General features: G+C 48.0%; 1 protein-coding gene across 7 annotated transcripts; it reads right to left on the reverse strand.

The window, feature by feature from the left end:
* Positions 1-2829: 2829 nt before the first annotated feature.
* On the reverse strand, positions 2830-30071 carry FBXO27 (F-box protein 27). Of its 7 annotated transcripts, none has more exons than XM_055103595.2 (7): positions 29538-29676; positions 28899-29288; positions 28205-28316; positions 28025-28120; positions 23853-23988; positions 11340-11500; positions 2830-4537 (listed from the first exon to the last, which is right to left on the reverse strand). In XM_055103595.2, the coding sequence occupies exons 2-6, from the start codon at positions 29260-29262 to the stop codon at positions 11381-11383; spliced, it is 828 nt and encodes a 275-aa protein (XP_054959570.1). In that variant the 5' UTR covers positions 29263-29288; positions 29538-29676; the 3' UTR covers positions 2830-4537; positions 11340-11380. The 7 variants fall into 7 exon arrangements, with proteins under 7 accessions (XP_054959570.1, XP_034800553.1, XP_034800552.1 ...); XM_034944662.3 differs by having other exon boundaries at positions 2830-11215; XM_034944661.3 differs by having other exon boundaries at positions 2830-11500.
* Positions 30072-59962: the final 29891 nt, after the last annotated feature.

Here is a 59962-nt window from a genome sequence, read left to right on the forward strand (position 1 = left end):
AACAACTGGACTGTCACCTGTGCCAGGGACTGTGCTTCCCCTACCCCCTGGGATGGTGTCCTCATTGTCAGCCAGGCACCGAGAGATTTGGTTCCCAAGCCTCATGTTACCATCTGCTTTCTCAGACCACTCCTGGTAGAAGCTATGTGGTTCTGCTTCACTAGGAAGCAATCCTGAGATGGATTTTGAAGTGCAGGCCAGAGACGCTGCCTCACACTTATAATCCTAGCACTTTGGGAGGATCACTTGAGGCTAGGAGTTTGAGACCAGCCTGGGCAACATAGTGAGACCCTGTCTCTACAAAAAATAAAAAATTACCTGGGCATAGTGGTGCACATGTAGTCCTACTTACTCAGGAGGCTGAGGCAGGAGGATCACTTGAGCCCGGGGGGTTGAGGCTGCAGCAAGCTATGATTGTGCCACTGCACTCCTGGGCCTGGGCAACAGAGCAAGACCTTGCTTCCAAAAAAAAAAAAAAAAAGTGCAAAAGCATTTTCAAGGAGTAACACTTGTGAAATGAAAAGTATTGACCGGGTGCTGTGGCTCAAGCCTTTAATCCCAGCACTTTGGGAGACCGAGGTGGGCGGATCACCTGAGGTCAGGAGTTCGAGACCAGCCTGACTGACACGTTGAAATCCCATCTCTACTAAAAATACAAAAAATTAGCCGGGCGTGGTGGCACATGTCTGTAATATATATATATGTAAAGAGTTAGATAAATAATTATCTTCTGCAGTAGGACTGTTGAAAGAAAAATTAAAAAGAAAAAATAAAAATAAATATAGATAGAATGTGTGTTTATCTCCATCTATCCATGTATTCATCTATCAACATTATACACACACACACTCCCTAGTTCTGTCCACTGAGAGGTCCTGGGAGTGGTGACACCCCAGTAGTAATGAATACACCAAGCACCCAGATATGGTGTGCTTGGTGTATTCTACATCCCTCCACTATGGAAGTATGACAGGAACCTGGCACATATCGTTGTGCCGGAAAAGTAAGGAAGTGCTTGAGGAATGATGAGGGCATATTAAAATGACATAGGAATCAGCCTGAAGGATCTCTCAATGGCCAAATCTGGGGCAATTTTATTTATTTATTTATTTATTTGAGATGGAGTCTCCCTCTGTCACCCAGGCTGGAGCACAATAGCGCGATCTTGGCTCACTGCAACCTCCGCCTCCTGGGTTCAAGCAATTCTCCCACCTCAGCCTCCCCAGTGGCTGGGATTACAGGCATCCGCCATCATGCCCAGCTAATTTTTGTATTTTTGTAGAGACAGGGTTTCACCATCTTTGCCAGGCTGGTCTAGAACTCCTGACCTCAGGTGATCTGCCCTCCTCGGCCTCCCAAACTGCTGGGATTAGACGCATGAGCCACCACTCCCGGCTAATTTTAGAACCAAAATAAATAAGAAGAGTGTGATGAACGGAATTGTGTCTCTGTCCCCAGATTCATATGTTGAATCCTAATCTCTAGAGTGACTGTACTTAGAGACAGCGTCTTTAGAGAGGTAATTAAGATCACATGAGGTCATGAGGGTGGAGCCCCACCCCATTATGCTTTGGGTTTTTTTTTTTTTTTTTTTTCTGAGATGGAATCTCGCTCCATCACCCAGGCTGGAGTGCAGTGGTTTGATCTTGGCTCACCGCAACCTCTGCCTCTTGGGCTCAAACGATCCTCCCACCTCACTCCCTGAGTAGCTGGGGCTACCGGCATGCGCCACCATGCCTGGATAATTTTTGTTTTTTTAAGTAGAGACAGGGTTTTGCCACGTTGGCCAGGATGGTCTTGAACTCCTGACCTCAGGTGATCTGCCCACCCTGGCCTCCCAAAATGCTGGGATTACAGGCGTGAGCCACAGCACCCGGCCAATTATGCTATGTCTTTATAAGAAGAAGGAGAGAACAAGGATGTGTGCCCACAAAGGAAAGGCCATGAGAGAGAGGACACAGCCAGGAGGTGGCCATCTGCAAGCCAAGGAGAGGCATTAAGAGAAACCAAGCCTGCCAGGCTGGGCACCGTGGCTCATGGCTGAGGTAGCAGGATCACTTGAACCCAGGAATTCTAGACCAGCCCGGGCAACAAAGAGAGATCCCATATCTACAAAAAATTTTTAAAAATTAGCCGGGCGTGGTGGTGCACGCCTTGTAGTCCCGGCTACTCTGGGAGGCTGAGGCAGGAGGATGGCTTGAGCCCAGGGAGCCCGGGAGGTTGAGGCTGCAGTGAGCTATTGTCGCACCAGTGCACTCCAGCGTGTGTGATAGAGCATGACACTCAAAAGAAACAAAAACCAAAAAAGACATCAATCTGCCAACACCTTTTTTTTTTTTTTTTTTTTGACAGAGTCTCGTGTTCTCCAGGCTGAGGCTGGAATACAGTGGCGTGATCTTGGCTCACTGCAACTTCTGCCTTCCAGGTTCAAGTGATTCTCATGCCTCAGGCTCCCAAGTAGCTGGGATTACAGCATGAGCCACCATGCCCATCTCATTTTTTTGTATTTTTAGTAGAGTTGGGGTTTCACCATGTTGGCCAGGCTAGTCTCAAACTCCTGACCTCAAGTGATCGCCCACCTCGGCCTCCCAAAGTGTTGGAATTACAGGCATGAGCCACCACGCCCGGCCATGCCAACACCTTGATCTTGGACTTCCAGCTTCTAGAACTGTGAGAAGTAAATTTCTGTTGTTGAAGCCCCCAAGTCTGTGAATTTTGTTACGGGAGCCCAAGCCAATGGATACAGAGAGTAACATTGTAGCCCACTGAATAAAATAGGAAACCACAAGTCAATACTGATATATGTAGATAAATGAATGAATCCAAAGGTTGATGAAGAATGGGATATTTACAGTGTTTTAAAGAACTTATGAAACACTAATTACAAAGAGGAAAGTAACTTGACAGTGAAGGTTGGCTGACACCACTTTAAATCAAGTGATCAAGGTGAAATGTCATCAATACTGGGACAAATTGAAATTGTGCAGCACATGAAAGATGCAGTGGGGACACACAGAAAAGTCTCTTCTGTGATATTCTTGCCAAAGATGTATAATCTGAATCTAATTATAAAGAAACATCAGACAAAAGCAAATGGAGAGACACTGTACAAAGTAAAACTGGCCTGGCCAGGAGTGGTGGTTCATGCCTGTAATCTTAGCACTTGGGGCTGCCGAGGTGGGCGGATCACTTGAGGTCAGGAGTTCGAGACCAGCCTGGCAAACATGGTGAAAAACCCGTCTCTACTGAAAATACAAAAATTGGCCAGGCACGGTGGCTTACTCCTGTAATCCCAGCACTTTGGGAGGCCAAGGTGGGTGGATCACCTCAGGTTGGGAGTTCGAAACCAGCCCGACCAACATGGAGAAACCCTGTCTCCACTAAAAATACAAAAAATTAGCCTGGCGTGGTGGTGCATGCCTGTAATCCCAGCTATTCGAGAGGCTGAGGTAGGAGAGTCGCTTGAACCCGGGAAGCAGAGGTTGCGGTGAGCCTAGATCACGCCACTGAACACCAGCCTGGGCAACAAGAGTGAAACTCCTTCTCAAAAAAAGAAAAAGAAAAAAGAAAAAAGAAAAAAAAGCACATCCCGCTAACCACAGAGATCTATCTTCGAAAGCCAAGTGGCTTCCTCCTTGTTGTTTTATGTGGTTCAAGACATTGACTCAGGCACAGCAAGTACAGCTGACCAGTAAGTTGAAGCTGATCTGAACAGTGTTCAGGGCTGAGACAGTGTCCTAATAATCAGGGGACAACACACACATGAAATATAATCCCAGGCCAGGTGCTGTGGCTCATGCCTATAATCCCAGTACTTTGGGAGGGTAAGGTGGGAAGATCACTTGAGCCCGGGAGTTCAAGACCAGCCTGGGCAACATAGAGAAACCCCATCTCTACAAAAAATGCAAAAAAGGCATGGTGGTGTGCGCCTATAGTCACAGCTCCTTGGGAGGCTGAGGCGGGAGGATCACTTGAGGCCAGGAATTCGAAGCTGCAGTGAGCTGAGATCACACCACTGGACTCTAGCCTGGGTGTCTCCAAAACAAAAACAAAAACAAAAACAAAACAGAAAAGTACAATCCCAGAGGGCACACGTGGTGCCCCCTGGAGACGGAGAGTTTACAGTTTTTAGGGAACCCCAGGCAGGAGGTGCATTCATAAGAGGTTCAGGGGCCCCAGTGTGGTGTTCCAGCCTGGGCCCTCCAGCCCTAAAGTTGCCAGACCAGTCCAAACAGATCTGCTCAGTCCTTGCTGTCAGAGGGAATGCCCAAGGCAGTCAATTCCAGATGGGTTTTGCATGTCCATGACAACAGTGTCTCTGCCTGAGGAGTGTGGACAGCAACCCCAGCTAGGCGTTCTGGTGGAATATCCAGGAGCTGGGCCACCCCAGGTGGCAGGTGAGCAGGTGGAAGTATAGGGATCAAATGGAGGGTCACAATCAATTTGAATTCAAATCAGTCCAGCAGCTTGGAAAGGCAAGACCGGGTGTTTCTTCTTATGTTTCTTTGGGAGGAGGGGAAAGTTCCCGGGAGTAGTTCTGAAAGACAGAGGTCATTACTGCCCATCCCCAACTCTGCACCTCCCCAGATGCCAAGTTTGTGTTTGGGCTATTTTTCAAACATTAATTAATTAACTAGTTAATTTTTAGAGACAAGGTCTCTCTCTGTCACCCAGGCTGGAGTGCAATGGCGCGATCTCAGCTCACTGCAACCTCCGCCTCCCAGGCTCAAGCGATCCTCCCACCTCAGCCTCCCAAGTAGCTGGGACTACGGGCGCATGCCACCACACCTGGCTAATTTTTGCATTTTTTGTAGAGATGGGGTTTCCCTATGTTGCCCAGGTTGCCCAGGCTGGGCTCAAACTCCTGGGCTCAAGAAATCTGCCTGCCTCGGCCTCCCAAAGTGCTGGGATTATAGGTGTGAGCCACCGCACTCTGCCTGTATTTTGGCTATTTAAAAATGTTTTATTGGCTAGGCACGGTGGCTCACATCTGTGATCCTAGCAATTTGGGAGGCTTAGGTGAGCGGTTGCCTGAGCTTAGGAGCTCGAGACCAGCCTGGCCAACATGGTGAAACCCCCATCTCTACTAAAAATATGAAAAATTAGCCAGGCATGGTGGTGCACGCCTATAGTCCCACTTACTTGGGAGGCTGAGGCACAATACTCACTTGAACCTGGGAACCAGAGGTTGCAGTGAGCGGAGATGGTGCCACTGCACTCCAGCCTGGGCAACAGAGTGAGACTCTGTCTCAAAAAAAAGAGAAGGTTTTACTTATTTAAATATAAATGGGGTCTCACTATGTTGCCCAGGCTGGACTTGAACTCCTGGGCTCAAGCGATCCTTCTGCCTCAGCCTTTTGAGTAGCTGGGATTACAAGCATGTGCTAATGTAACCGGCTCTGTTTTTGCCTTTTTGTTACAAAATCAGTATGTCTCATTCGGTCATTATAACTTTAGATTTTTTTTCCATTTTTACGGAGGTAGAATTCATACAATATATAAATCACTATTTTAGCCATTTACAAATGTATATAATTCAGTGGTTTTCGGTACATTCACAATGTTGTACAACCATCACCACCATCTAGTTCCCAAATCACCCCAAACAAACCGTGTACCTGTGAGCAGTCACTCTCCATCCTCCCTCCTCCTCCCTGGCAACCGCTAATCTATTTCCTGTCTCAACAGATTTTCCGATTCTGGGCAATTCATATAAATGGATTCATAAAATATGTGGCCTTCTTTCATTTAGCATGTTTTCAAGGTTCATCCATAGTGCAGCATATATCAGTATTTCATTCCTTTTTTGTACGTTTGTTTTGAGACAGAGTCTCGCTCCATCGCCCAGGCTGGAGTGCAGTGGGGTGATCCTGGCTCACCACAACCTCCGCCTCCCAAGTTCAAGCAATTCTCCTGCCTCAGCCTCCTGAGTAGCTGGGATTACAGGCACCCGCCACCATGCCCAGCTAATTTTTTTTATTTTTAGTAGAGACGGGGTTTCACCATATTAGCCAGGCTGGTCTCGAACTCCTGACGTCAAGTGATCTGCCCTCCTTGGCCTCCTAAAATGTTGGGATTACAGGCATGAGCCTCCACGCCCAGCCTATTCCTTTTTATGATGGAATAATTTCCCATTGTATGGATGGACCACTTTTGGTTTATCCATTCATCAGTTGAAGGACATTTGCTTGTTTCCACTCTTTGTCTCTTATGAATAATGCAGTTATGAACATTTGTGTATAAGATTTTATTGAACACTTGTTTTAAATCCTCTTGGGTATATATGTAGGAGTGGAATTGCTGTGTCATACAGTAGAATTCTACGTTTAGCTTTTTGAAGAAATGACAAACGGCTTTCTAAAGCAGCTGCGCCATTTTACATTCCCATCAGTAATGTGTGAGGGTTGTAATTTCTCCATATCATCACCAACACTTGCTGTTTTCTTCTTTTTGCTCATATTCATCCTACTGGGTAGGAAGTGGTATTTTACTGTGGCTTTGATCTGCATCTCCCTAAGGATTAATGCTGTTGAACATCTTTTCATGTACTTACCCAACACTGGTATATCTTCTTTGGAAAAATACCTATTCAAGTCCTTTGCCCATTTGAAAACTGAGTTGCTTATCTTTTATTGTTGAGTTGTAAGAGTTCTTTATATTTTTTGGATACTAGACCCTTATCAGATATATAATTTGCAAAACATTCTCTCCCAGTCTGTGGGTTGTCTTTTCATTATTTGGTTGTGTCCTCTGATGCACAAAAGTTGTGGGTTTTTTGTTGTTGTTGTTGTTTGTTTGTTTTTGAGACAGAGTCTCACTCTGTCCCTCAGGCTGGAGTGCAGTGTCGTGATCTCAGCTCATTGCAAACTGCGTCCCCTGGGTTCAAGTGATTCTCAGGCCTCAGCCTCCCGAGTAGCTGGGATTATAGGCAGCCACCACCACTCCTGGCTAATTTTTATATTTTTAGTAGAGGCGGGGTTTCACCATGTTGGCCAGACTTGTCTCGAACTCCTGGGCTCAAGTGATCCTCCTGCCTCAGCCTCCCAAAGTGCTGGGATTAGAGGTGTGAGCCACTGCACCCAGCCTAAAAATTTTAAATTTTGATGAGGTTAAATTTACTTTTTTTTTCCTATTGTTGCTTGTGCTTTTAGTGTTATCTAAAAATCAATTACCAAATCAAGATCATAAAGAGGTATCCCTGTATTCTTCTAAGAATGTTATAGTCTTAGCTCTTAGTGTTTGAGGCACTTTGACTTAATTTCTGTAGATGGTGTGAGATAGGGGCCCAGTTGCACTCCTTTGGATGTCGTTATCAGGCACCATTTGTTGAAAATATGATTCTTTCCCCCACTGAATGGTCTTGGCACCGTTGTTGAAAATCAATTGATCATCGAGGTATGAGTTTATTTCTGGACTCTCGATTCTATTCCATTGATTTATGTCTATCCTTATGAGGTAGGAGGTGGGACTTGACTCCAGAGGCAGGGCTCGGACACTGGACCAAATTGAGGACTAGCTGAAACAGGGCTGGGGTGGAATGAGCTTTCTGTAAGACACGCTCATCAGTTGCCATGTCAGTTTACCGCTGCCATCGCAACACCAGGGGGTTATCCCCCCTCTCTTCCATGGCATTGACTCGATGACCCAAAAGTTATTACCCATTCCCTAGAAATTTTTGCACAAATCACCCCTTAATCTGCATGTGTTTAAAGTAGATATAAATGACTGCAAAACTGCCCTGAGCTGCTAGTCTCTGCCAGAGCCCTGCTGTGCAGGAGTAATCAGAGTTGTAACAGGGCCGGAGCTATAACACTGCCCCTTTAATAAAGCTGTTTTCTTCTACCATTGGCTTGGCCTTGAATTCTTTCCTGGGCAAAGCCAAGAACCTCAGGGGCTATGTCTCACTTTGGGGCTCACTTGTCCAACATTACTTATGCCAGGACCACAGTGTTCTGATTACTGTAGCTTTGTAGTACGTTTTGAAACTGGAAAGTGTGAATCCTCCAACTTTGTTCTTTTTCAAGATTGTTTTGGCTATTTGGAACCTCTTGCAATTCCATGTGAATTTTGAGATCAGCTTGTCCATTTCTGCAAAAAAAATGGCTCTTAAAATTTTGACAAGTGGCTGGGTGCAGTGGCTCACACCAGTAATTCCAGCACTTTGGGAGGCTGAGGCGGGCGGACCACCCGAGGTCAGGAGTTTGAGACCACCCTAGGCAACATGGTGAAACCCCGTCTCTACTAAAAATACAAAACATTAGCCGGGCATGGTGTCACCCGCCTGTAATCCCAGCTACCTGGAAGGTGGAGGCATGAGAATTGCTTGAACCTGGGAGGCGGAGGTTGCAGTGAGCTGAGACTGTGCCACTGGACTCCACCCTGGGCAACAGAGCGAAACTCTCTCTCTCAAAAAAAATTTTTTTTGATAGGCATTGCAACTGAATCTGTAGATCAATTTAGGGAGTATTGTCATCTTAAAAATATAAAGTCTTCCAGTTGATGAACATGGGGTATCTATTTATTTAGCTCTTATTTAATTTCTTTCAGCAATATTGTAGCTTTCAGTGTAAAAGTAGAATTGTTTTCTTAATTTCATTTTCAGATTGGCATTGCTAGTGTATTGAAATACAACTAATTTTCTTTTCTTATTTTTCGCAGAGATGGGGGGGGGGTCTCCCTTTGTTGCCCCGGCTGGTCTTGAACTCTTGGCCTCAAGCAATCCTCCCACCTCGCCTCCCAAAGTGTTGAGAATTATAGGCATAAGCCACTATGCTGAGCCCTGATTTTCTTTTCTTTCTTTTTTTTTTTTTTTTTGAGACGGAGTCTCTTTCTGTCATCCCAGGCTGGAGTACAGTGACGCAATCTCGGCTCACTGCAAGCTCCACCTCCCGGGTTCACGCCATTCTCCTGCCTCAGCCTCCCGAGTAGCTGGGACTACAGGTGCCCGCCACCATGACTGGCTAATTTTTTGTATTTTTTTTTTGGTAGAGACGTGGTTTCACCATGTTAGCCAGGATGGTCTCGATCTCCTGACCTCGTGATCCGCCCGTCTCGGCCTCCCAAAGTACTGGGATTACAGGCGTGAGCCACCACGCCCGGCCGAGCCCTGATTTTCAATATTGATTTGTATCCCAAAAATGTCCTGAATTTATTAACTTTTTTTTTTTTTTGAGACAGTTTCGCTCTTGTTGCCCAGGCTGGAGTGCAATGGCGCGATCTTTGCTTACCGCAACCTCAGCCTCCCAGGTTCAAGCAATTCTCCTGCCTCAGCCTTCCGAGTAGCTGCGATTACAGGCATGGGCCACCACGCCCGACCCATTTTGTATTTTTAATAGAGATGGGGTTTCTCCATGTTGACCAGGCTGGTCTCAAACTCCCGACCTCACGAGATCCACCCACCTCGGCCTCCCAAAGTGTTGGGATTACAGGCGTGAGCCACCGCGCCCAGCGTCATTTTCAAATTCTCATCTAAATGTTTCATCCAGAAGGGTTGGATACAAAAGGGATGGAAGCATGTCACAGAAGAAACATTTTTATACAAGTTGACTAGAAATACACATCACATCCAGGAATTGGTCAGGATGAAATTCTAAATTTTCTTCTTCTTCTTTTTTTTTGTTTGTTACCAGCTTATATATCAAGAAAAGAAGCGGGGCACGATTGCTCATGCCTGTAATGCTAGCACTTTGGGAGGCCGAGGAGGCCGGATCACCTGAGGTTGGGAGTTTGAGACCAGCCTGGCCAACAGAGTGAAACCCCGACTCTACTAAAAAAATACAAAAATTAGCCAGACGTGGAGGCGCGGGCCTGTAGTCCTAGGTACTTGGGAGGCTGAGGCAGGACAATTGCTTGAACCTGGGAGGTAGAGGTTGCAGTGAGTCAAGATGGCGCTACTGCACTCCAGCCTGGGCAACAGAGTGAGACCCTGTCTCAAAACAAACAAACAAACAAACAACAGAAATCCTAAATTTTCAAAATGGTTTTCTATAACCTCTTTCCCGATCATCATCCAATGAACTTCCTGCAAAAGCTCAATCCCTTTCTGGGGACCGCTGCATCAGTAATCAAACTGCCTTCCTAAGGTGTGTGTTGTAGCAGGAGAGAAGTGGGGAAGTAGAGTCAGGCTACAGGCCACAGTTGCAACCTACAACTAATCCAGAAAGTTGAGCACAAGGCAACAGAAATGAGGCGTCTCCCAAGTGTCCAACCTGTCAGAAGCAGCCAGAGGGGTCACAGTCCCTGAGAGGTGCCCTCCTTGAACTTACAGCTTTTGGCAGGAATCACAGGTTAGAAATACATTCAATGGCCAGGCGCGGTGGCTCATGCCTGCAATCCCAGCACTTTGGGAGGCTGAGGCGGGAGGATCACCTGAGGTCAGGAGTTCGAAACCAGCCTGGCCAACATGGTGAAGCCCTGTCTCTACTAAAAATACAAAAATTAGCCAGGCGTGGTGGCATATGCCTGTAATCCCAGCTACTTGGGAGGCTGAGGCAGGAGAATTGCTTGAACCCAGGAGGTGGAGGTTGCAGTGAGCTGAGATCACACCACTGCACTCCAGCATGGGTGACAGAAGGAGTCTAAAAAAAAACATTAAAAAAATAAAAGAAAATAAAAAGAAAGAAATATAGAGCCAAGAAGCCAGTTGATCGTAGATGGTTTCCTCAAAGAAGAAGCCCTTTCCTTGGCCTGGCGTGGTGGCTCACATCTGTAATCCCAGCACTTTGGGAGGCCAAGGCAGGCGGATCACGAGGTCAGGAGATCGAGACCATCCTGGCTAATACGGTGAAACCCCGTCTCTACTAAAAATACAAAAAATTAGCCGGGCGTGGTGGCGGGCGCCTGTAGTCCCAGCTACTCCAGAGGCTGAGGCAGGAGAATGGCGTGAACCCGGGAGGCGGAGCTTGCAGTGAGCTGAGATCGCGCCACTGCACTCCAGCCTGGGTAAGAGTGAGACTCCGTCTCGGAAAAAAAAAAAAAAAAGCCCTTTCCTGTGGGCATTTTTATGTGATCCAGATGGTCCGGTCAGCATCCATGATGTTTTCAGTTTAGGTCCCACTGAGGGTGCCCTAAGTCTGCAATGGTCTCATAGTCGAAGTCCTGTTCCTGGCGTGTGCGCCCGTTTTTAATTTAGCACAGCACATGCTGAGACTGAAACAGCACAGAGCAGACAGCAGTATCAGGTTTTGGCTTACAGTCAGGTCCAGGCCAGTAGGATCTGTGAATTCAGGAAGCCACAAGTCAGTGGCTGTTCTTTGGCAGCAGCAAAGCCAAGACGCTGCAGGCTAGAAGGTTCTGTTTCAAGTGCAAGTGACAAACAAGGCTTTCCTAAGCCCTTTTACCTCGTCAATCTTAGAGCTGGAATTGGTGCACTCAAAAACACTCATGGGCTGGACGCAGTGGCTTGTGCCTGTAATCCCAGCACTATGGGAGGCTGAGGCGGGAGGATTGCTTGAGCACAGGAGTTCAAGACCAGCCCAGGCAACATAGTGAAACTGTGTCTCTACAAAAAAAAAAAAAGAAAAAAAATTAAAATTAACTGGGCATGGGGGTGGGCACCTGTAGTCCCAGTTACTTGGGAGGCCGAGGTGGGAGGATTGCTTGAGCCCAGGAGGTTGAGGCTGCAGTGAGCCATGACTGTTTCATTGTACTCCAGCTTGGGTAACAGAGTGAGACCCTGTCTAAAAAAAGAAAAACAAACAAACAAACAAAAATGCATACCTTCAAGAAAAAGAGAAGACAACCACAGACCGGGAGAAGGGATTTGCAGAAGACATATCTGATAAAGGACTATTATTCAAAATGTACAAAGAACTCTTAAAACTCATCAATAAGGGTGGTGTGTGCCTGTAATCCCAACTACTTGGGAGGCTGAGGCAAGAGAATCACTTGAACCTGGAAGATGGAGTTTGCAGTGAGCCGAGATCACGCCATTGCACTCCAGCTTGGGCAACAGAGCAAGACTCTGTCTCAAAAAAAAAAAAAAGGTTGGGGGCAGTGGCTCACACCTGTAATCCCAGCACATTGGGAGGCCAAAGTGGGTGGATTGCTTGAGTCCAGGAGTTTGAGACCAGCCTGGGCAACGTGGCAAAACCCCATCTCTACAAAAAAATAAAAAACATTAGTTGAATGTGGTGGTGTGCCCTTGTGGTCTCAGCTACTCGGGAAGCTGAGGCAGGAGGATGGCTTGAGCCTGGGAGGCAGAGGTTGCAGTGAGCCATGATCACACCACTACACTCCAGCCTGGGTGACAGAGCAAGACTCTGTCTCAAAAAAAAAAAAAAGGCTTAGTGTGGTGGCTCATGCCTGTAATCCCAGCACTTTGGGAGGCCAAGGCGGGCGGATCACTTGAGCCCAGGAGTTTGAGACCAACCTGGGCAACAAAGCAAGACCTCATCTTAAAAAAAAAAGTATTAGCCAGGTGTGGTGGCATGTGCCTGTAGTCCCGGCTACTTGGGAGGCTGAGGCAGGAGGCTCGCTTGAGCCCAGGAGTTTTAGGCTGCAGTGAGCCATGGTCTGATCATGCTACTGCACTTCAGCCTGGGCAACAGAGTGAGACCCTGTCTCTAAAAGTGATCTATCAAGCCATGAAAAGACCTGGAGGAACCTTAACTACATATCACTAAGTAAGAGACCAATTAGATAAGGATACATACTGCATGATTCCATCAATATGACATTCTGGAAAAGGCAAAACTATGGAGTCAATATAAAAATCAGTGGTTGGCCAGGCGAGGTGGCTCACGCCTATAATCCCAGCACTTTGGGAGGCTCAGGCGGGTAGATCGTTTGAGGTCAGGAGTTCGAGACCAGCCTGGCTACATGGTAAAACCCCGTCTCAACTAAAAATACAAAAAAATTAGCCAGACATGGTAGCAGTCACCTGTAATCCCAGCTACTCGGGAGGCTGAGGTGGGAGCATCTCTCGAACCCAGGAGGCGGAGGTTGCAGTGAGCCAAGATCATGCCACTGCACTCTAGCCTGGGTGACAGAGCGAGACTCCATCTCAAAACAAATACAAAACGAAACAAACAAAAAGACCAGTGGTCATCTGGGGTTGAGGGAGGGAGGAGTGAATTGGTAGAGCACAGAGGACTTTTAGGGCAGTGAAACTAGTCTGTGTGATACCACAATGGTAGATACATGTCGTTACACATTTGTCCAAATCCAGAGAATGCACAACACCAAGTGTGACCCTAATACAAACTATGGAGTTTGGGTGATAAGGATGTGTCAACATAGGTTCATTGATTATAACATGTACCACTCTGGTGGGGGATGTTGATAGCGGGAAGGGTGTGTGTGTGTGTGTGTGCGTGAGGGGCTGGGGGAAACAGGGGATATAGGAGAACTCTGTACTTTCTGCTCAATTTTGCTGTGAATCTAAAACTGCTCTAAAAATAAAGTCTAGGCTGGGTGCGGTGACTCACGCCTGTAATCCTAGCACTTTGGGAGGCTGAAGTGGGAAGATAACTTGAACTCAGGAGTTCGTGACCAGCCTGGGCAACATAGTGAGACCTTGTCTCTAATTTGAAAAAAAAAAACAAACCCAAAAACCAAAAAAACAAAAATTAGCTGGGTGTGGTGGCACACGCACCTGTAATTCCAACTACTCAAGAAGCTGAAGTGGGAGGATTGCTTGAGTCTAGGAGGTCAAGGATGCAGTGAGATGAGATTGCACTGTTGTACTCTAGCCTGGGCAACAGAGTGAGAACGTCTCAAAAATAAAAAGTATATTAAATAAACGAAACTTTTTCAGACATACAAAAAATATGCACACCAGGCTGCCTCATCAGCTGCCTTTAAGGGTCCAGCATTTGATTTTAACAAGGGCTTATTAGCAAACTAGAAAGTGTTTTTTAAAACTCTAAAAGTAGCTGGGTGTGGTGGCATGTGACTGTAGTCCTAGCTACTCAGGAGGCTGAAGCAGGAGGATCATTTGAGCCCAGGAGGTCGAGGCTGCAGTGAGCCATGATCGCGCCACTGCACTCCAGCCTGGGTGAGACTGTGAGATCCTGCCTCACCAAATAATTTTTTGCTTTAAAGTGAAACTCCAAAAGTTTATTTCCATCCAGAGATTGCGTCGCTCTTTTTACTGCTTCTTACTTTCTCCAAAGGCTCCAGTAAGCCAAAATCATGGCAGAAATCATCGTTTACAGACACTGTACTTGTTCTGTTTCCAATACTCAGAGAATTTAAATTCCAATCCTCCCATTGTTGGCAAAAAGCAAGGGATTTGTTTTATACACACACAATGATTTTTGCAGCTTTCCCTAATCCAGATGATCCTCATAGTGTATAGTGCAAGCATAAACATTTTACATTGATTTTAAAAAATCATACGTTTAGGCCAGGTGTAGTAGCTCACGCCTGTAATCCCAGCACTTTGGGAGGCTGAGGAGGGTGGATCACCTGAGGTCAGGAGTTTGAGACCAGCACAGCCAACATAGTGAAACCCTGTCTCAACTAAAAATACAAAAAATTAGCTGGGCATGGTGGCGCGTGCCTGTAATGCCACTTACTTGGGAGGCTGAGAATCACTTGAACCTGGGAGATGGAGGTTACAGTGACCTGAGATTGAGCCACTGCACTCCAGCCTGGGCAACAGCGAGACTGTCTCAAAAAAAAAGAAAAAATCATATATCTAGATGAAACAGTCACAAAACACAAAGGAGCTTTTCAAATTTCTCTGTTTTTTTTTCTCTTTGCAAACCTACTCAAATGTCTATCAATAAATTCAACACTTAATAGTTGGAATAGAAGGCAGGGTTGCTGCAACCTGTGGGCTGAAGAAATGGGTAGAATCTACAGTCAGCCTTTGGTATCCACGGGATTGGTTCCAGAAACTCCCACAGATCCCAAAATCCACAGATACTCAAGTCCTTATATAAAATGCAGTGATATTTGCATATAACCTCCACACATCCTCCCATATACTTTATTTATTAATTATTATTTTTTCGTGATGGAGTTTCACTCTTGATGCTCAGGCTGGAGTGCAATGGTGCGATCTCGCTCGCTGCAACCTCCACCTCCCGGGTTCAAGCGATCCTCCTGCCTCAGCCTCCCAAGTAACTGGGCTTACAGGTGCCCACCACCATGCCCAGCTAATTTTTTGTATTTTTAGTAGAGATGGGGTTTAGTAGAGATGGGTTTGGCCATGTTGGCCAAACCTTACACACATAAACACAGACTTTGCATGGTACCATTTGCAGTTGAGACAAATGTAAATCAATGCAAAGAGGCAGTGTGAAATCATAATTGCACAAAATTAACTGAAGTAATACTGTACTACTGTAATAATTTCATAGCCACCTCCTGTTGTTATTGCAGTGAGCTGAAGTGTTGTATCAGCTTAAACACCATGTGATGCTAATCATCTCCAGGAGTTCGTTTCTCCAGTAAATTGCATAGCGCAGTAAACAGTGATATCTTCCGGTTCTCGTTCATTTTTCATCTTGTTGAGTGCAATATCGTAAACCCTGAATAACACCACGGGACCCATACAAAGTGCCACTGATGAAACTGACAGTGCTCCCAAGAAGTAGACAAGTCATGACATTACAAGAGAGTTGATTTGCTTGATATGTACCATAGATTGAGGTCTGCAGCTGCAGTTGCCTGACATTTCAAAATGAATTCAGCATTGAGAAGCATTGTAAAAAAAAGAAAATGAAATTCCTGAAGTGGTCACAGTTATGCCGGCGGGCAGGAAATCCTTGCACTTTTTGTGAAATACCTTTTTATCTCATACTGAAAATGCAAAGCCAGGTGTGATGGCTCATGCCTGGAATCCCAGCACTTTGGGAGGCTGAGGTGGGTGGATCACTTGAGGCCAGGAGTTTGAGACCAGCCTGGCCAACGTGGCGAAACCCTGTCTCTACCAAAAATACAAAAATGAACTGGGCATGGTGGTGGGTGCCTGTAATCCCAGCTACTTGGGAGGCTGAGACACAAGACTCACTTGAACCCGGGAGGCGGAGGTTGCAGTGAGCCCAGATCATGCCACTGTACTCTAGCCTGGGTGACAGAGCAAGACTCTATCACAAAAAAAAAAAAAAAAAAGAAAGAAAGAAAATGCAGTTTTTCTGTGGGTGCAGAATTGCTGTAAGAAAGGCATACCTGCTGGGCATGGTGGCTCACGCCTGTAATCCCAGCACTTTGGGAGGCCAAGGTGGGCGGTCATGAGGTCAGGAGATTGAGACCATCCTGGCTAACATGGTGAAACCCTGTCTCTACTAAAAATACAAAAAAATTAGCTGGGCATGTTGGTGGGTACCTGTAGTCCCAGCTACTCGGGAGGCTGAGGCAAGAGAATGGCGTGAACCCAGGAGGCGGAGCTTGTGGTGAGCCAAGATCGTGCCATTGCACTCCAGCCTGGGCAACAGAGTGAGACTCTGTCTCAAAAAAAAAAAAAAAAAAAAAAAAAAAAAAGAAAGACATACCTATAGACTCTAATATAATTCTAGAAAAGTGTAGCCATTATATGACAACTTAAAGCTAAAGGAAGGTGAGGGACATAAATCTGGAGACTTTAATGCCAGCAAAGGATGGTTTGATAATTTTAAAGAGTTTGGCTGAAAAAAATATCAAGGTAACAGGAGAGGTGGCTTCTACCGACCAAAAGGCAGCAGATGGGTTCCCAGGTGCCAATGAGAAAATCATTGAGGAGAAAAGTTATCTGCCTAAAGAGGGTTTTTTGTTTGTTTGTTTTGTTTGTTTGTTTGTTTTTGAGACAGAGCCTTGCTCTGTTGCCCAGGCTGGAGTGCAGTGGCTCCATCTCAGCTCACTGCAACCTCCGCCTCCTGGGTTCAAGCGATTCTACTGCCTCAGCCTCCTGAGTAGCTGGGATTACAGGTACCCGCCACTATACCCAGCTAATTTTTTGTATTTTTAGTAGAGATGGGATTTCACCATGTTGGCCAGGCTGATCTCAAACTCCTGACCTCAAGCGATTCTCCCCACTTGGCCTCCCAAAGTGCTGGGATTACAGGCAGGAGCCACACCTCGCCTGGTCATGAAGAGGTTTGTAATGCAGACTAAAGTGCCCTATTATGGAAAAAATGCCTCAAAGGACATTTATTAGTAAGGAAGAGAAGCGAACACTTAAGGCAGGTAGGGATATGCTGACTCTACTGTTGTGTGCAAATGGTGTCAGATTTATGATGAGGCTGCCCTTACATAGAAAACTGCTAACCTCCAAGCCTTGAAAGATAAAGCTGCCAGTCTTCCAGTTGTACAACAAGAAGGCCTGGACAACAAGAACCCTTCTTCTGGATTGGTTCCACCGACGCTTTGTCCTTGAAGTTAGGAAGTACCTTGCCAGTTAGTTACTTTGATATTAGACAGTGTCCCTGGCCACCAAGAACCCCATGAATGCAACAATGAAGGTGCCGAAGTGGTCTCATTGCCCCCAAACACAGCATCTCTAATTCAGCCTCTAGATCAGGGGGTCATAAGGACCTTTAAGGCTCATTACACACTGTGGAAAGGACTGTCAACACTATGGAAGAAAAGCCTGATGTAGAGAACATTAGAAAAGTCTGGAAGGATGACACCACTGAAGAGGCCATCCTTGTTAGAGAAAGGCTACAAATGCCATTGAGCCAAAATAATAAATTCCTGCAGGAGAAAACTGTGTCTATATGTTGTACATGACCTCACAGGATTTATAACAGAGCCAATCAAGGAAATCATTAAAGAGATTGTGGATATGGCAAAAAAAAAAAAAAAAAAAGGTAGGGGGTGAAGGGTTTCAAGCTATGGATCTTGGGGAAATTCAAGAGCTAATAGATACCACACCAGAGGAATTAACAGAAGATTTTTTTTTTTCCCCTGAGATAGAGTCTCGCTCTGTCACCCAGGCTGGAGTGCGGTAGCAAAATCTCGGCTCACTGCAACCTCCGCCTCCCGGGTTCAAGTGATTCTCCTGCCTTAGCCTCCTGAGTAGCAGGGATTACAGGCACCCGCCACCACGCCCAGCTAATTTTTGTAGTTTCAGAGACAGGGTTTCGCCATGTTGGCCAGGCTGGTCTCGAACTCTTGACCTCAGGTGATCCACTCCCATCCCAAAGTGCTGGGATTACAGATGTGAGCCACTGTGCCTGGCCAGAAGATGTTAACTGAAGATGTTTTTGACTTCTTTCACAACATGGACCCCTCTGTGATACAGGAACTGACACTAAAGCAAACCGTGGAAGAAGTTTTGGTGCCATATAGAAACATTTTTAGAGAAATGAAAAAGCAAAAAGTCAGACAGAAACTATGATGTATTTCTGTAAAGTACCTGCCTGTCCTGCCTCCCCCTCCACCTCCATCACCTCATCCACTTTTGCCACCTCTAAGACAGCAAGCAAGACCAGCCCTCCTCTTCCTCCTCCTCTTCAGCCTACTCATTGTGAAGATAACGAGGATGAAGACTTTTATGATGACCACCTCCACTTACTGAATAGTAAATGTACTTTCTCTTCCTTATAATTTGCTTAACAACATTTTCTTTTCTTTAGCTTACTTTATTGTAAGAATACAGTATATAATATAATAACATACAAAATATGTGTTAATTGACCATTTATGTTATCAGCGAGGCTTTGGTCAACAGTAGGCTATTAGTAGTTAAGTTTTGGGGGAATCAAAAGTTATACTCAGATTTTTTTTTTTGAGATGGAGTCTTGCTGTGTTGCCCAGGCTGGAGTGCAGCGGTGCGATCTCGGCTCACTGCAACCTCTGCCTCCTTGGGTTCAAGCGATTCTCCTGCCTCAGCCTCCCGAGTAGCTGGGATTACAGGGGGGTGCCACCATGCCCGGATAATTTTTGTAATTTTTTGGTAGAGACAGGGTTTCACCATGTTGGCCAGGCTGGTCTTGAACTCCTGACCTTGTGATCCACCTGCCTCAGCCTCCCAAAGTGCTGGCATTACAGGTGTGAGCCACCACATCCGGCTATCCTCAGATTTTTAACAGCAAGGAAGGTCAGCACCCCAACCGTCACGTTGGTCATGGGTCAACTATATAATATTTGCACATCACTTCATTCTCATGGATTCAACATGGTACTTGGCATGGGGCAAATTCAAGTTTTTACTTTTTGAAACTTTGTGGAAGTTTTTTTCCCCAAATATTTTCTATTCTTTTTTTTTTTTTTTTTTTTTTTTGAGACAGGGTCTCACTCTGTCTCCTAGGCTGGAGTGCTGTGGTCTCAATATCCGGGGCTCCAGTGATCCTCCCACCTCAGCCTGTCAAGTAGCTGAGATTACAGGCACACGTTCCCCCCCCACACCCAGCTAATTTTTAAATTTTTTTGTAGAGATGGGTCTCACTATGTTGCCTAGGCTGGTCTTGAACTCCTGGGCTCAAGCAATTCTCCTGCCTAGGCTTCCTACAGTGTTGGGATTATAGGCGTGAGCCACCACATCCAGTCTTTCCCGAATATTGTCTTTTGTTTGAGACAGAGTTTTGCTCTGTCACCCAGGCTGGAGTGCAGTGGTGTGATCTTGGCTCACTGCAACCTCCGCCTCCCAGGTTCAGGTGATCCTCCCACCTCACGCTCCTGAGTAGCTGGGACTACAGACGTGTGCCTCCATGCCTGGCTAATTTTTTTGTTTGTTTGTCTGTTTTTGAGACAAAGTCTCTGTCGCCCAGGCTGGAGTTCAGTGGAGCGATCTTGGATCACTGCAACCTCTGCCTCCTGGGTTCAAGCGATTCTCCTGCCTCAGACTCCCAGACAGCTGGGATTACAGGCACCTGCTGCCACGCCTGGCTAATTTGCATTTTTATTTTATTTATTTATTTTTTGAGACAGAGTTTTGCTCTTGTTGCCCTGGCTGGATAGCAATGGCGCGATCTTGGCTTACGGCAACCTCTGCCTCCCAGGTTCAAGCAATTCTCCTGCCTCAGCCTCCCAAGTAGCTGGGATTACAGGTGCCCACCATCATGCCTGGCTAATTTTTTTTTGTATTTTTAGTAGAGATGGGGTTTCGCCATATTGGCCAGGCTGGTCTCGAACTCATGACCTCTGGTGATCCATCTGCCTCAGCCTCCCAAAGTGCTGAGATTACAGGTGTGAGCCACCATGCCCAGCAATTTTTGTATTTTTAGTAGAGACGGGGTTTCACCATGTTGGCTAGCCTGGTCTCGAACTGACCTCAAGTGATCCACCTGCTGCGGTCCCCCAGAGTACTGGGATTACAGGCGTGAGGCACCAGGCCCAGACTCCCGAATATTTCCAATCCAATTTCCAATCTGTGGTTGAATCCACAGATGCGGAAGCCAGCCACATGGAGGGCCAACTGTGTATGTTTATCTCATTCTTTTTTTCCCATCTGGCTTATCGAAAGCTTTGAGCTGGCCGGCAATAGATTTAATTTCTTTTACTCCCAGCTGGAGGAGAGAGCACCTATAAACTGTTTACTGTCTTTGACCCACCAAAAACTCATTTTGGGAAAGTCTCGGCCCTTTCTCTTGCAGCCTACAGAAGAGAGGGAAAAAAGCCAAAGGTGTCACTTGGGCCATGCTTTTCTTCCTCATTGTAGCCAGCACTCACCAAAATCAGCCAGGGGATCCAGGGAGTCAGCTCTCCAGAGGCTGGACCTATTGTCTTTTTTTTTTTTTTAAATTTGAGATGGAGTCTCGCTCTTTCGCCCAGGATGGAGCGCAGTGATGCGATCCTGGCTCACTGCAACCTCCATCTCCCGGATTCAAATGATTCTCCTGCCTGAGCCTCCCGAGTAACTGGGATTACAGGCGCGTACCACCATGCCTGGCTAATTTTTTGTATTTTTAGTAGAGACAGGGTTTCACCATGTTGGCCAGGCTGGTCTTGAACTCCTGACCTCAAGTGATCCGCCCACCTCGGCCTCCCAAAGTGCTGGGATTATAGGTGTGAGCCACTGCGCCTGGCCTCAGCTGGTGTTTGCTTTCGTACAGTTTTCCCTCCTCAACTGGTACTACTTATGATTCTCAACCAAGGCAGTAACTCTGCATTTCTATTAAAAAGATCTGAAGTGGTTTTGGCAAAATAAGAAATTTATTACATATGATTGGCAGATACATGCTGCTGATATATTATTCTTACTGTTTGAAAAAAAGTCAAAATGAAAAATAATGTTATTTTAATTTTAAATACCACACAATTACAGGTCCTTGAGGATCAGGGTTGGGCTTAGGGAATTACCTCGTTTTTTCAGAGAAATCAGAGTGGGCAGAACCATCTCCAAATTCTTTTTTTTTTTTTTGAGACAGGGTCTCGCTCTGTCACCCAGGCTGGAGTGCAGTGGTATGATCATGGCTCACTATAGCCTCAACCTGGGCACAAATGATCCTCCGACCTCAGCCTCCCAAGTAGCTTGGACTACAGGTGTGTACTACTGCACCTGGCTAACTTTTGTATTTTTTGTAGAGATGGGGGTCTTACTACATTGCCCAGGCTGGTCTTGAACTCTGGGACTCAACTGATCCTCCCACCTTGGCCTCCCAAAGTGCAGGGATTACAGGTGTGAGCCACCATGCCTGATCCAAACTTTTTCTTTTTGAGATGGAGTCTCGCTGTGTTGCCCAGGCTGGAGTGCAGTGGCATGATCTTGGTTCACTGCAGCCTCTGCCTCCCGGGCTCAAGCAATTCTCCTGCCTCAGCCTCCTGAGTAGCTGGAATTACAGGTGCACACCACCATGCCCGGCTAATTTTTTGGATTTTTAGTAGAGATGGGGTTTCACCATGTCGGCCAGGCTGGTCTTGAACTCCTGACCTCAGGTGATCCGCCTGCCTCAGCCTCCCAAAGTGCTGGGATTACAAGCATGAGCCACTGTGCCCGGCCCAAACTTTTTTTTTTAACATAGACTTTCAGCTGCATGACCTGGTCCCAGCCCTGTAGCTCGGAAGCCCCAGGAGGTGAGGTTCACACCCTTAGGGCTGGGACTCTCTGAGCCCTAAGGATGAGATTCTAAGTTCAGAGATGAGTTGAGGGCTTCCCTGAAGGGACCAAGGAAGTCCCTGTGGCAGAAACAATAGGAGACAAGAGGTCAGTGGTGCGGAGGGGAGGGGATGGTACAGAGGGGCCTGGGGCTGGATCGGAGGGTTTTGGTTGGGAGGAGAAGAGAGGGGAGGGCAAGAATTATTCTCCAGGATGGGCATTCCCACATGCTCACTTGTGGGTTTCCCCTCAGTACAGTAGGGCCCCCCCCAAAGCAGCAGCTGCAGTAGGTAGATAAGATGGAAGAAGCTTCTTCTGGTAGTTTCTAGAACCTGAAGACAGGGCCCGTCAGGGCCTTTGATTGGACCCAGGAATTCCCAGTATGCCAGGGAGGTACAAGTGCTTGGGTGGTTAATGAGGGGTCCCAGCCAATGGTCCCAGGCCCTGGAAGGCACAGTCAGGCTGTCTTGCAAGAAGGGTAGTGCTGGACTAGGACAGACGGACTCGCACGATCACACTGGAGTTGGTCACACGGGCTCCATAGTGGCCAGCCCAGAACTGTGTGTCCTGGCCCCGGTGTTCGAAAGACACAAAGCGGACGCCCATCTTGATGTTGGAGAACACGTGGGTGACCTGTAGGCAGAGGAGGGGCTCAGCTCCATTGTGCCACAGCCTCCCCTCCAAAGCTGAGGTTAGGGCCTTCTGGAAGATGGTTATTTTCCAAGGATGGCTATAAAATCTCCAATTGGGCCACATGTTCTTCTAGAATCTTATAGAATCTTCCACTCCCTCATTAAAAAGTAGAATCTGGTCGGGTGCGGTATGGCTCGTGCCTGTAATCCCAGCACTTTGGGAGGCCGAGGCAGGTGGATCGCTTGAGGCCAGGAGTTCGAGACCAGTCTGGCCAACATGGTGAAACCCTGTCTCTACTAAAAATACAAAAAAAATTAGCTGGGCTTGGTGGCACGTGCCTGTAGTCCCATCTACTCGGGAGGCTGAGGCAGGAGAATCACTTGAACCTGGCAGGCGAAGGTTGCAGTGAGCAGAGATCATGCTACTACACTCCAGCCTGGATGATGGAGCGAGGCTCTGCCTCAAAAAAAAAAAGAAGTAGAATCTAACTCCCTTCCCCATGAATCAAGGTGGGTTTGCTTGTCACCAAGAATGTGGTGAAAATGATGCTCAGTGACTTTGGCCAAGTGACTTTTTAAGGCTAGGTCAGAAAAAGCAAGGCAGCTTCTACTGTTTCTCTGGAACCCTCCTCCCTGAGCAACCACATGAGCAATCTGACTGCCTAGGAGCCGCCATGGTGTGAGGAAGCCCAAAGGAGCCCAGAGAGATCCCATGGAGAAGCTCTGAGAGTAAATGAAGAAAGAGATGTTTGGCCAGCCACCAACAGCTACACACATACTACCCACCACCCTGGCCTGCAGCTCCAGGCATCATCAGAATGTCACTGTCTGAACGCTGAAAGACAGGAGCCAGAACTGCCCAGGTGAGCCCTCCTGAAATTACTGACTCACAGAAATCACGAGAGGTAGTCAAATGACTGTCATTGATTTTTTTTTTTTTAGACAGAGTCTCGCCCCGTCACCCAGGCTGGAGTGCAATGGCGCGATCTTGGCTCACTGCAACTTCTGCCTCCCAGATTCAAACGATTGCCTGCCTCAGCTTCCCGAGTAGCTGGGATTACAGGCATGTGCCACCACGCCCAGCTAATTTTTGTATTTTTAGTAGAGATGGGATTTCACCATGTTGGCCAGGCTGGTCTTGAACTCCTGACCTTGTGATCCGCCTGCCTTGGCCTCCCAAAGTGCTGGGATTACAGGTGTGAGCCACCGCACCCAGCCAGACTGTCACTTATTTTAAGCCACTAAGTTTTGGGGTGATTTATTTCGCAGCAATAGGCCCCCAGCATCCTTTCCCCAAACCCCCATAGGAGACTCACGTGAAGGCAGGCATTGTTGTTCCACTGCGGGATGGGATCAGGCACAGCAGAGAATTTATCTAGAACAGTCTGGTTGGCATCTAGAAGTTGGACGAGGAGTCTGTACATACAGCCGCTGTCGTGTCGGGCTCCCCACCTGTGGGAGGAAGGAGCCATGAAGGCTGGACCTGCCACCCCATCTCTTTGGGTGTCTGCCTACCTTGTCCTGCCTTGTCCGAATGCCCTTCCCATGTGTGCAAATCCAGTTCCTCTAAAGAGACTCCTGGGAGGTGATCTCTGGACCCTTGGAATGTTGTGTCAGACAGGAGTGTCTTTGATGGGGACCCAGGTGGTACTGGATAATCTACCAATATGATTTAGGGCAGGGGCCAGCCACACTCATATAAATAGTCTCAGTGGGGAGTCTCCGGAAAGACCCACAATGTGACTTTCGGTGGGGGCTGGGAGTCGGGGAACGTCAGTTGACCTGGAGGCTGAGATTAACCACGTGGGCAATCGATCAATCCATCAGGCCTTGTGATGAACCCAAGAAACACTCTGGACACTGAGGCTCAAGTGAACTCCCTTGGTCAACAAAATTCCATGCATCTTGTCACACATCAGTGCCAGCATGGTAACATGTCCTGATGCCATGGGAGAAGGACAACAGAAGCTCTGTGTTTGATCTTTTCCCTGGATGCTGCTCTATGCCCTCCTTTTCTTGGCTGATTTTAATCTGTATCTTTTCCCTGTAATAAACCAGAAGTGTGTAGTAGCTTTCTGTGAGTTCGTCCAGTGAATTATTGAATTGTGAAGGTGGTTTTGGAAGTCCTCCAAACTTGTAGTTGGTAAAGATGTAGAGATGGGGTTTTGCCATGTGACCCAGGCTGGCCTTGAACTCCTGGACTCAGGCGATCTTCCTGCCTCCGCCTCCCAAAGTGTTGGGACTATAGGCGTGAGCCACCATGCCCAGTCAGATTTTGTTTTTAATTATTATTCATCAAACTACATAACATATTTGTGTTGTTGTGACATGTGTCAGAAGCGAGGATGGTCTTAGGGATTCCATCCCCGAACTTTGTAGCGAGCTCTAAACTTCTCACAAATATTGATGCCTGTCCGGGCGAGGTGGCTCACGCCTGTAATCCCAACACTTTGGGAGGCCGAGGTGGGTGGATCACTTGAGGTTAGGAGTTCGAGACCAGCCTGGCCAACATGGTGAAACCTTGTCTCTACTGAAAATACAAAAATTAGCCAGGCGTGGTGGCAGGTGCCTGTAATCCCAGCTACGAGGCAGGAGAATCACTGGAACCCAGGAGGCAGAGGTTGCAGTGAGCTGAGATCGCGCCATTGCACTCCAGCCTGGGCGATAGAGGGAGACCCTGTCTCAAAAACAAAAAACAAACAAATATTGGTGCCTGGCTCTCACCCTCAGATGCTCAGATTTAATGGGTATGAATGGTGCCTGGGCATTTTATGTTTTAAAAGCTACCTTTATGAGGTGTGGCAAAATTTGGGAGCCACTGATTATCACAATCAAATAGTACCCACTGATCAAAACAACACAAATATGTTACATAGTTTGATAAGTAATAACAAAAAATAAAATCTGGCCAGCCGTGGTGGCTCACACCTGTAATCCCAGCACTTTGGGAGGCAGAGGTGGAAGGACTGCTTGAATCCAGGAGTTCAAGGCCAGCCTGGGTGACATGGCAAAACCCCATCTCTACAGAAAATATGGCTGGGCGTGGTGGCTTACACCTGTAATCCCAGGACTTTGGGAGGCAGAGGCGGGCAGATCACCTGAGGTCAGGAGTTCGAGGCCAGCCTGGCCAACATGGCCAGACCCCGTCTCTACTAAAAATACAAAAATTAGCCAGGCCTGGTGGTACACACCTGCAATCCGAGCTACTGGGGAGGCTGAGGCAGGAGAATCACTTGAATCCAGAAGGCAGAGGTTGCAGTGAGCTGAGATTGTGCCATTGCACTCCAGCCTGGGTGACAAGTGAAACTTTGTCTCAAAAAAACAAAAAATTCAAAAATTAGCCAGGCATGTAAAATTAGCCAGTATGCACCTGTAGTCCCGGTTACTCAGGAGGCTGAGGTGGGAGGATTTTTTGAGGCCAGGTGGTGGAGATTGCAGTGAGCCGAGATCACGCCACTGCACTCCTGCCTGGGTAAAAGAGCAAGACTCTGTCTCTAAAAAAAAAAAAAAAAATCTTATTGGAGATGTATCTCTTAATGAGATGGAGTTGGGGAATAGGGTTATGGTGCCTTGATTAAGAGTGAATTTGCTGGCCAGGCACAGTGGCTTATGCCTGTAATCCCGGCACTTTAATAGGCTGAGGTGGGCAGATCACCTGAGGTCAGCAGTTCAAGACCAGCCTGGGCAACATGGTGAAACCCCATCTCTACTAAAAATAAAAAAAAATAGCCAGGTGTGGTGGTGCACACCTGTAATCCCAGCTACTCGGGAGGCTGAGGCAGGAGAATCACTTGAACCTGGGAGGCAGAGGTTGCAGTGAGCTGAGATTGCACCATTGCACTCTAGCCTGGGCCACCTAGTGAGACTCTGTCTCAAAAAAAAAAAAAAAAAAAAAGTGAATTTGCTAAGGCCCCAAATTTCCAATGGCCACTTTGCCTGGCTCCCCAGTAGTCCTTACATCTGGGGACCACACCTTAGTGAGGGGCTTTTTTCCTATAAAACTAGAGAAGGGGGACACTGAGAAAGAGATTGGGGAACGAGAATCATATGATACTTCCCACACAGATGTAACCTATAGCAGATTAATTTTGTAATAGGGGGCTCATGGCTGTAGTGGACCTGGAATTTGACTCCCATAAAACCATCTGGGTCATATATCCCCTGGAAAGTCTTCATGCACCCCAGTTTCAAGACCATCACTACAGAGGACAAGCTCTGGAGTCAGAATCTGACTCTGGGCCTTATGCCAGGTTCTGCCAAACCCAGGCTGTGTGACCAGACCAGGGCAAGTCATCTCCCCTTTCTTTTTTTTTTTGATGGAGTCTCACTTTGTTGCCCAGGCTGGAGTGCAGTGGTGCCATCTCAGCTCACTGCAACCTCCACTTCCCGGGTTCAAGTGATTCTCCTGCCTCAGCCTCCCGAGTAGCTGGGACTACAGACACGTACCACCACGCCCAGCTAACTTTTTGTATTTTTAGTAGAGATGGGTTTTGCCATGTTGGCCAGGCTGGTCTCGAACTCCTGACCTCAAGAGATCTGCCCACCTCAGCCTCCCAGAGTGCTGGGATTACAGGCATGAGCCACCGTGCCCAGACTGCCATCTCCCCTTTCCCAACCTCTCAATTTCCTGAGAAGCTCTGAATGATCTGAGGGCTTGAAATACACCTTCCCACAGGATCAAGGTTCAAAAAAGCTGCTCACATAAAGTACTTGCTATGTGTTTGCCATATAATAATTGTCTTTGCAAGAGCCCTATCTTGTAAACAGGGGAAACAGAGGTATGCTGTGACTTGCCCAAGGCTACAAAGCCACAGAGCTAGGGTTTGAATCTGGGAGGTCTGGCTTCAGAACCTAAGCTCTTGGCTAACTATGCTGTTTTCTCCTCCTAAGGCAAGGAGCATCTCATTCATTCACAGACAAGACTGAGCTGGGCCAAAGGTCTCTGTACTGGATCTCATTTTCTGTCTTCCAATCCACATGCTTTTGGGCATGAGCAGAAAGTGTGTACTCTGCTAATTACTAGAACTGTGAGTGTGTTTTTCACTTCACCTCCCTGAACTTCAGTTTCTTTTCTTTCTTTCTTTTTTTTTTTTTTCCAGGACTGAGTCTCACTCTGTCATCCAGGCTGGAGTGCAGTGGTACAACCTCCGCCTCCTGGGTTCAAGTGATTCTCCTGCCTCAGCCTCCCAAGTATGTGGGACTACAGGTGTGCACTACCAGGCCCGGCTAATTTTTTTTTGTATTTTTAGTAGAGACGAGGTTTTGCCATACTGGTTGGGCTGGTCTCGAACTCCTGACCTCAAGTGATCTGCCTGCCTCGACCCCCCAAAGTGCTGGGATTATAGGTGTGAGCCACCATGGCTGGCCTGAACTTCAGATTTTTTATCTGTAAGGAGGGGTTAGGAGGCCTAAATTAAGTCACCCATAAAAAGGCCATGTCACATGCAGTCAGTGCTTAGCAAGGGGCTATTTTAATCGTCACACTCACCAGTCAGAGACACAAATCTCAATCCTGCCACTATCCAGCAGTTCTGGCCACAGACCCTCCTCCTCTAGGTCCAAGACCTGCTTCTTGCAACACCAGCTGGGAATGCAGGAGACAGGGTAATGAGAACAGGCAGGCCTTTCTCAACAAGGGGCCGGACCTTTGGATAGCAGGGGCATTCACCTGAATGAAGTCACGAAGCACGTCTGAGAAGGGGCCCCAGGCACGGTTGTCCTGTTTTCCTCCACCACCCAGCCGTCCCCACCGTGCTGCACCATCCACTTTCGGAGGCCTTCTGTGAAATAAAAAAGGCTTGTGCCCAAGTTCCAGTCGTCCGCCTGTTGGTTCCTAGTGAGACCCCGCCCCTAGCCCCTCCCACGTGCTCACAGTGCAGCTCACTCACCTGACCCTTCCCACCGAGGCCCCGCCCCCTTCCCCTCCCACCAGCTCAGGGCAAAGCCCCGCTCCTCTGGCCCTTCTCGCTGATTTGCAGCAAAGCCCTGCCCCTCCAACCCCTCTCTCGGGCTCCCAGAACTGCCCCACTCCCACCCCTCCCACAGGCAACCGGTGAAGCCCTGCCCAGCCAGCCCTGCACCCTGCGTGCCAATGCTGCCTCGTCCCTCCGACACCTCACACCTGCTCCCAATGCTGCCCCGCCCCTCCGGCACCTCCCACCGGCTCCCAATGCTGCCCCGCCCCTCCGACACCTCACACCGGCTCCCAACGCTGCCCCGCCTCTCCGACTCCTCCCACCGGTTCCACTGCGGCCCTGCCCCTGCGGCCCCTCGTACCGGTCCCAGTGCGGCCCCGCCCCTCCGGCCCCGCTACCGCTCCCACTGTGGCCCAGCATCCTGGACTTCCTCTTCCGAGATCCCACCTTGGCCGCAGGGGTTGCGAATAAGGTTGCGTCCGATGGGTCTGCGCGCGCAGAAGCGGCCCAGGGGGCAAGGCCTGGCGTTACGGGCGGGAGACTGGCAGCTGCGGGCGAGGTGCAGCAGCGCGCGGCCGGTGGCGCCGTGGTCGCGGGCCAGGATCAGCAGCCACAGGGCCTGGCCGTCCACCAGGGCTCGCCAGCCCCGGCACACTTGGCGGCAGCGCCCGAGCAGCGTGCGCGGGGGGACGTGGCTCAGCACCACCAGAAGCAGCTCCGGGGGTAGTTGGCTCAGGTCCAGCGCCTCTTCGGGTTCCGGCTCCGGCGCGGGGACCCGGGCGGCCCGGCCCCTGGAGACCGAGGCGCCCATGGTCCCCCCGCCAGGCCCGGCTGTGGCTGCGGGAGAGGAAGGGTCAAGGCGTCAGGGACCAGCAGCCTCCGCGGCGCGCAGCCTCTGCCTGCCCTGATTCTGCCAGCCGCACCCCTATCTTCACCATCCCTGGGCCCCGTCCCCAAGTCCCCATCCCCCAGCCCGTCCTTGATAGCCCCGATATCCCGGAGACCCCGCGGTCTGTGTGTATGCCCCGAATTGCATGCAATCAGCCCCCCTCGGCGGCCGCACCGACACCCCACCCCAAGTCCTACCCCGGGGCCTGGCGGCGCTCCTCGCCGGGATGCCCTAGCTGTGCCGCAAGCTCCCCACGCCCCTCTGCGTCCTTTTTACTCGCCGGCCCCTCCCCTCTTACTAGCCAGCTTCACCCACCCCTGCATCCTCTTTCTTACTCGCCAGCCCCTCCCTCCTGCTCCCTCCCGCTCTCCAAACCCAACCTGCTTCCCGCGACGGGGCCAGGTGCAGCCAGGAGCCAGGGTCTGCCGCTCACAGCCGTCCCCTCCAGCTGGCCTCCAGCCGGCCCCTTGAAGTGTCCCTAATTCGTTAGTAGCAATGAGACGTCTGGCTCTGAGCAACCATTGTTATTTTGGTCAGGCTTCTGAGTGGGAGGCCTCGTATCCGTTAACGTGTTAAAGGTCGGGCATAGTTATCTTCATTTCACAGGAGAAAACAGGCTCCGGCTGCTAAAAATTAATGCAACCAATAGTAACACCAGCCAACTTTTATGGACGGTTTTACTGCCAGCCAGGGTGGCAACCCCATGAAGTAGGTGCTGTTATGCCCTTTACTTCACAGGTGAAAAAACTGAGACCAGCAGAGGCCAAGTGGCTTGTCTATGATCACCAGCTAGTAGAGATTTGAATCCAGCCAGCCTAGCTCCGGAATTCCTCATTTTAACCTCTAGATCAGCTCTGTCCAATAAAAATACAATTGTGGCTGGGTGCAGTGACTCATGCCTGCAATCCCAGCACTTTGGGAGGCCAAGGCAGGCGGATTGCTTGAGGTCAGAAGTTCGAGACCAGCCTGGCCAACATGGTGAAACCCCGTCTCTACTAAAAATACAAAAATTAGCTGGGCATGGTAGCACGCGCCTGTAATCCCAGCTAATTTGGAGGCTCAGGCAGGAGAATTGCTTGAATCCGGGACGGGGAGGTTGCAGTGAGCAGAGATTGCACCACTGCACTCCAGCCTGTGCAAAAGAGGGAGTGAGACTCCGTCTCAAAAAACAAACAGAAAAAAAAAATTGTGAAAGTTGATCATCTGAATTGGATCCTTCTTGTCATATCCAACTAAAACAAAGTTGAGAGGCCGGGGGGAAAAACACTTAGGGCAGATACCATTGCTCCAAGAATGTGATTCTCTGCAAGCCTGGCTGTTAAAACTGCCTGTTGTAACCTGGAAGCAGTCTAACTGGTACTGAAAAAACCTGCCGTGACTCTAAGACTAGTTTTTCCCTCTGCTGTCGCTTACCAGTCAGAACTTGCCAGCTCCCCAGAACGTTGCTAGTGTCAATGAACTTTCTTGCAAAACAATACCTAACATTTCTGTTTCTTATAAAAACCTCTAACCTCTTTGTTCTTTGAAAGTTCTGAAGACCGCCTGGTCTGTGTGGATGCCTCGAATGTCAATTCTTGCTTCCCAAATAAAACATTTTATTATTTTTTTGAGACAGAGTCTCACTCTGTCGCCCAGGCTGGAGGGCAGTGATGCAATCTCGTCTCACTGCAACCTCCGCCTCATGGGTTCAAGCGATTCTCCTGCCTCAGTCTCCCGAGTAGCTGGGATTACAGGTGCATGCCACCATGCCCAGCTAATTTTTGTATTTTTAGTAGAGATGGGGTTTCACCATGTTGGCCAGGATGGTCTCAAACTCCCGACCTCAGGTGATCTGCCCGCCTCAGCCTCCCAAAGTGCTGGGATCGCAGGCATGAGCCACCGCGACAAAACATTTTAAATCGAGAGATTTGTCTCTATATCTCTATATTTTATTTGGCTTCGACATAACGTGAGCTGTATACATAGTTTAAGACATCAACAAACAAAACCAGACATGGATTCTTCCCCACAAAGAACTTACCTTCTAGAGGGAGAGACATGATAAACAGTTGGCATAATGAGCAAATTACGTAGTATCAGGGAAATAATTAAATATAAAACCTCCAGGCTGGGCATGATGGCTCACGCCTGTAATCCCAGAACTTTGGGAGGCTGAGGCAGGCAGATCACTTGAGGTCAGGAGTTTGAGACCAGCCTGGCCAAAACGGCGAAACTCCGTCTCTACTGAAAATACAAAAATTAGCCGGGCATGGTGGCGCATGCCTGTGATCCCAGCTACTCGGGAAGCTGAGGCATGAGAATCACTTCAACAAGGGAGGCAGAGGTTGCAGTGAGCTGAGACCTCACCACTGCACTCCAGCCTAGGCGACAGAGTGAGAAGCTGTCTTAAATAAATAAAATAAATAAAACCTCCTTTTGACCCTCTTAGAATCCTCTCCACAAATGCAGAAAAGAATTAAATGGGTCCTGGCATGGGGGCTCACACCTGTAATCCCAGCACTTTGGGAGGCCGAGGCAGGAGGATCTCTTGAGCCCAGGAGTTTGAGACCAGCGCTGGCAACACAGTGAAACCCTGTCTCTACAAAAAATTTAAAAAGTAGCTGCAAATAGTGGTGTGCACCTGTAGTCTCAGCTACTTGGGAGGCTGAGGTGGGAGGATGGCTTGAGCCTGGGAGGTTGAGGCTGCAGTGAGCTGTGATCATGCCACTGCACTTCAGCCTGGGCTACACATTGAGACCCTGTCTCAAAAAAAAAAAAAAAAAAAAAAGAGAAAAAGAAAAAGAAAACAAGAAAAAAAAAGAATGAAACGGTTGTATTAGTGTATACACTTTAAACTAGCCTGTAATGTGCGTCTGCCATGATGAACAGTAAACATAATAAGTGTGTGTGTGTTAAAAAGTGATTAGTGCTGTGAAAAATTAGAGCAGAGAAGGGAAATGGGGCATAACGAGGCTGGGTTGGGTGGATAGGAGAGGGAGACCCTGAATTAGGAGAGATGGATGAACTATTATGCTGGTCTAATTTCTTCTCAATATGTATATTTTCATTTTTAAAATTTTGTTTCAACTGGACACGGTGGCTCACACCTGTATCCCAACACTTTGGGAGGCCGAGGCAGGTGGATCACCTGAGGTCAAGTGTTTGAGACCAGCCAGGCATGAACCACTGCACCTGGCCTGATTTTGAAGCGGAGGTTGGAGTAAGTTGAGATTGAGCCACTGCACTGTAACCTGGGTGACAGAGCAAGACTCCATCTCAAAAAAAAAAAAAAAAAAAAAATTCCAAGTAGGTCAAAAGGGCAGATACTGAAAAGTCAGTGTCCTTTTCCAGTCCCTGGTTCTCCTCCCAAGGGCAAGACTCTTGGTGTCCACCCCAAAGACACCACACCCAGACAGGATTCACCCATCTCTCTGAGGGCTGCTACCTGAGAGACTTTATCTGCAAATAAGATGACCTTTGTTCTCAGTGCAGTTCTGCCCCTCACCCTACCTTAGCTTGTCACCACCATGGTCCAGAAGCCTCCTAGCCCCTATCTATTTCTGTATCTCAAAATGCTATTTAAGCTTCAACCATCTGGACCTTCTTTGAATCTCATACTTTGTGGGGTTTCTCTGTGTGTGCACATAATGGATTTGTGTGCCTTTTCTCTGGTTCATTTGTCTACTGTCAAGTTTATTTCAGAGACTCAAATTATCAAGCCTTCAGAGACGGTGGATGGAAAGTTTCACTTGTCCCTTCACTTGTTAAAAATTTTATAAAGTTCTTTTGAGATGAAGTCTCACTCTGTCACCCAGTTTGGAGTGCAGTGGTGTGATCCTGGCTCACTGCAGACTTGACCTCCCAGGCTCAAGCCATCCTCCCACCTCAGCCTCTCAAAGTGCTGGGATTGCAGGCATGAGTCAGGTCACTGCAGCTGTGACCTCCCAGCCTCAAGTGATCCTCCCATCTCAGCCTCTCGAATACATGGGATTATAGGCACAGCTATAGTCCCACCATGTCTGGGTAATTTTAAAATTTTTTTTGCAGAGATGGGGTCTTGCTACAATGTCCAGTCTCATCTCAAACTCTTGGCCTCAAGTGATCCTCCTGCCTTGGTCTCCCAAAGTGCTGGGATTACAGGTGTGAGCCATCACACTGGCCTTGTCCCTATACTTTATAGCCAGAAAAGGGCTGAGGAAAGCAGAAACAGAGAACAAAAAAACGGATCGGCACTTTCAAAATTACCTTCCTTGTAATGGATAAAGCAGAGTTGTTCTTCAGTTCAGCAAACCAGGAAATCTCTTAATTCAGGAGGGCCAGCTGTGGGTTTTATGGAGCTGTTGCTTCAGAGACTCCACACAGAGGGGGAAATGTTCTAGAGATATACCAAACCCCCTGGGGATTCCAAATCATCAGGTCCACATTTGTAACAAACTCCCAGAAGATGCCAAAGCCGATGCTCCCAGGACGAAGCATTGAGTAGGTGAATCTTACAGGAATCAAGCCAAACATCCCTTGCATGTTGATACACATTTTTTTTTTTTTTTTTTTTTGAGATGGAGTCTCGTTCTGTTGCCCAGGCTGGAGTGCAGTGGCACGATCTCGGCTCACTGCAACCTCCGCCTCCTGGCTTCAAGTGATTCTCCTTCCTCAGCCTCCCGAGTAGCTGGGATTGCAGGCACACGCCACCAGGCTCTGCTAACTTAAATTTCTCTCCTTTTATTTCCCCTTTACCTTATAGTTAGGGCATTTTGGAGCTAGGTTTTATTATCTAAGTGTTTCATTTCAAGGTAAGAAGTTATTTGCTATACATCGGGAGCACTGGCTCTGATGAGGTTGAGCAACACTGATGCAAAGCAAACGTGAGTGGGGGCTGCAGTCTTCTCTCTCTGCTAGGGGTGTGGGTGGGAAGCTGGGGAAAGTCCTGCTGGTCCAGTTTGCAGAAGTAGAAATGTCATGGACCTCCGGGAACAGAGAAGTGGGCTGCACGAATAATTCCAAGGGTGTTAGAGGTTCCACCAATGCGGCTTTCTGGACTACAGCTCTCCCCGGAGGCCATTGTTAACAGGATTAGAGTGAGGTAGGAGGCGGGACTCGACTCCAGAGGCGTGGCTTGGACACCAGATCAGACTGAGGACTTGGTAGAACAGGGCGGTGGAGGACAGCAGGAGGGTGGGAGGGTGGGAAGCAGTTTTATTTATTTATTTATTTATTTATTTATTTATTTATTTATTTATTTGAGATGGAGTCTCGCTCTGTTGCCGGGCTGGAGTTGCTCGGCTCACTGCAACCTCCGCCTCCCAGGTTCAAGCGATTTTCCTACCTCAGCCCCTCGAATAGCTGGGACTACAGTCATGTGCCACCACGCTCGGCTAATTTTTTGTGTTTTTAGTAGAGACTGGGTTTCCCCGTGTTAGCCAGGATGGTGTCCATCTCCTGACCTCGCAATTCGCCCGCCTCAGCCTCCCAAAGTTATGAGATTACAGGCGCGAGCCACGGCGCCCGGCCAGCTTTCTATTATTATTATTATTATTATTATTATTATTATTATTATTATTGAGACACAGTCTTGCTCTGTCGGCCAGGCTGGAGTGCAGTGGTACAAGCTCAGCTCACTCCAACCTCTGCCTGCCAGGTTCAAGCGATTCTCCTGCCTCAGCCTCCCGAGTAGCTGGGATTACAGGCACACCCCACCACACCTGCCTAATTTTGTATTTTTAGTAGACATGGGGTTTCACCATGTTGGCCAGGCTGGTCTCGAACTCCAGACCTCAGGTGATCCACTCACCTGGGCCTCCCAAAGTGCTGGGATTACAGGTGTGAGCCACTGCGCTCAGCCGGAAGCGGCTTTCTATGAGACAGGCCCACCAGTGTGCCATGTCAATTTACTATCGCCATGGCAACACCACGAGTTACTGCCCCTTTCCACAGCAATGACCCAATGATTACTCTTCCTTCCCTAGAAATTTCTGCATGAAACGCTCCTTAATCTGCATGCAAAATTAAAAGTGGGTATAAATATGACTGTGGAACTGCCCTGGGCTGCTACTGCCTGCCTATGAATAGCCCTGCTCTGCAGTAGCGACCACCGAGCTGCGACACTGCCACTTCAATAAAGCTGTTTCTTCTACCTCTGGATTGCCCTTGAATTCTTTCCTGGGTAGGCCGGGTGTAGTGGCTCATGCCTTATTCCCAGCACTTTGGAAGGCTGAAGGGGAGGTGGATCATTTGAGGTCAGGAGTTTGAGACCAGCCTGGCCAACATGGCGAAACCCCATCTCTACTAAACATACAAAAATTAGCCAGGCATGGTGGTGCACACCTGTAGTCCCAGCTACTCAGGAGGCTGAGACAGGAGAATCGCTTGAACCCAGGAGATGGAGGTTACAGTAAGCCGAGATGTCGTCACACTGCACTCCAGCCTGGTTGACAGAGCAAGACTCCATCTCAAAAAAAAAAGAAAAAGAAAACCTTGACAAATAGAGCCAGGGAACGCCATAAAGACAGAGTTCTCATGTTTATACGCCTGATAACAAAAATCATTACAAAAGACTCTACAGAAACCATAAACTTGCCCAAAGGGCATTACAACTTTACACAAAAAATGGTTCTACAAAGCCCTCCGTGGAAGAGCTGCCTGTCTGACCTCGAACGGGCATCACCCTCGATCTTGATCTTTGTAGTCAAGGATAATTATTTCAAAACAATTATGTACTCCTCCTCATTTTTTCTTGTAAGAGCCTTTGTCTTCCTTTACCTTCCTGAATCTGCACATAGTTCACTATGGCATGCAGATTCTCATTGCAGTGCTGTATTCCCAAACAAACATCTTTTCTCTCTTTTTTTTGAGATGGAATCTGGCTCTGTTGCCCAGGCTGGAGTGCAGTGGCGCAATCTCGGCTCACTGCAACCTTTGCCTCCCCAGTTCAAGTGATTCTCCTGCCTTGGCCTCCTGAGTGGCTGGGATTACAGGCGCCCACCACCACACCCAACTATTTTTTTTTGTATTTTTAGTAGAGATGGGATTTCACCGTGTTGATCAGGCTAGTCTTGAACTCCTGACCTCAGGTGATCCGCCCACCTCAGCCTCCCAAAGTGCTGGGATTACAGGTGTGAACCAACGTGCCTGGTGCAAACATCTCTTCTTTTATAGAACCTCTCTCTGTTTGTTAATTAGGTTCACACTGCAGCCTCAATCTCCCTGGGCTCAGGTGATCCTCCAGCTGAGCCTCCCAAGTACCTGGAACTATAGGTGTGCACCACCATGCCTAGCTAAGTTTTTTATTTTTTGCAGAGACAAAGTTTTGCTATGTTGCCCAGGCTGGTCTTGAACTCCTGGGCTCAAGTGTTCTGTCTGCCTTGGCCTTCTAAATTGCTAGGATATAGGCATGAGTCACTGTGCCCAGCTAGCTTCTTTTTCTCTTCTTCTTCTTTTTCTTGTGATGGAGACTCACTCTGTCTCCCAGGCTGGAGTTCAGTGGCATGATCTCAGCTCACTACAACCTCTACCTCCTGGGTTCAAGAGATTTTCCTGCCTCAGCCTCCCAAGTAGCTGGGATTATAGGCACCCACCACCGTGCTGGGCTAATTTTTGTATTTTTAGTAGAGATGCGGTTTCACCATGTTGGCCAGAGTGGTCTCAAACTCCTGACCTCAAGTGACCCACCCACCTCAGCCTCCCAAAGTGCTGGGATTACAGGCATGAGCCACCACGCCCAACTCCAGCTGGCTTCTTATAATTATAAAAACTAAATATTTTGGAGTCTATTAATACACGAAAATTATGGGAAAATATGTTTGTAAAGTTATTAAATGATTTTCATTTATAAAATACTCATATGTGACAGGCAATGCAATATTTCTTGCTTCCCAGGTTTTCACTAAAATTTAAGGTTACTGTATTAGTGCATTCTCAAGTTGCTATGAATAAATACCCAAGACTGGATAATTTATAAAGGAAAGAGGTTTAATTGACTCACAGTTCTTCAGCATGGCTGGGCAGGCCTCAAGAAACTTACAATCATGGCAAAAGGGGAATCAACATGCCCCTCTTCACAGGGCAGCAGGAGAGAGAAGTGCTGAGCAAAAGGGGAAAAGCCCCTTATAAAACCATCAGGTCTTGGCCAGGCGTGGTGGCTCATGGCTGTAATCCCAGCACTTTGGGAGGCCGAGGCAGGCAGATCACTTGAGGTCAGGAGTTCGAGACCAACCTGGTCAACATGGTGAAACCCTGTCCCTATTAAAAATACAAAAATTAGCCAGGCATGGTGGGACACACCTGTAATCCCAGCTACTTGGGAGGCTGAGGCAGGAGAATCGCTTGAACCCAGGAGACAGAGGTTGCAGTGAGCCAAGACTTTGCCATTGCACTACAGCCTGGGTAACAAGTGATAGAGCCAGACTCCTCCAAAAACAACAACAACAACAACAAAAGGTGAAAGCATTTGCTTTTTCTCCCCACTGGATTCCTCCAAAATCTGGAAACTCTTCGTGAGTATTCTTATTTTTATTTACATAAGTTCAGAAAAAGTCTGCCCTTTCTTTATAAGCAAGATATAATAGAAAACACTGGCTATATCACCAAGGCTTTGACTGAAGTGTCATATTTTATTTTAATTATTTAATTAATTAATTTATTTATTGATACCAAGTTTCACTCTGTTGCCCAGGCTGGAGTGCAGTGGCACGATCTCAGCTCACTGCAACCTCTGCCTCCCAGGTTCAAGTGATTGTCCTGCCTTAGCCTCCCGAGTGCTGGGATCACTGGTGTGCACCACCATGCCCAGCTAATTTTTTTTTTTTTTTTTTTTGTATTTTTAGTAGAGACAGGGTTTCACCATGTTGGCCAGGCTGGTCTCGAGCTCCTGACCTCAGATGATCCACCCACCTTGGCCTCCCAGAGTGCTGTGGTTACAGGTGTGAGCCACCATGCCTGGCCTGAAGTATTATATTTTAAAATATACATAAATGCCTGGCTTCAAGAGTTCCCAGTCTTACAATGAATGAGTAAAAATGGCCCCTTTCTGGCAGGCCCAAGAACCTTAAGAACCTGTTGGTAAAATCTAAAGTCTGCCTTGGTTTGGCTTCTGAGCCTCAAGAGGTTTCTAAATCTGAGATTCCTATATGATAAATGTGGAGAGAAAAAGTTACGTTTCTAAAGAAAAACTATAATATACCTATTAATAGATTGCAGCCCTGTGCACTGTTTTTAAGTTCTTGTTATCTACCTATAGACTGGACGAGTTCCTGAATTCTCCTGACTTCCTCCAATATATTGCTACAACTCTCCGACTAAAAGCAACAGCTGGATGGGCGAGGTGGCTCACGCCTGTAATCCCAGCGTTTTGGGAGACCGAGGTGGGCAGATCACTTGATGTTGGGAGTTCGAGACCAGCCTGGCCAACACAGTGAAACCCCATCTCTAATAAAAATACAAAAATTACCCAGGCTTGGTGGCATGTACCTGTAGACCCAGCTATTCGGGAGGCTGAGACACGAGAACTGCTTGAACCTGGAAGGTGGAGGTTGCAGTGAGCTGAGATTGCACTGCTGCACTCCAGCCTGGGTAACAGAAAAAATTCTGTCTAAATAAATAAATAAATAAAGTAAAAGCTGCTCTGTTTCCAAAGCCCTATACGCTGAAATGAGACCAATTTTAAGGAACAAACTTTGTGCCCAATGTATGGGCCACACAAAAGCTCACCAAACTGTCTGACATCATGACCAAAGACACACAAACTGAAAATCAGAAGTTGATGTTTTCACACTGCAGACAGCTTTTCCCAAGACATTTGGAAGAAGACTAACTCATAATAAGATTTTTACCCCCTTAATGCTATCTTTTTCATTTGGCAGGATAATGATGTAGTTGAAATTTCATGACCAATAGCTTCCACTGGCAACTTAACAAAACCTAACTTAAGAAATCCTTTAGTATCCATTGGTTAACTAAGACATGTCTGCGCTATTGCTAATACTACATGCTGTACCTGTAGTACAGGCCAGTTCTTCCGGGAAAAGTTGAGAACCATATACATAAAAGAAGAAAACAGATCACTTGGTTACAGTTGGTCTCACCTAATTTCCTAAGGCCTTTTGATTCATTCAATTCATTCTGTAAGCCTATGAAGTTGTCTGAAAGCATTATGAAGACTGGAATTTTCATATTACTACTAATTTTACTTTGTATTTCTCCATTTTAAAACCCTGTATGTGTAATTCCAGCACTTTGCGGGGCTGAGGTGGGAAGATTGCCTGAGGCCAGGAGTTCGAGACCAGCCTAAGCAACACAGCCAGGCCCCATCTCTAGAAAGAAAAAAGAAAATTAGCTAGGTATAGTGGCATGGGCCTGTAGTCCTGGCTACCTGGCAGGTGAGCAGGAGGATCACTTGGGCCCAGGAGTTGGATGCTGCAGTGAGCTAGGATCATACCACTGCACTCCAGCTTGGGCAACAAAGCAAGATCCTGTGTCTAAAAAACAAAACACAAAACCAAACAAAACAACTTTGTATGTTGTTAAATTTTTGCATTAAGTACAACTCCTAACAAAATAATGTTCGCCCAACATTTTGAGATGTTAATAAAAGACTACAGAACAGATAAAACTGAACTTAATAATGGACACCATGAAAACTTAGTCTGAGAGCCACTCCCGTCACACTTCCCTTGTTGTTCAAATATGTTGTTTTTTTTCAGTTCCTTCTCAGGCTTTAGATCAAAAGGGTTTTGAGGCTGGGCGCAGTGGCTCATGTCTGTAATCCCAGCACTTTGGGAGGCTGAAGCGGGCGGACTGCTTGAGGTCAGGAGTTCGAGACCAGCCTGGCCAACATGGTGAAACCCCATCTCTACTAAAATTACAAAAATTAGCCAGGTGTGGTGATGTGCGCCTGTAATCCCAGCTACACAAGGCTGAGGCAGGAGAATCGCTTGAACCTGGGTGATGGAGGTTGCAGTGAGCCAAGATTACATCACTGTACTCCAGCCTGGGTGACAGAGTGAGTGAGACTGTCTCAAAAAAAAAAAAAAAAAAAAAAAAGGAGAGGGGTTGATAGGGTTTTGATACTGACTTCTAGACACCAGTCACTCCCCCACAATATGCATTGAGATCAGCAACTGGGACAGGTACATCACAGCATCAAGATATATCAAAGCCCAAATACAGGATGATCAATCAGTGATGCTTTTGGAGAAAGATCTTAATCAAAAAGGGGAAATGTGAAAGTTGTCAGAGTCACTATGGAGTCACTAATATTAAGAAAACCCTGAAAAACAGAGCTGGCGAAGGCCATGAAGAGAGGGTTCTCACACTTGTGTGCCTGATTATAAAACTATCACAAAAGACTCTGCAAAAACCACAACCTTGGCCAGGCACAGAGGCTCACATCTGTAATGCCAGCACTTTGGGAGGCTGAGGAGGGAAGATTGCTTGAGGCCAGGAGTTTGAGACCAGCCTGAGCAAAATAGCAAGACCCCCTGTCTACAAAAAAATATAAAAATCAGCCAGGCATGGTGGCATGTGCCTGTAGTCTCAGCTAGAGGCGAGAGGATTGCTTGAGCCCAGAAGGTTGAGGCTGCTGTGAGCCAAGATCATGCTACTGCACTCCTGCCTGGGCAAAAGAGCAAGACTCTGTCTCAAAACACAAAACAAAAAGCACATAAAACAATGCTATACAGTGTAATAATTTTGGAACAACAATATGTAGAAAAAGGAGAAAATAACCCAATATATATCATTTATGGGAGAGGAGAGTCTTCCCAGCAAGGCTGAGCTGACCTTTGAAGCAAGAACAGATGAGGCAGAAGGAAATAAGGACTTTTGAAATCATTAGTTCTGCCCATCAAATATTTCCAGTTGGCAGCAGGATGCGGTGGTGTGTGCCTGTAATTCCAGGTACTTGGGAGGCTGAGGCAAGGGGATCACTTGAGCCTGTGAGTTCAAGACCAGCCTCAGTAACATAGCAAGACCCCATTAAAAAAAAAAAAAAAAGGAAAAAAGAAATCAGAAGTAGAAGGTCAGGTGCAGTGGCTCACTCCTGCAATCCCTGCACTTTGGGAGGCCAAAGTGGGTAGCTCACCTAAGGTCAGGAGTTTGAGACCTGCCTGGCCAACACGGTGAGACCCCCTCTCTACTAAAATACAAAACTTACTTAGCCAGGTGTGGTGGCAGGCGCCTGTAATCCCAGCTACTTGGGAGGCTGAGGCAGGAGAATCGCTTGAACCCAGGAGGCAGAGGTTGCAGTGAGCCGAGATCATGCCACTGCACTCCAGCCTGGGTGACAAGAGCGAGACTCCATCTCAAAAAAAAAAAAAAATTTCTTCCTGAATTAAACGTGGGCTGTCACCTTTATTCCCATAGCCAGGCAATGATTTCCTGACGTGGCCCGTAACCGTCCTCACGTGGCAGCCCCACACAGAAGCTAGTTAAAATGAAACCATGGCCCTGCGAGGAAGGGCCATCCTCACTCACATTCCACAAGCATTTGCTGAGCACCAGCTGTTTGCCAGGCCTTGGGTTAGGCACTGGGGACACAGCAGTGAAAGAGAGGGGTAAAATGTCTGCTCTCCAGGAACTGATGTTCTATAGCATAAAACAGGCAGTAAGGAAGGATGTAAATAAATAGAACCTACAAGGGTGGTAAGTGCTATGGAGGCAGAAAGCAAACTAAGCCAGGGAGGCAGTAGGAAGAGGGGGAGGGAGTTGTAAGTTTCAGGCAGGGCACCCAGGGAAGGCCTCTCTGAGAAGCTGACCTTTGAGCTGAGATCTGGAGGGGATAAAGGATTAAGCCAGATTGAGGTAGGAGACCAGCAGGACTTGTTTTCTGGTCACAATCTTGCTGACCAAAACAGGATCTGGTCCAGACGGGATGAAGTAAAGAAACTGGCAGAAACCAGCCGACCCCTAGGCAGCAATCCCTAGCTGCTCTCATTGTCTATTAGCATAAGACAATCCCACCAGAGCATGACAGTTTACAAATGCCATGGCAACGACCTGGAAGTTACTGCCTCTTTTCTACCTGGAAGTTATCTCCCATTTCACACAGTTCTAAATGACCCACCCTCTCAATTTGCATTAACCCACCCCCTAATTTGCATGTAACTGAAGTGGGTAGAAGTGAGTATAAATAGTTGCCAACAGCTCATATGTTGTCTACTCTGGGTGCACTGCCTATGAGCCAGTTCTATTCTGCAAGGAGCAGCACTGTTCTATGAAAGATTGCCGTCAAACACCATGGGCTCATCCTTGAATTCCTTCCGGGGTGAAGACAAGAACCCTCCCAGGCTAAGCCCCAATTTTGATGCTTTCGCGTCCAGCATCAAGATCACTATCTGGGGAAGGAGTGCTCTTAGAATAGAGAACAACAAGTGCAAAGGCCATGAGGCAGGAGCAAGGGACAAGAAGGCCATGGGGCTAGAGCCAAGGGGAGATTGGTAGGAAATGCACTTTGAGAGGTGATGGGGGCAGACTGTGGGGGCTTTGTGGTCTGTGGTAGGAACTTACTTTTCCTCTGAGTGAGATGCAGCCATGGGAGGGTTTGAAGGAGGGATGTTATCTGATTCAGGCATTGTGATATTGTGATTTACAATAAGATATATGTACAATTGGCTGGGCATGGTGGCTCGGTGGGAGGCCGAGGCAGGAGGATCGCTTGAGGTCAGGAGTTCAAGACCAGCCTGGCCAACATAGTGAAACTCCGTCTCTACTAAAAATACAAAAATTAGCTGGACATGGTGGTGCGCACCTGTAGTCCAGCTACTCGGGAGGCTGAGGCAGGCGAATCACTTGAACCCAGGAGTTAGAGGTTTCATTGAGCTGAGATCATGCCTCTGCACTCCAGCCTGGGCAACAGAGTGAGACTCCATCTCAAGAAAAAAAAAAAAAAAGAAACATCCTTATCATATCTTGCTGGACAAAAGTCCAAGGAACACCATGATGATATCCTACTGGAACAAGGGCCAGAACTGCCTTATCATGGGAGCGTCTTATCAATATCCTGCTGGGCAGCAAGCCATACTGCCCAGACCCCTCCCACCCATACCTATAAATTGCCCCAGCCTGTAAGCAGTGATGGGCTCTGGCATTAGGCTGGTCCCCCACTTCTGTAGGTTTTATGCTGGACATAAAGCCTGTATTTGCTGTCAAGCCCCCCTCTTTCTGTGTGTCTTTCTTTAACCCTCACCTTCGCTTCAAAACCCAACAAAGACGGGTTCTCACTATTTTGCTGAGGCTGGTCTTGAACTCCTGAGCTCAACCGATCCTCCTGCCTTGGCCTCCCAAAGTGCTAGGATTACAGCAGTGAGCCACAGCACCTGGCCTGAATTTTTTAAAATTAATTAATTATTTTGTAGAGCCAGGATCTTGCTATGTTGCCCAGGCTGGTCTCAAACTCCTGACCTCAAGTGAGCCGCCCATCTTGGCCTTCCTAAGTGCTGGGATCACAGGCATGAGCCACCACACCCGGTGAGTGTCAGAACTGAACTGAATGAGAAAACACCCAACTGGTGTCTGCTGTCAAATTGCTTGGTGTGGGACAGAAAACCCCCCTATACACCCAGAGTCCCTGAAGTATTCTGTGCTGTGAGAATACAGCAGGAGAAACTGGATTTGTTTTTCTTGTGTGGGGGGACAGGAGGAAGTAAGGAACAGAGAAAGAAGGATGCTGCTCAGAGACAGGTGAGACAGGAGGGTGGACCAGCCCAGGACGGGGGCACAGGAGCCAGGAGAAGTGGCTAATTCTGGATAGATTTGAGGGTGCCCACAGGATTTGCTGAAGAATTGGGCATGGGATGCTGGGCCACACAGAACACGTTCAGGATATCAGGCGATGTTTTTTGTGAAGTCCTTGTCTATAGAAACAGTTTGATTGAAAGATGTGGCCAGGTGTGGTGACTCACGCCTGTAATCCCAGCACTTTGGGAGGATGAGGTGGGAGGATCCTTTCAGGTCGGGAGCTTGAGACCAGCCTGGGCAACATGGAGAGAGCCCATCTCTATTTTTTTAAAAAAGGGAAAAAGCAATTTAATTTCTTTTTTCTTTTTTGACTAGAGACAGGGTTTAGCCATGTTGCCCAGGCTAGTCTGGAACTTCTGGGCTCCAGGAATCTGCCCACCTTGGCCTCCCAAAGTGCTGGGATTACCAGCACCCTAAAAAAAGGAAAATTTTTAAAAAAGAAAAATTTGTTACAAAATTCATGGACCCAAGTGAGGTATAGTGATTTATCAGTGATAGAGAATAATGCATAGAGAAGAGGTACTTAGGTATTTCCTTATTGTTTTTTGTTTTTGTTTTTGTTTTGAGACACAGTTGCACTCTGCCTCCCAGGATGGAATGCAGTGGCGCGATCTCATTTCACTGCAACCTCCGCCTCCCAGGTTCAAGTGATTCTCCTGCCTCAGCCTCCCAAGTTGCTGGGATTACAGGTGCCTGCCACCATCCCGGCTAATTTTTTATTTTTAGTGAGATTTCACCATGTTGGCCAGGCTGGTTTCAAACTCCTGACCTCAAGTGATCCACCCAACTCGGCCTCCCAAAGTGCTGGGATTACAGGCAAAAGCCACCACACCCTAAAAACTGAAAATTAAAAAAAAGAGAAAAATTTGCTACAAAATTCATGGACCCAAGTGAGGTATAGTGATTTATCAGTGATAGAGAATAATGCATAGAGAAGAGATACTTAGGTATTTGCTTTTTGTTGAACCCACCACCATGAAATCCACCAAAGCGTCCAGGTACCATCTCCTCATGTCCCTTTTTTGTCATCCTGTGTCATTTTGGGCTAATTTAATATCCCTCAGCATGCAAAAGAGGCAGCATTGCTGTTACACTCAACATCCTTGCCTCTGCTGATCTTTTTTTTTTTTTTTGAGACGGAGTCTTTCTCTGTCACCTGGCTGGAGTGCAGTGGTGCAATCTTGGCTCACTGCAACCTCCGCCTCCTGGGTTCAAGTGATTCTCCTGCCTCGGCCTCCCAAGTAGCTGGGACTATAGGCATGCGCCACCATGCCCGCTAATTTTGGTATTTTTAGTAGAGACGGGGTTTCACCATGTTGACCAGAATGGTCTCGAACTCCTGACCTCAGGTGATCTGTCCACCTCAGCCTCCCAGAGTGCTGGGATTACAGGTATGAGCCACCACGCCTGGCCACCTCTGTTGATCTCTATGGCTATCTGTTTAACACTGGTCACATCGTTCCTCATGACACTGCCCCAGGAGGCTGCTTCATCTGTTGTGACATCCATGAATACTGACTTCTGGTGACTTCGTCAGAGGTTTTCTTGGGCTGAGTGGATGACAAACACAAATGCCAATGCCAATCTTTATTCTTCTTGTCAGACAGTAATGTGCTGATGTCATAATAAGGCTTAAAAGGGAGGCGCATTGTATTACTCCGTTTTCACGCTGCTGATAAAGACATACCTGAGACTGGGTAATTTATAAAAAGAAAAAGAGGTTTAATGGACTCACAGTTCCAAGTGGCTGGGGAGGCCTCACAGTCATGGTGGAAGGCAAAGAGCACGTCTTATATGGCAGCAGAGAAGACAGAGAATAAGAACCAAGTGAAAGGGGAGAAACCCTTACAAAACCATCAGATCCGCCGGGCACGGTGGCTCACGCCTGTAATCCCAGCACTTTGGGAGGCTGAGGCGGACGGATCACGAGGTCAGGAGATCGAGATCATCTTGGCAAACACGGTGAAACCCCGTCTCTACTAAAAATACAAAAAAATTAGCCGGGCGTGGTGGTGGACGCCTGTAGTCCCAGCTGCTAGGGAGGCTGAGGCAGGAGAATGGCGTGAACCTGGGAGGCAGAGCTTGCAGTGAGCTGAGATCGCACCACTGCACTCCAGGCTGGGCAAAAAAGAGAGACTCTGTCTCAAAAAAAAAAAAAACCCATCAGATCTCGTGAAACTTATGCGCTACCAAGAGAACAGTATGGGAGAAACCGCCTCGATGATTCCATCATCTCCCACTGGGTCCCTCCCACAACACATGGGAATCATGGGAGCTACAATTCAAGATGAGATTTGGGTGGGGACACAGCCAAACCATTTCACGCATCTCACTTAAGAGCATGAAAACCCAATCATCAAGTTTACGAACTACAAAAGAATCAAATGCAAGTCTTTTATTTATTTATTTATTTTTTTGAGATGGAGTTTTACTCTGTCACCCAGACTGGAGTGCAGTGGCACGATCTTGGCTCACTGCAACCTCTGCCTCCCGGGTTCAAACAATTCTTCTGCCTCAGCGTCTTTTAAAAATTTTTCAAATATTTTTTAGCAGTGGTGAGGTCTTGTTCTGTTGCCCAGGCCGGCCTCGAACTTCTGGCCTCAAGCAATCCTCCAGCCTCTGCCTCCCAAAGCACTGGGATTACAGACGTGAGCCACTGCACCCAGCCAAAAGCAAGTTTTTGTTTGTTTGTTTGTTTGTTTTCTGAGACAGAGTCTCGCTCTGTCACCAGGCTGGAGTACAGTGGTGTGATCTCGGCTCACTGCAACCTCTGCCTCCCAGGTTCAAGTGATTCTCCTGCCTCAGCCTCCCAAGTAGCTGGGATTACAGGCGTGCACCACCATGCCCGGCTAATTTTGTATTCTTAGTAGAGATGGGGTTTCACCATGTTGGCCAGGTTGGTCTCAAACTCTTGACCTCATGGTCTACCTGCCTCGGCCTCCCAAAGTGCTGGGATTACAGGTCTGAGCCACCGCACCCGGCCCCAAAAAGTTTTAACCAGAGTAATGTGAGCAAGAACTTTTCTGGTCATGTTAAATGATCATATTTGGAATTTCCTGGTGGAAATGTAGAACCACACACCTTCCACCCAAGTCTGTCTTTAGGCCACCATCCCCGCATTCAAAAAGCCTTTTTTTTTTTTTTTTTTTTTTAGACAGGGTTTCACTCTGTCACCCAGGCGGAGCGGTCGCAGTTCACCTAAGCCTTGGCCTCCCAGGTTTAAGCAATTCTTTCACCTCAGCCTCCCGAGTAGCTGAGACTGCAGGTGCATGCCACCACGCCTGGCTAATTTTTCTGTATTTTTAGTAGACATGGCGTTTCCCCGTGTTGGCCAGGCTGGTCTCAAACTCCTGACCTGAAGTGATCTGCCTGCCTCAGCCTCCCAAAGTGCTGGGATTACAGGCATGAGCCACCACACCCAGCCAAGATTTTTTAAACTTTTTACAATTTTATTTTTAGAGCTGAGGTCTCACTATGTCACGCAGGCTGATCTCAAACTCCTGGGCTCAAGCGATCCTCTTGCCTCAGCCTCCCAAAGTGCTGGGATTACAGGCGTGAGCCATCGTGCCTGGCCCCTAGAGTCCTCAACACTGACCTTGTCTTAGCCTTCAATATCCCTGCAACCTGTGAGAATAAGCAAAGCAAATACAGTGACCACGTGTCTGTCCCTCCTGGAGCCCAGCTGTAGCTGACCGGAGAGCATCGGGTGCCCATCATGTTGTGGAGTCATGGTCTCAAAAACCCTGGGAGGGGAGAGGCACAATTTGCCCATTATGGAGAAGAAACTGGCCAGTTCTTCAAGAGCTTGATGTCTCTTTTCCCAGCAGCAGGAGTTACAGGCCATGAATACTAGTTTCTGTGGGAGAAATAAAGGAATCTTTGCAGATGGCAAGGGAAAAAAACAGCTCCTTTCTAAAAGGACATTGCCTGCCAGGGATGGTGGCTCACGCCTGTAATCCCGGTACTTTGGGAGGCCAAGGCAAGCAGATCGCTTGAGCTCAGGAGTTCAAGACCAGCCTGGGCAACATGGTAAAATTCTATCTTTACAGAAAAATACAAAAATTAGCTGGGCATGGTGGCACACATCTGTGATCCCAGCTACTGGGGAGGCTGAGGCAGGAGGACTGCTTGAGCCCGGGATGTGGAGGTTGCAGTGGGTGGAGATCAGGCTGCTGCACTCCAGCCTGGGCAACAAAGTGAGACTCTGTCTCAAAAGAAATAACAATAATAAATAAAATAAAATAAAATAAAGGGGCATTGCCTTATTGTAAATCCAAGTTTACTAAGTAACTAGCCTCAGTCTAAATACTGGGGAAAGTACAATTCTGAGATGATAGGCCGTTTAGATATGAAGTACCAGATGACATCCTATGTGTATATAATCTGTATTTTGGCTGGGCATGCTGACTCATGCCTGTAATCCCAGCACTTTGGGAGGTCGAGGCAGGTGGATCGCTGGAAGCCAGGAGTTTGAGATCAGCCTGGCCAATATGGCAAAAACCCGTCTCTACTAAAAACACAAAAATTAGCTGGGCATGGTGGCAAGCACCTGTAATCCCAACTACTTGGGAGGCTGAGGCAGGAGAATCGTTTAAACCCCGGAGGAAGAGGTTGCAGTGAGCCGAGATCGTGCCACTGCACTCCAGCCTGGGTGACAGAGCGAGACTCTGTCTCAAAAAAAGAAAAAAGAAAGTTGATACATGGACCCATCTACCTGGCTCCACGCTAAGAGATGGTCATGGGCCATTGATGACCCAGTGTCCTGAATGTGTCCTGTGCCCAGGTATGTCCAGAAGCTTCGTGGCCGCACCATTCTGGTGGCCACCAGGGGGCGCCATGCGCTTGCCAGGCAGCAGTCCTGGAACTGGGGTCCAGCCACAGGGCCCCAGGACCACGCCACAGGGCAAGAGTCCTAGAATTCCTGGTAGTTTCCAGCTGAACCTATGCACACGGGGTCGTTGGTGGAGGTGGAACTAGATCTCTGCAGAGCACCCTAAAGGGGAGAAACGGGACAGGCCCACACAGGTCTTGGTCTGAACTGGGAGTACCCTGCCCTGAGAGCACTGTGGCTTGGCTGGCCCCAGCTGCTGGAGAGGGACTTAGAGGAAAGTGCCACACAGTGTAGGATGCCCACTTGCCTGGTCCAAGGATGCTCCTGGTGGGTGTGAGAGAAACAGCAAAGTCCAGCATTTCCAGACTTGGATTTCTCCAAGGTTTCCAGTCATGTTGCCATTTACTGGGAAGGGGAATGGGGCAGGACTGGGGGAAGGAATAGGAAAATCAGGGCTTCATTTTGGGGAAACTGAGGCTCAGAAAAGCCCACAGGCACCGAGCAAGGATGTGAAACCATTTCCCTCGTAACCCCCGGGCGACACCGCCTGCCCCAGTTCCACATGAGGTTGTAAAGCATTGATGCTGCTGAACATTTTCATAAATGACTTCATTTAGTCTCATCAACAATGAGCATTTTGATCCCATTTAGGGGGAACAAAGGGAGGCTCAGAAAGACCTTGCCGAGGCCTTAGATGGAGGAGGTGGCAGATTTTAGCGTGCTCTGAGTCCAGGCCCACTTTAGGCTCACAGAACCACCTCAACCCCTTTCTGCCCTAGGCCGGGCTTTTCCGAGCCTCCCTCTGCCCACTTGCCTCCTCCTTCCAGGAGTCAGTGTACTGGGGGGCCTCCTGCCTGCGCCCAAGGGGCCATAGGGCCTCATTCCCATCCATTCCTGCCTCTGTGCCTTGTTCTAACCCAGCTGGCCACAGCCCCACCTGGCCCAGGTGCCGCCGGCCCTGCTTGGTCCCCATACAAAGGCCTGTGGGAGAGGCTGGGAAATTGCCATCCACCTGGGGACAGTGGGAAACAGTCATCGTCAGCCTGTCCACATCCAGGACACCGTGCTGCATCCTGGCTCACAATCAGGAACCAGAAGGCAGCATGGCCCCCACAGGGCTGGCACGGGCAGCCTCACTGTGGCCTGTGCCCTGGGCAGTACCAGGCAGTTCCATCCTGTGGTGCCCAGGCTGAGTCCATCTCTTACGCCCACGCCCAACCTCTCAGCAAACCCAGGCAGCTCCAGGTGCACAAAATCTGCAAAGCACCTGCCCTTTCTCGCCCGACCATGGCCACCACCCTGGCCCCATCCACCCCTGTCTCCATCTGGACCATCACTCCCATCCACAGACTCCCTGCTCCTTCCCACCCCACCCTCGCAATCTGTTCCACAGCCACAGGGAGACTGTGAACACCTGTGTCACTCCTCCGCCCAGAACCCTCCCGGGGTGCCATCCTGCCCCGAGTAAAGGGCAAAGTCCTCCCCCACGGCCCACCAGGACTCACATGATCTGCCCTGCCCCACTCTGACTCTGTGGCCTCCCACAGCCTCCTTGCTCACCCAGCCTGGCCACTGCTTATTATTCTGTTCCCACCACGGGGACTTTGCTTGGCTGCCCCTCCCCATAGGTCACTCCCTACCCTTCTTCCAATGTTTGCTCAAATCTTGCCTTCCCGGCCAGGCTTCCCCTGACCACTGCCTTTAATACTTTAACCACCCTGCCTTTTTTTGAACTCCTAATTTTTTATTTTTATTTTTATTTTTTGAGATAGGATCTAGCTCTGTTGCCCAGGCTGGAGTGCAGTGGCGTGATCATAGCTCACTGCAACCTTGAACTGCTAGGCTCAAGGAATTCCTCCTGATTCAACCTCCCAAGTAGCTGGGACTATAGGTGCACACCCAGCACTTATAATTGTAATTTTTAATAGAGATGGGGTTTCATTATGTTGCCCAGTCTGGTCTCAAACTCCTGGCCTCAAGTGATCCTCCCACCGCAGTCTCCCAAAGTGCTAGGATTGCAGGTGTGAGCCACCACACCTGGCCACCACACTGCCCTTTTTACCCCCTTTGCCTACTCTGATTTTCTCGGAATCCTTCCATAGACTTCACAGCTTCCTCTCACCATCCCACTCATCCAGCCACTGGCCATGGCCACCTTCCCTGTTACTGTACGCAGGCTCCAGGAGGGCTGGTCAGCTCAGCCTCTCTGCTGGAGTCTTTTATTAGTTTCCCATTGCTGCTGTAATGAATTACCACAAACTTGGCGCCTTCAAACACATTTATTCTCTTGCTGCTCTGGAGGCCAGAGTCTAAAATCAGTTTCACTGGGCTGGAGTCAAAGGAGCGGAAGGACTGCCTGCCTTCTGGAGGCTCGGGGGAGCCATTCATTGCCTCTCCTGGCTTCTGGAGGCTGCCAGCATTCCTTGGCTTGTGGCTGCATCACTCCAATCTCTGCCTCTGGAGTGATTTTGCCTTCTCCTCTTCTGTGTGCAACCTCCCTCTGCCTCTAATTTATAAGGACACTTGTGACAGCATATATGGCTTACCAGGTAGTCCGGGATAATCTCATCTCAAAACCATTAACTTGGCCGGGCGCGGTGGCTCATGCCTGTAATCCCAGCACTTTGGTAGGCCGAGGCAGATGGATCACCTGAGGTCAGGAGTTCGAGACCAGCCTGGCCAACATGACGAATCCCTGTTTCTACTAAAAATACCAAAATTAGCCAGGCGTGGTGGTGCGTGCCTGTAATCCCAGCTACTTGGGAGGCTGAGGCAGGAGAATTGCTGGAACCTGGGAGGCGGAGGTTGCTGTGAGCTGAGGTTGTGCCATTGCACTCCATCCTGGGTGACAGAGCGAGACTCCATCTCCAAAAAAAAAAAAAAAAAATCATTAATTTACATCTGCAAAGATGCTTCTTTTGTATAACATAACATTTAGAGGTTCCAGGGATTGGGTTGCTGTCTTAGTCTGCTCAGGCTGCTAGAACAAAATACCATAAACTGGGAGGTTTAAAAAATTTATTTCTCACAGTAGTAAAGCCTGGGACATTCAAGATCAAGGTGCTGGCAGATTCGCTGTCTGATAAGGGCCCCGCTTCCTCATAGAGGAGGTCTTCTCCCTGTGTTCTTACAGAGTGGAGGAGGCAAGGGCTCTCTCTATGGCCTGTTTTATAAGGGCACTAATCCTATTCATGTGGACTTTGCCCTCTTGACCCAATCACCTCCCACAGGTCCCGCCTCCTAATACCATCACCTTGGGGGTTGGGATTTCCATATATGAATTTTGGGTTTTTTTCTAGAGACAGGGTCTCTCTCTGTTGCCCAGGCTGGAGTCACAGATCACTGCAACCTCAACCTCCCAGGCTCAAGTGATCTTCCCACCACAGCCTCCCAAGTGTCTGGGACTTCAGGTGCATCCCACCATGCCTGGCTAATTTTTTTGTAGAGATAGGGATCTTACTATGTTAGCCAGGCTGACCTTGAATTCCTGGGCTCAGGCGATCCTCCTGCCCTGCCCTCCCAAGGTGCTGGGATTACAGGCGTGAGCCACTGCTCTTGGCCTCAGTATGTGAATTTCAGAGGGGATACAAACATTGAGACCATCGCATACCTGAATATATTTGGGGGTCGTTATTCAGCCTACTGATAATCAGGTCCTGACTGATGGTGGTTCTAGGAGAACAGAGCCTCAGGGAAGCTCATCTGCAGCCGGTTCTCTAATCTACAGGGCTTAAGAGCATCATCAACCCTGTTGCCATGGTTAAGGGGGCACTGGTAGTTCACAACATGCAGAGACAAAATGGTGACTTATACTGTGACCTGTCATCACCTGTCATTTACAGGGTCAGGTCCATTCTGCACTGGTCTCCCTGTTGAGCAAGGACGGTGGCCATTGTCAGTCCAGGCTGCCCACTTCCTTGTTCTTTTTTTTTTTTTGATAGAGTCTCTCTCTGTCACCCAGGCTGGAGTGCAGTGGCACGATCTCTGCTCACTGTAATCTTCGCCTCCCGGGTTCAAGTGATTCTCCTGCCTCAGCCTCCTGAGTAGCTGGGATTACAGGCGTCCGCCACCACGCCCAGCTAATTTTTGTATTTTTAGTAGAGACAGGGTTTCACCATGCTTTCCAGGCTGGTCTGGAACTCCTGACCTCAGGTGATCCGCCCACCTCGGCCTCCCAAAGTGCTGGGATTATAGGTGTGAGCCACTGTGCCTGGCTGCTTGTTCTTATCCCTTTTTTTTTTTTTTGAGACAAGGTCTCGCTCTGTCACTCAGAGTGGAGTACAGTGGTGCGATCATGGCTCACTGCAGCTTCGGCGGCCTGGGCCCAAGCAATCCGTCTCCCTCAGCCTCCTGAGTAGCTGGGACCACAGGGGCACGCCACCACCCCCGGGGAGGTTTTTCCAATTTTTTTTTTTAAGATGGAGTCTAACTCTGTTGCCCAGGCTGGAGTGCAGTGGCACAATCTTGGCTCACTGCAACCTCTGCCCCCGCCAGGTTCAAGTGATTCTCCTGCCTCAGCCTCCCGAGTAGCTGGGATTACATGCACATGCCACCACGTCCAGCTAATTTTTTGTATTTTTAGTAGAGACAAGGTTTCACCACGTTGGCCAGGTTGGTCTTGAACTCCTGACCTCAGGTGATCTTCCCGCCTCGGCCTCCCAAAGTGCTGAGATTACAGGCGTGAGCCACCGCACCCGGCCGACTTTTACAAAATTATTATTATTATTTTGTAGAGATGGGGTCTTTCTATTTTGCCCAGGCTGGTCTTGAACTCCTGGCTTCAAGACATCCTCCCACCTCAGCCTCCCAGAGTGCTGGGATTACAGGCATGAGCCACCACACCCAGCCAACAAGGGGAGCCTTAAGTACAGAGCAAAGTCTCCTGGTAGCTCACCAGCCAGATGGTGGACTGGTATTGGGGAGTCCACCCCAGTGGGGACTCACTGAAGCAGACCAGTATGTGGGAAAACCACGGACATGACCCCCAGATCTAAGAGCAGTGGACACTGGGGAAGACCCTCTACTCCCACTCAACCCTTTCTCCGGTAAGGACCCAAGAGGGCAGAGGCCTAACGCAGCCCCCGGCGTTCATCCTGATTCATCCAATGAGTCTAATCTTCTGTGGTGTGATTTGTTCAGGAATGGGCATCCAACCTAGTTCTGGCCAATGGGGTGCAAGGGGAGGAGGATGTTCTGAAAAAGTGTAGAAAAAAGAGGATCACAGATCTAAGGTTTGTAGTAAGAGTCTGTGGTTTCCCAGAATGACATGGAAGAAGGAATGAGGGAGGACACCTACAAGTTAGATGATGGCTACACCCCAAGACTTCAGAGGTGTGGACTGAAAGCCACAAAAGAAGGAAGTAAATGGTCAGATAATGCATTTCCTTTAGGAACGTAAGTCATGAGGCCAGCTGACCACGGTGAAATCTTACATTGGGAAATAGTGTGGGCTGTTGACTTGACAATGGAGCCATAGGTTAGCCGCCATTTTGCAGAGCTATCTGTGAAGGTGCTGATGACACTCTTGAAAGGATCCCAGTACTGGTCGAAGGTGAAGACACAGGAATCCATCATGTGGTGAGATTCTAACTTCATCCCTAACTGGCGGTCTACATTACATGTAGATCTGTTTACTAAGGCAGTTGATCTCTTCTTTGGCGTGTCTTTGAAAGGGGTTTTCTCATTCCTTATGTTACCAAATAAAGGAGGTGTTTTTATTGCACTCTCCAGGAAGGACAAGTGGAGGAGGAACGGCTGCAGTTTGTCTCTGTCCCTCATGCCTTCCCTGGGGGTGATGGTGGGGGAGGACCCATGGTTTAGTGGAACTTATTCTTGTGCCTATAAACCAGCTAGAGAGAAGCCGCCATTATTTATTTATTTATTTAGAGATGGAGTCTTGCTCTGTCACCCAGGCTGGAGTGCAGTGGCGTGATCTTGGCTCACTGCAACCTCTGCCTTCCGGGCTTAAGCGATTCTCCTTCTTCAGCCTCCCTCCCAAGTAGCTGGGATTACAGGCGTGCGCCAACATGCCTTGCTAATTTTTTTTTTTTTTTTTTGTATTTTTAGTAGAGACGTGGTTTCACCATGGTGGCCAGGCTGGTCTTGAACTCCTGGCCTCAGGTGATCCGCCCATCGTGGCCTCCCAAAGTGTTGGGATTACAGGCATGAGCCACTGCACCTGGCCAAGGAGCCTCCATTTTAGATGGTAAGTTCAATTTGGGGGTGTTGGGAAGCCCGCTGCGGCCACCCAGCTAAGCCTTTACCAACAGGCTGATATATATTTTTTTAATTTTTAATTTTTGTAGGTGTACTTATTTATGGGGTACATGAAATGTTTTGATACGAGCATGGAATGTATAATAATCACATCCTGGAGAATGGGGCATCCATCCCCTCAAGCATTTATCCTTTGTGTTACAAACAATCCAATTATACTCTTTCAGTTATCTTTAAATAGACGAGTTATTATTGACTATAGGCACCCTGTTGTGTGATCAAATAGTAGGTCTTATTCATTATTTCTATTTTTTATACCCATTAACCATCCTCTCCTCCCCCCAACCTCCACTATCCTTCCCAGCCTCTCTATGTCCATGAGTTCAATTGTTTTGATTTTTAACTCCCACAAATAAGTGAGAACATGTGATGTTTGTCTTTCTGAACCTGGTTTATTTCACTTAACATAATGGTCTCCAGTTCCATTCATGTTGTTACAAATGACTAGATCTCATTCTTTTTTATGGCTAAATAGTACTCCACTGTGCATATGTACATTTTCCTTATCCATTCATCTGCTGATGGACACTTAGGTTGCTTCCAAATTTTGGCTACTGTGAGCAGTGCTGCAATACACATGTCAGTGTAGATATTTCCTTAACAGATACACTGATTTCCATTCTATGGGGTATATACCCAGCAGTGGGATTGCTGGATCATATGGTAGCTCAAATTTTTAGGTGTTTTTTTTTTTTTTTTTTTGAGACAGAGTCTAGCTCTGTCCCTCAGGCTCAAGTGCAGTGGTGTGATCTCGCTCACTGCAACCTCTGCCTCCCAGGTTCAACTGATTCTTCTGCCTCAGCCTCCTGAGTAGCTGGGATGACAGGCATGCACCATGACGCCTGGCTAATTTTTGTATTTTTAGTAGAGACGGGGTTTCACCACATTGGCCAGGCTGGTCTTGAACTCCTGACCTCAAGGGATCCACCTGCTTTGGCCTCCCAAAGTGTTGGGATTACAGGTGTGCGCCACTGCGCCCAGCCTCAATTTTTAGTTTTTTGAGGAACCTCCAAACTGTTCTCCACAGTGGTTGTACTAATTTACATTCCCACCAACAATGTACGAGGGTTCCCTTTTCTTCACATCATTGCCAGCATTTTTGGATATAAGGCACTTTAATTGGGGTGAGATGACAATTAAAGGTGACTTTAATTGGGGTTATTGCCTGTCTTTTGGATATAAGGCACTTTAATTGGGGTGAGATGATATATCTCACTGTAGTTTTGATTTGCATCTCTCTGATGATCAGCGATGTTGAGCCCCTTTTCATATGCCAATAGGCGGATATTTCGAGCTGTCTGTGTGATTCCTGGGTCTACTTCTCCAAAATCAGACTGGAAGCAGAGAGGCAGTGTGGAGAGCAGATAAGAGTCAGGGCTCTGCTGCCAGACTGCCCGAGTTCAAATCCAGGCTCCACCTCTGGCTCACTGGGGGAACTTTGAGCATGCCACTCAGTCTTTCTGACCTCAGTTTCCCCCTGTATAAAACGGGGATGATAATGCTACCTATCTCATAGGGTTGTGGAGAGGACCAAATGAGCTAGTATGGGGTATTTCATGGATCCACGGAATTGGGATGGGTGTTAAAATAGATGATCTGTGGTGGTTTAATCAACAGTGGTCTTTTTTGCTTGCTTTTTTTTTTTTTTTTTTTTGGAGATGGAGTCTCACTCTTGTTGCCCAGGCTGCAGTGCAGTGGCGTGATCTTGGCTCACTGCAGCCTCTGCCTCCTGGGTTCAAGCAATTTTCCTGCCTCAGCCTCCTGAGTAGCTGGGATTACAGGCATGTGCCACCACGCCCGGCTAATTTTGTATTTTTAGTAAAGATGGGGTTTCTCCATGTTGGTCAGGCTGGTCTCGAACTCCTGACCTCAGGTGATCCACCTGCCTCCACCTCTCAAAGTGTTGGGATTACAGGCGTGAGCCACTGCGCCTGGCCTTTTTTATTTTTATTTTTATTTTTATTTTAGATAGAGTCTTCCTCTGTTGCCCAGGCTAGAGTGCAGTGGCACGATCTTGGCTCACTGCAAACTCCGCCTTCCGGGTTCAAGTAATCCTCCCGCCTCAGTCTCCTGAGTAGCTGAGATTACAGGTGTCTGCCACCATGCCCAGCTAATTTTTGTCTTTTTAGTAGAGACAGGGTTTCACCATGTTGGTCAGGGTGGTCTCAAACTCCTGGCCTCAGGTGATCCACCTGCCTCGGCCTCCCAAAGTGTTGGGATTGCAGGTGTGAGCCACTGCACCTGGCTGCTTTTTTTTTTTTCTTTCTAAGATGGCTCTTATGCACAGAGCACCTTAGAGTTGGTGGAATAGGGCACATGGGAAGGCTAAGAGCAGTGCTTGTAGCACAGAAAGTAGCATGTGACTGTTGATCAGTATCATTACTGTTAATTCCCCTCAAACACCCCACAGCTCCCTCCGCTCTCTTGAGGGAGTCCCCCAGAAAGACAGCTTCTCTCTCTCTCTCATTCTGTCTTTCTCTCTCCCTTGCCTCTGCTGAACTCAAACAAGAAAGCATGTTGCAGTGGTGTTGGCAGCCTTTCACTTACAACCTTATCTTCAGGATGAAGATAAAACTAGATAGAGATCACAGAGCAGAGAAACGGGAACCCAGGATGCCAATGACATCAGTGAGCATCTGGACAGACTACACATCTCTGTGGGTTTCCTGTTACTTGCAGCCCGAAGCATTCATATATGGAGTGTGTGTGTGTGTGTGTGTGTGTGTGTGTGTGTGTGTGTGTGAAATGTTCTCCTGAAAGCACTGGGGGGTTTCTGAGACTTCTGAACATGGGCTATTTTTACTAGTGTTTTTTCAGGCCTGTCTCCCACTCCTGAGCCCCCTAAGCCAGTATTCTCTCCAACAAGGCCTCTTTCCCTACCCCATGCTACAGATCTCTGGGAAGCTGAGCCCAGTGGTCTGATTGACAGGTGACTCCAAGATGTTGCTTGTTCAAAGATGCTGAGATCTCTCTGGAAATTGTCACTAATTTCCACTTAGGACAGCATTTCCCAAAGAGTGGAATATGCTAGTGAGATCTGACACATTTAGGTGGTACACAAAACATTTGTTATGTGAATAGCTCTGTGTTTTCTTTTTTTCTTTTTTAGAGATAGGGTCTCACACTGTCACCCAAGCTTGAGTGCAGTGGTGCAATCTTGGCTCACTGTAGCCTCGGCCTCCTGGGCTCAAGTGATCCTCCCACCTCAGCCTCCCAAGTAGCTTGGACTACAGGCACACGCCACAGTGCCCAGCTAATTAAAAAACATTTTTTTTTTGTAGTGATGGGGTCTTGCTATGTTACCCAGGCTGGTCTTGAACTCCTGGCTTCCAGCAATCCTCCTGCCTTGGCCTTCCAACATGCTGGAATTACAGGCATGAGCCACTACACCCAGCCCAGCTCTGGGTGTACAGGCGCCTGGGTGTTTTGTTTTTTTTTTTTTTTGAGACAGAGTTTCACTCTTGTTGCCCAGGCTGGAGAGCAATAGCTCGATCTCGGCTCACTGCAACCTCTGCCTCTGGGTTCAAGAGATTCTCCTGCCTCAGCCTCCTGAATAGCTGGGATTACAGGCGCCCGCCACCATGCCGACTAATTTTTTGTATTTTTAGTAGAGATGGGCTTTCACCATGTTGGCCAGGCTGGTCTCGAACTCCAGACCTCAGGTGATCCACTCGCCTCAACCTCCCAAAGTGCTGGGATTACAGTCGTGAGCCACCACGCCCAGCCCTGTATTTTCTTTGAAAAAGTATTAAATGATTTTGGTTTTCTCTTTATAGTAGTGATACAATGTTGCCTTCAAAATGAATTAAGCCTAAACATTATTTAAAGAAATTAAGTAAATAAGAGTTTAAGTAGTCCTTGAATAGGACAAAAAAATCTCAAGTGGTATGTGAGCCACTGAAGTTTGGGTAGCTTGGTTTTAGAGAAACCCTGCACTATTTTTTTCCCCCTGGCGACGGTCCCCAGTTTGTCTGGCCTGGGGGTGAGACTCACTCTTCTTTCTTGGGTTTGCTTTTCAAATGCACAGAGCAGGGCACTCAGCCGACAACATGAGGGCTGACGGTTGTCACCAAGCAGCGATGTCTCTCCACTGGGAGCCTTTAAAAAGGCTACACTTGGCCCGGCGTGGTGGCTCACGCCTGTAATCCCAGCACTTTGGGAGGCTGAAGGGGGCAGATCACCTGAGGTCAGGAGTTCGAGACCAGCCTGACCAACATGGAGAAACCCCGTCACTAAAAATACAAAATTAGCCGGGCATGGAGGCGCATGCCTGTAATCCCAGCTACTCGGGAGGCTGAGGCAGGAGAATCGCTTGAACCTGGGAGGCGGAGGCTGCAGTGAGCCCAGATCGCGCCATTGCACTCTAGCCTGGGAAGAGCAAAACTCCATCTAAAAAAAATTTAAAAAGGCTACACTTGCAGTGATTTAAAATAAACTGAGGCTTTTAGGAAAACTCTGCTGAAGCGGCTCCTGCTTCAGCAGAAACACCTGTGTGTTTTAATGCTGAGGATGGGCGGAGTACGGAGCCTTGGGCAGAGTACAAAGCCTTGGGTGAAGCTGCGGACTGGGAGAGACCTGGACCAGTTACAAGCTGTGTAATATCAGACAAGCTACCTGTATTTGTCTGTTCTCGTATTGCTATAAAGAAATACCTGAGAGGCCCAGCGTGGTGGCTCACGCTTGTAATCCCAGCACTTTTGAAGCCGAGGCAGGCAGATCATTTGAGGTCATGAGTTTGAGACCAGCCTGACCAACATAGTGAAACCCCGTCTCTACTAAAAATACAGAAAAAAAAAAAAAAATTAGCCA

Source organism: Pan paniscus, chromosome 20 (genome assembly GCF_029289425.2).
Source record: "Pan paniscus chromosome 20, NHGRI_mPanPan1-v2.0_pri, whole genome shotgun sequence".
Taxonomy (NCBI): domain Eukaryota; kingdom Metazoa; phylum Chordata; class Mammalia; order Primates; family Hominidae; genus Pan; species Pan paniscus.

Excerpts from the sequence above, each read along its gene's own strand:
- FBXO27 (XM_034944659.3), bottom strand. The coding sequence starts at position 29,262 with ATGGGCGCCTCGGTCTCCAGGGGCCGGGCCGCCCGGGTCCCCGCGCCG. Across the intron at positions 28,317-28,898 it reads TCGCAACCCCTGCGGCCAAG|AAGGCCTCCGAAAGTGGATG; the intron begins GTGGGATCTCGG and ends TTTATTTCACAG. Across the intron at positions 28,121-28,204 it reads TGCTTCGTGACTTCATTCAG|CTGGTGTTGCAAGAAGCAGG; the intron begins GTGAATGCCCCT and ends CTGCATTCCCAG.